Source organism: Mytilus galloprovincialis, chromosome 6 (assembly GCF_965363235.1).
Source record: "Mytilus galloprovincialis chromosome 6, xbMytGall1.hap1.1, whole genome shotgun sequence".
Taxonomy (NCBI): Eukaryota; Metazoa; Mollusca; class Bivalvia; order Mytilida; family Mytilidae; genus Mytilus; species Mytilus galloprovincialis.
The window spans coordinates 101,947,826-102,019,914 of NC_134843.1; the positions used below are offsets into that span (position 1 = coordinate 101,947,826).

Here is a 72,089-nt window from a genome sequence, read left to right on the forward strand (position 1 = left end):
CAAAAATAGAGAAATTCATGGTTTAATATACTATCTGAATTAATGAAACATATTGGAATACCGTTAAACAAGCATTGTAATAGTAATTTCAAACAGAAACTAGAAGATTTCTAAAACAATAAAATTACATTTGAACTATCAGATGGAAACTGTGGTAAACTTTTATTTTTTAGTAAAATTTATACTGAATTGAAACAACAAGAATATTCAAACTTTAATATTCCTAAATACCTTAGAAAAACTCACTAAATTAAGAAAAAGTGCACACTCATTAGCAATAGAAACTGGTAGGTATGCAAAACCAAAAAAACACTCTAATGAGAGATTTTGTAAATTTTGTACAGGAAAAATTGAAAATGAGATACATTTCTTGACCGAATGTCCCCAATATGACAAAGTTAGATCTAACTATAAAATTAATGATATTAATTCAAATAACTTGGATGAATATTAACAAAATGTTAAATCCTATGTCTGAAAAAGAATTAAAATCTATTTGTATGTATATTCAAGAAGCTCTTGATTTGAGAGACAACCATACCGTTTCATCAGATAATAATCTTTTACAGTAGTTCGTGTATAAACACATATATCTTATAAAGGTGATTGTGTGTTTTCAGTAAATTTATGAAAATTTAGAATAATACTGATGTATAAGTTTATGGTATCAATATCAGTTTATAATGTAATGCTATACATAGAATTGGCTTATGACTTGTTGTTACATGCATCTTTATTTCATTTATATGTTGTTTTAATACTATAATTGTCTGTATTTGGATCACGCCTCTATTGTGCTCTTTCCAATAAAATATTGAGTTGAATTGGATATAGATTAGACCGTTGGTTTTCCTGTTTGAATGTTTTCACACTTGTAATTTTGGGGCTCTTTATAGGCTAGCTTGTTGTTCGGTGTGAGCCAAGGCTCTGTGTTAAAGGCCGTACCTTCAGCTATAATGGTTTACTTTTATAAATTGTGATTTGGATGGTGAATTGTTTCATTGGCACTCACACCACATCTTCCTATACCTATTTACATTTAGTACGGAGACCACAACTAAATAAGAAAACAATTCAAAGATTTTCCATGTGAGAAAGTCGTTTATAAAGTATACCAAAATCTACATTTGTTTTTCTTTGATATTCCAAACTTCAGCATTTACCCATGAACACATAAATATAGACCTCTTCATTTTTTATACAAGTAGTGATGAACGATTTTGTGCTGGTCATTCCCTATCACACGAAGGCTGTCGTGTGTGCAGAATTCGTTATTTCAAAAATAGTATTTTTAAGTTTGGGTGTTACACAGTGAACTTTTAAAAAAAAGATAGCATTAGTTTAAAACATGTTTATTTAATTTGGATTTAGGTTAAATACTATCGATCGTAAACTAATGTTAACATATTGCAACATCAATTCAATAAATCCAATATAAGTCAATAAAGATTTTTCTTTAAACGATATACAATTTGTAAAGGGCACAATTTCTGTCCTTGTATGACTACATAGCACTAAATGGAAAGGCATCTCCATTCATATTACAAACAAATATTAATTTCTTGTCTCCGTTATAATGTACGGGGACTGGCTTGTTAAGACCGTCAGATTTAGTAAGCAGCGTCTTACTAACTTTCCCATCATGTTGTATCATTATCAGGTTGTTAGAAGACATCCCTGCAACAAACACGTTCCCGTGGCCATCAGCTGATATTCCCCTCGGATTAACAAGAGATTGGTCAGTGAATGTCCAGATATCTTCACCCGTCATACTACAGCAGTATACTAAGTTTTGGTCAATTTTGGTACAATAAATTCGGTCGTGAGTTGTAGTGATATGACAAATAACACGTCCAGCATATATCCCGCCTATTGTACGTAATCGTTTCCCTGACAAATCCATCTCCACAATACCTTCATTAGTAACTATTATATAAATGTTTCCATTCTGATACGAAAGTCCATAACAACCCCATTTAAAAGTTACTTTCGCATGAACCTTTTTGTTGTTAATGTTCAATATTTCCATATTAAGTCCACCATATGAAACTGCCATGCGATCACTGTCTATTATCGCCAAATCGAACGGTTTGTCAGAGACTGGTATGTCACGGATGTGTCTTCCATCTTCACTATACTCCATGATGACTTTTACATTGTAATCGACAATCAATAAATGACTATTTGGTAAAATCCCACATCCGCGGACATTCGTCTTATTGTTATTGTCTTTGATTTTGAACTTTTGTCGTAATTGCAGCCTTGTGTGATCAAACGATTGACCGATTGGTGTATGTACTATTTGAGCTTGGTCGATCTTTGCATCCTTGAATGGCAAACTGATCGTGTTTTCCTTAACTTTAACCTTGCCGAAATTATCGACATTTTCAAGTAACGAAGTTATTCCTTGATGAATCTCAACCCCTATCTTGTAATCCTGTAATGTGCTCGTCATTGATTTGACGCTTTGTACCTCGTTATGGATTAATTTGGTCACCTGACCAGTGCCAAGAAATACCTGTAAGTCGGAACCGACAAGCTTCAGTTGTAACGTTTGTTCTTGTAGTAACTTGACTTCTTTTTCTGTGTTATTCAAATACTTCTGGACTTCTCCATATTTTGATTTACAGTTTTCATACCGTTGAGACAAATCATCGAACATTTTATTTTCAAGTTCATCCAAATGTTTGTTAATATTTGCTCTCATTTCACTGATTAATTTTCTGACGTTTTGTTCTTCTATTTTAAGATTTTTCATAGCATGGTTGCGGTTGTTGATGAAAGCTTTCAAGTTCTCTAAAGCAACTTTGATTGAATCTTCTAAGTCGTCAAGGGCTGTCGATCTCTTTGCATTTTCTGCTGCTTCGTCGAGGGAAATGACATCAGAACAATGTTTGTGTAGTGAGGGAACGCAGACCACACAAATAGCTACGTCGTGGTTTTAACAGTAAAGATCAAACTTCTTGCCATGGGTATCACATTTCAGGTTGACGGGGACATTTTCAATTTTACGATAATCGTCGGTTGATATCAGTGTGTGATCTCTAGTGACCTTCATTGATCTATGAACCTGTTCGCAGTCAGCACAAAAACCTTCTTCGCAATTGGTACACCATTTCTGTGCATTTTGTTGTGTGTTGACATGGCTGCAGGGTCCACAGAGAATGTTGGATGACATACTTTACAACCTAAAACAACGTATTTGTTATTATATTGATTCATGTTTTAAATTCCATTAGGACGAAAATTATTCAAGGATTTAATCAGAACCAAACTATAGAAACAATAAAGTTGAATAGAAACCATTGTTAGAATAACATTAATAGGGAATAGTAATTATTTATCAGCTGAGGGGTCGGTGCATTTTTATTGCAGAGGGGGGGGTTCATGTTTTTGCCATAATAAAATTCTGGATGAGGGTCATATAATGACAGTTTTTATGTCTGTCAAGTACATACTGACAATACCGAAGTAAGTGTGCAATCTCTAAGGTAATTTCTGTCATTTTTAAATCTTCGATAGTGTACAGCACCAGCAGAATGCCCAATCTCTCAAGGGTAGTGTATCTGATCACTCATATGTCATGGTTCATTATCTTTAGGATATAAAAATTTATAACCCGACTTAGCTTAAATTCTTAAGATTAACAACTGTATAAATCATAAAAAGTTTCTGAAAATGCAGTGGAACATGTGTATTTCAACTTTCTAAAATGTTAAAATTATTTTGATGATATTTCTTGGGGAAAATATAGGATTGTAACAGGTGTGTACATTCTAAAATCATTTATTAATGAGTACAATAAATTTATTAAAATATAACAAAGATATCGATGAAGAAAAATATTTAATGTTTCAATTAAGGGCCTTTAATTTTGTTGGGGATTTCGTAAAACATTTCCACATTTAAAAGAAACTAAATGTTCATGACTTATAACTATAAACCTATATACATATTTATATAAATAAAGGGTCAAACAAAACTACATATTTGATGCAGGAAGTACCAGAACCATAAAATCACTGATACAAATCAATGAATGTGTTTGTAGATAGATGTTTTTGTGTTCTGTTAAATTGTTCCTTTAAAAATCGATGATAACTGCTGTACCCATATTTTGACTATTTTTTTTATTGTTTCTGTTTAGTTAACGCATCATTGTAAATATAACGGAATTTGATGAGACTGTCATCAAAGTGAGAGGGTTAGCGCTATTAAACCAGGTTTAATCCACCATTTTCTACATTTGAAAATGCCTGTACCAAGTCAGGAATATGACAGTTCTTGTCCATTCGTTTTTGATGCGTTTTGTTATTTGATTTTGCCAAGTGATTATGGACTTTTCGAATTGATTTTCCTCTAAGTTAAGTATTTTTGTGATTTTACTTTTTATATGTGTTATTTTCAGTTTCACTTCCCAGAACTGTATGATAAGAAAATGAAAATCCACGAATCATTTATAAAGCTTTAAAATTTTACTAAAACTACTAATGAATTGAGACATTTCCCCACTTTATTATGAGTTTTTTCATAATTAAAATGCAATAAAGGGGGCTCCTGGGTATAAATCAATTTTTTTTTCTAATATAGGATTTCGCTATATTTTTTTATAAATGAACTTTATCATATACTTAAAAGAAAAATGAAATAAAAAAATGGGGTCACCGTTCATTTAAGCTAACAATCTGCCGCCGGAAGAAGCACACATTTTTCTTTATGTCTTTTTTTTTCTGTTGAGCTAATAGGAGAAATAGAGGTAATATCGAAATAAAAAAATAACTTATTACAGAAATGGCTTAAATTTTACAATTATTTAGTTTATGTACAGCTCATATGAAAACAATAATAAAAAATATAGGTCACCGATGAGTTAAAAAAGATATTTCAAATTAAATGCCAAAAAATGGCATTTTTGCACCAAAGGGAGATAATTTGGAGCTTTTTCAATGCTATAAACATTTTAAAAGTCATCTGGGGCCAAACCGAATCGTTTTTTTTTTGGCTTGATTTTTGTACCATATCATAAAGTAATAACTAATAGTGTAATAAATAAAATTTGTAATGAAAAAATAAAGGTTAAATTTTTTGCTGAAATTTTTGTACCCACGAGCCACCTTAAAAATACAACATGTATTTATCAAAGTTGTACAAAATCGAACATGTAAAATATTGTTTGTTTATAGTAAACACGTGTTTGGTTAATCATAGTAAGGTCGGTTCGATTGGGATATTGAGTTCATGCACGAGTGAACTCATTCGAGCCATTGCAGTCAAAGTGTACAGTAGCATTTTGCAAAATAAATGATATTATGAATCATATTATTTATTTTCAGATTTGTGGACCACAAGTATGGGGAAACCAGTACAAGCTGCTTAATAGCAATATATTTATACGAACTTTCGACAATATTATTCTCATATTTATAATAAAATGTGCGCTTGTCTCTGCAAGTGGCGTCTCCCATGGAAGAGTTTGTGATCATTTGATAAATATTTTTCTGTTTGCATGTCTCAGATTTTCATGTTTGAGAGAAAAAAGAAAAGGGAAAAAAGAAGAAACCAGATGCTCCGCAGGGCGCAGCTTTATTCGACCGCAGATGTCAACCCCTGAACAGTTGGGGCAAGTATATATACTACATTCAAGCTTGATATTTGATATAGCTCTGAATTTGGATTGTGATTAAATAGTTGACACAGCATAGGTTTCTGACACAGAATGAATGTGGTCTAATAAACTTAACATTTTTTTTTTGCTTTTGAGCAATATACTATGGTGTTGACTTTTAACCGCCCGAAAAAAAATATTTAATGGAATTTACAGCTAATTAGTGATCTCAAGACAACAATAATGTTCTATAAACAGTTTTTAAAATCTCATACTAGAACTAGCAAAATAATAGCAAAGAGCACCAACATTAACACCCTTGTTTCCCCCCTTTTTTGTCCCTAATTCATAAACAGATTGAGTCATAACTCCACGACTCCAATCCTAACCATCCTTTTGTGGTGTGGAAATTTGTGATACAATTTCAGGCAATTCTACACACTGTTCCATACGTTATTGTCTGCACACTAGAAAAATGCTTATTTGGGCCCCTTTTATAGCCTTATTCCTAAACCAAAGGGACCATAACTCCCAAACCAATCCAAACCTTCTTTTTTGTGGTTTCAAACTTTGTATTTTAATTTCAAATATTTATATTTACTAAAACTTAAGTTCTAGGCAAATTTCAAATGAAATTTATAATACTGAAGTAATTGGCAAAATTCCAATGGAGTTTATTCATTCTGAAGTTATATATCTTGGCAAATTCAAAATACATATATTTAAAAGAAGGGGGAAGTAGTTCAAATATTACTTTTTGATTACCTCCCTTAAATTGCTTTCAAATATTTTAACTGTCCCTATTAACAGAAAGAAACCTTGTTTTTCGCCTTTTTTGCCCCTAATTCATAAATGGTTTGGGCCATAACCCCCCCCCCCCCCCCCCCCAAGTCAATCCTAACCATCCCATAGTAGTATTGAATCTTGTGGTATAATTTCCGAAAGATTCATAAACTTTTACACAAATTATTGTCTTGAAACTACAAAAATGCTTGTTTTGGTCCCTTTTTTACCATTTTTTCCTTTACTTTTTGCCCCATAATCCTTAAAAGAAATCCCATCCTTCTACTAATAGCATTAAACATTGTGGTACAATTTCAGAGCAATTGAAATACATATACACAACTTATTGTCCTAAACTAGATACATGCTTGTTTGGGCCCCTTTGGGCCCCTAATTTAAACCCGAGGGACCATAACCCCCAAAATTAATCCCAAGCTTTCTTTTGTGGTTATAATAATTGTGTTAACATTCTATTTTTTGCTGTCGTATAAAAATCGATGTTACATTTTATTTATTCATGGTTTTCTCAAAGCAGAATAAAACTAAAACGTAATAACTAAAATCAGTTCCATCAGCTTTAAAACTAAGAATATGAAGGTCATGATAAACACCGAGACAATATTAAATTCACCTTATAGTTCATGTGCTCTAATTATCCAATAAAAATATCTGAAAATATTTAGACAATATCACTTATTAATGACTGCGAATCAGACAAACTAAACTATCTTTCTCAAATCAATTAGTCAGAGCTACACATATGAAATAATAGAACTATAATGTAGAATGTGTTATAAAAAACAGTACAAAATCAAAGAAAATGACTGCAATCAAGGAAAATTTCTTTCTGCCATACTCTGTAACAGACAGTGTCAGTATAAAGAAGATGTGATATGATTGCCAATGAGACAACTCTTCACAAGAGACCAAATGACACAGAAATTAACAACTATAGCATACTTCTCATAGTTATTTGCCTGTCACTATGTAGCCTGCAGTCGTCATCTTCTTCCCACTGTTAATCAATATGGATTTTTTTTTTTTGGGGGGGGGGGTCATACGAACGAATTATCGTTCTAATGGGGGTCATAATGTGGTTCACACAAATTATTAAGGAGGGAGGGGGTGGCAACAAAACCTTTTGATGTGAAATTTGAACCGATCCCTTTAACTGATAAATAATGAGTCGGCCATTTTCTTATTAGCACATTTGTTATCACACAATAATGTGTATATAATAATGGGCATCCTCCTAATTAATGGCTGATCCTCAATGCTCTTCAACTTTGTAATTGTTTGGCTTTATAAATATTTTGATATGAGCGTCACTGATGAGTCTTATGTAGACGAAACGCGCGTCTGGGGTACTAAATTATAATCCTGGTACCTTTGATAACTATGTGACAGAACTTTCGATTAAGAATAAAAGATCAAACTGGTACAATATTTTTAATTAAGAGATTGCAGATTCAAAATAGCGGAAAGAAAACTGCCTTACAATTTACTATTTACTAATAAAAAAAATTTATTTGTAGAACATTTTATATGTACAGATAATGATCGTTCGTTTTAAGACAAGAAAGTACAATTGTAAATAGAAACCGTTGTTAGGGTAAAATTATTGTGTATGTGTTTTGAATAAGTACATTAATTATAATGTAAAATAAAACGAGACATTAAATTCAGATTGACCAATTAAAAAAATCAACAGATACCTGTAACTTGACAAATATTGTCACCGGTATATATACCAAGTCATTCGGCTGAATAACTCCTTGTCATATGACAGGTCAATCACTCTACTGTCATGTGATTTCAAAGTCAAATTTTATCTAGGTAGATAATTTTGTCAACAGTAAATACAAATCGTTTAAACATTAGCCCAACAATGTTAGATCTTTAAATTTGCTTTGCAAATATTTTGTTCTACCCTCGCTGGAATTCGAACGCATGCTACTGAAATATCTTGGCACCAAATCGCCTTGCACTATACCCGACGCGCTAGACCACTTGTCCACCTAGAGCCTATAGAGCCTAGGTGGTCCACGTTTAATATTACTTTGCTAATAAAAGAGCAAACATATAACTGAAAGAGGTTGCCGAGGTTTACTTGTACTTGCCGTTATAAAAAATTTGACAAGTTGAATGGTTTCTTATTTGGAAGGCATTGGACATGTTGAAGAGAAATATAATCTAATAACGTTAACTCTACCTATGTTTGCTATTCACCATCACAAATTGGTTGATCTTGATGATGTGTTTGTGTTTAATCTGACTACCAACAATTTAACCACATCTTAGGTGGCCTAACATCTATGTAGTCGTTCCGCTAAGAAACGAATGTTACCTATTCCCAAATATGACAGGTTTGTTGAGTGTAAAATTGCGTTGCTATACGGCGAATCTCTGTATTTCTACATCCAATAATCATGTATTTAGTAGCGATTCTTTTGAAGGGGTAGGTTGGATATTATGGTGTCTTATTGTTTGTGGCTTTAATTCTGTATTTTCGGTGCATTATATATATATATATTTATTATAGATATAGATATAGGAAGATGTGGTATGAGTGCCAATGAGCGAACTCTCAATCAAAGTAAGCAGTTACGGCTATAGAAACTGACTATTTTATAACAAATGCCATATTCCTGACTAGGTACAGGACATTTTAAGTAAAAATGGTCGTTCGAACCATAAAGCAGTAACTGCCTTCGTTATCACCACTGTGATACGTTCATGCGTGATACCATGATCTGCATGGGATTCAGGGTTTCCAGGCATATTCTTAATCAAATACATGTTAATTTTATTTCTATTATAATGCACATCAAATGAAAACTATGCATTAAAGATTGTAAAATGTAAAGAACTAAAATAAAAGGATATTTCTCCACGATGAATGATCTAAGAGCATCAACCTCATACGAAAGATATGTTTTTAACTGAAGGTTATTCCGTGAAGATCAGTTTGTTACTTGTATATTGCTTAGATTCGCAAATTACCTTATCAAAATGAAGATTCTGAGATAGATCCTATTTCATTATTGATTCTACCGTATTAATGAAATATCTCAAATTCAGAAGCTCATTGACGAGACTAAGTCTTTAAAAATGTTACTTATAAGGTTTAAACACCTTGTTTTTCTAGAGGAATTTGATGTTTTAAAAGGGTTCCTGACTCACAAACTTTAAGTCCTTCGGATTTGTATTCACTTTGTTCATTTATAAATTTTGCAATTATATTAAATTAAACCTTCTGAAACAAAGTAGACCTTAGACGGTAATAGATTTTTTATTTACAGCCTTTCGGTATTCATACTCTCAAACATTCATTGATCCAGACGAGCTGGGTCTCTGTTACCACTCTCGATTTTGAAATAGTCCAGAATTTTCAATTGAAAGCATATAGTTAAACCATATATTTGTAAGATGACGTGTAGTTCAATTGCATAGATATAAAGCACAATTACACGTAGTGTGTAGCTAGTATCCAATGCTTGTGTGAGTATATGAATGAAATTTAATACAGCTGAGTATTTATATCACATCGGTTTCCTATACTTTAAAAAATACTATTGTTTACTTTCCTTTCACAGGCATCTGCCTCTCCAACCACCACATCTTAACATACATCTCCCCAATGCGCTGAAGACCCATCGGTGTCCTTGTGTTGATTAGTGGTCTATGGTCTGATTGTTGACACATTCGCTGTTTTCATAATTTATGGTGTTCAATTATACAAATCCTCAATTAATTGGATCAGAGAAAAACCCGAACCATTAGACTCCGTTGTATGCTCTATTTTCGTATGAAAGCAGACCGATATCCTATAATTAATAACTGCTTCTACATTGATTTAAAAGTGTAATTTACAGTTTATCTTGAAATACGAGGAATTGACTATAAATTATTTTTCTTCGATAAACATGTACATGCTTAACACCGCCACATTATTTATGTATGTGTCTGTCCCAAGTCAGGAGCCTGTAATTCAGTTGTTTTCGTTTGTTTATGTGTTACATATTTGATTTTCGTTCATTTTCTTTACATAAATAAGGCCGTTAGTTTTCTCGTTTGAATTGTTTTACATTGTCTTATCGGGGCCTTTTTTAGCTGACTATGCGGTATGGGCTTTGCTCATTGTTCAAGGCCGTACGGTGACCTATAGTTGTTAATGTCTGTGTCATTTTGGTATTTTGTGGATAGTTTGCATCTCATTGGCAATCATACCACATCTTCTTTTTTTTATACAATATTGAATTAAATTTTATGTATGTTTTTTAGCTATCTTCATTTACACGGAAATCGACACTTCGTGATGTGTTGTTTATAAAATGTTGCTTTCAGTTTCAAAATGTGGATAGCATTTTTTTCTTCAAAAATCTGTTAATATTAGAATTGAAAGCTGTGCTTTTGAGACTTATACATTTATAAAGTTTTGGACTTCAGAATATTTCGGACTCGTGTATCACTGAAGACTTATTCATTGTCGAAATGTGCATCTGCTGCAAAAAAATTGTACAGTTAATGTGAATTTTTCCATGGTCGATTTAAGTTTGATCTGTTCATAGCATTAACTTAAATTTCTTTCATGTGAAGCATTATTAAATAAACTGTTATCACATACATATGTCTCGCAAAAGTTTCAAAGATAAAAACCATGACTGAGGGGCGTGGCCAAATACTCCCTACGGAAATGATATATGCTAATGCTTATACAACTGCATACCAATTATTATTAACTTACCACTAGTGGCTCCCCATAAACTGACCTAATCACAAACTAATACATGAAAAATAAGCAAAATTTCAAAGTCAATGGACCATAACTGAGGGGACGGTGCCAAATAATCTCCATGGAAATGAGATGTGCCAATACTAATACAACTGCATACCAAATATATTTGACTTACTACTAGTGGTTCACCATAAACTAGACATAATCACAAACTAATACTTTGTTGACGCAGCCGACGCCGGAAACATCATATATATAAATAAAGGCAACAGTAGTATACCGATTTTCAAAACTCACAAATCGATAGAAAAAAACAAATCCGGGTCATAAACCAAAACCGAGGGAAACGCATTAAATACAAGAGAATGACGACACAACATTAACATGTAACACACACAGAAACGAACTAAGCATTAGACAAAATCCGATGAGAATTACAAATATAACATCATAACTAAATACATGAATTTGGGATAGAAAAGTACCGTGACACGTTTTATAATAATGTGAATACACACTCAAATATAAGAGAAAACGACACAAAAGAAGCACAACGTTAAAATGTAACACACACAAAGCAAGACAAAAAATGGAAAAATCATACGATAAATCGGTAATACCCTTTTGCATGTATACGTGTGTTATTCATAAATTTTGAGCCTTAACTGTATGAAACTAATACAAGTAACATATCATCTCTCTTCATATTACTTTATTTGTTTACTTTGAGACTTTTTTTTCGATTTCCAACATTAAAAATGCACAATACTTAACGGACTGAAATATGGGCCAAATGAATACCTTTAGGGACTTATCATTTTTTATCTGGGAGGGGGGGGGGGGGGCTGGTCAAAATGCAGGGGGTCATTTTTTTTTTGTATGTTCGATTTTTTTATAATTTCAAAGTGGGGGGATCAATATTTTTTTAACATGGAAATAAATAGTTTACATACTTTAAGAGACGAAAACGATAAAATGGAAATATATTTTTACCACCATTCATACACAATTAAGTAAGGCATCACATGGCTTTGGTGATGAAGAAGGAATCTTCATAACTCGAATGATCCAGTATTTATATTTCACTCACTTAGATCACTACATTAAGAAGCATTACTGCCAAATTTTATAATAATCAGCTTAATAGTTTGTGAGAAATAAAGTTTACATTAAAATGAAATGTATTACAGCGATTTGTGCAAGATTTGGTAAAAAAAAAATCAAAACACGCCACATCATCATGAAAGTGTAAAGCAACAAATTTTAATGTTGAATGTCTGGAAGTACCTATCAGCTAAGTGTTCCTATTATCCAGGACCCAACACATCGTGTTTCTTCAGTACAGAATAGGACAAACTCTATAATATTCCGTGGCTAATATGTAGGGTGGGTGCTTCATCAGGAGTCCTGACCCTATCCTTCATATTGTACTAAGCTTTGACTACCGATCTAATCAGTATTTCTTTTTAGTTCCGATGTCTTCTAATCGTCACCATTGGTGGTTTTGGAAATAGCTCCCTACATTTCGCATTGCAAACTAGTTTTTATAATGTTTTCGTAAAGCTTTATTTATATTTCCTAACGAGAAGTGATATTTAGTTACAAATACTAGTGGTATCTGCTTGTCAGATTCTTGTTTAAAGCGGAGTAACTCTGGTCGTTCGATATTGAGAGCCGATTCACAGTTACGAAGTATTTCATGGTCCTTATATCCTCTTTGCTTAAGATGGCCTTTGAATTTACAAAGTGTATCTTTTAAATTTTGCGTGTTGCTGTTGTTTCGGTGGTGGCGAATAGCTTCTTCTTTTATAAATCCGGAGAAGACTGTTGGATTATGCATGTACGTCCTATCTGAATATTGAAACGTATTAGTTGGTTTAGTGTAGCTCTTTATATCAAGGATACCGGTGTTTCTGAACCTTAACCCTTAATGTACGACTGTATCGAGAAAAATAATTTCTTCGTTTGAAATTTCATAAGTAAACTTTAATAACGGGTGATGTTCATTTGCTATTTTAAAAAACTTTTCAACCTCTTTTCGTGATGAATGAGCTATTATTAACGCATCATCTCTATACCATCCGTAAAATAAGATCTTATTTTTATACTTATATTTTTCAATAATTTCATTGATGACTTCGAATGCTCTAACATCACAAATGTCTGGGTAGCATTTACTTCCCATATAGCGCCTATTTTCTGTACAAAGAATCGGTCATTAAATTCAAAATAATTGTTTTTCAACACTGTGGCTACTAACGATTTAATGTAGGAGGCTATTTCCAAAACCACCAATGGTGGCGTATAGTAGACATCGGAAATAAAAAGAATTACTGACTTGATCAGTAATCAAAGCTTTATACAATATGAAGGATTTGGTCAGGACCCCTGATGAAGCACCCACCCTACATATTAGCCACGTAATATTATAGAGTTTGTCCTATACTGTACTGCAGAAACACGATGTGTTGGGTCCTGGATAATAGGAACACTTAGCTGATAGGTACTTCCAGACATTCAACATTAAAATTTGTAATTTGTCACCATAACATAGTAGGTGTGTTTGCATTACAAAGTATCAGATAAAGACCAAATTATTTGTATATCTATTCTTTTATATATAAATGCCTCTACCCCTTGGGCACCTCGAGCGACACATTATATTTTTCGAAAAATTAATCTAAAACCAATAAATTATACTATAAAAAGCTGGCATTTGGTTTGACTGGATGATAGGAATTCATTTCTTTATAAACCATACAGGAAAATTTGTCAAAAGTGTTTTTTTATACTGAAAGAGTGACGAAATACCAAAAAACTTGCATATGAGGCCTTAAAATCTGCAACACGGAAAACTAAGAAAAGGTGTTTGAGAAAACAGAGCCCTGAAAACGTCTGCCTCTGCTTGTTTGAAATAGATTATGGTTTGGTTCCTTCAGTGCAATATATAACTTGGTGCCAACAATTTCTTAAAATAAAATTTTCATTTTTGATATTATCTTATAGTCGTTTCTCTCTGCTTCAAAACCGCAACCCATGTCAAACATAGCCAACACCAAGCATGAGGTATTCTACACGGTGTAAAGTGAAAATCATTACCAATTTTCTGTTATAAAAATATTTTTTACGTCAGAGTGAATACATTAGATGTCACTTGGCTGAATTATAGGTTTATCCTTTGAATATAAAATGTACTTCGAACAGCGGTTTACTACTGTTGTCTTTAATTTGGCAAGTTTTCAGCTCGGCCAAGACAGAGATGCATAATAGAATCATGTTTAAAATCGGCCATGTTACCATTCCACTTAGATACACGATTCATTGGTAACACTATAAAGAAATATCTCTCCACTATATTGATTACAAATCAACAGTAACTTTATATCTTTGTTGTAGTAAACAGAAACAGGATCATCGAGACCATCAGTAAGTAATGTCTTACTGACTTTCCCATCATGCTGAATCATAATCAGGCTATTAGTTTCTCTCTCCACAACAAACACGTTCTCGTCGCACTCAGCTGATATTCCCCTCGCATTTACAAGAGAGTGGTCAGTGAATGTCCAGATATTTTCACCCATCATACTACAACAGTATACTGCATCTTTCTCGAAGTCGGTACAATATCTTCTGGTTTTTGTTGTAGTTATGTGAAAAATCAAGCCGCCTCAGCAAACTCACCTCCTATTGTACGTAATCTGTTCCCTGACACATCCAGCTCCACTATTCCTTCATCGTCGATGAATATATACATTTTTCGATTTTGATATGAAATTCCCCAACATGGTAAATCAAAAGTAACCTTAACGTGAACGTTGTTGTCTGTTATACTCATTATTTCCATAAAATCATCGTATGAAACTACAATTAGATTACTGTCTATAACTGCCACATCGTACAGCTTGGCAGAGACTAATATGTCACGAATATGTCTTCCATCGTCGCTATACTCCATTATAACTTTGTCATCAGAGTATATGGCAATTAGTATATGGCTGTTCGGTAATTCAGGTATTTCTTGGAACTCGTCAGATCACGGAATTAATCAATGTTCATATGCACACCGTCAAATCTGTGGTGAGTGCAATGCAGGATTACACGATAGAGATAGAAATGCATCCAGGAATCACTTCATTACTTGAGGGTATCGATAACTTTGGAAAAATTAAAGTTGAGGAAAAAAACTCCAGTTTACTTTTCAAAGAGGCAAAACTTGGTCAAGCTCAAATAGCTCATATATCTGTCCGTCTATTGTTTGATAGTACAGGGATACGATTGCGAAAGAAGAATAAAATAAAAGAGACAGAGGATGAAATGAAAATCTACGGATGTGGTGTTTTCGATTACTGTTATTGTGTAGTAGGTATTTTTATTGAGCATTAGGTTTAATCGGTCTGTTTTAGTCCATTTCTTCAATAAAAGATAGGCGAAAAACTACTATAGGGATATGCAAGTTCATTCCATTTCTTCAATAAAAGATAGGCGAAAGATACTATAGGGTCTAAATAATCGAAAATGAGCCGATAACGACATACGAATAACAGACCAAAAGATAAACAAATGTATTCAAAAAGACCATAAAACACTGAAGACTTTTACAAAACACCTCTATCATTACAAAATAGTAGCCACCTTCATACTCGATAAGTATGTCATTAATTACGATTTAAAATAAAAGACCTAAAGGACCATATATTTTAGAATGACAACACAAAAAACTAATAATTTTAAATTATAATATATTCCAATCAAGTGATAAAAATCAACAGTTGTTAATAGAAATATTGCAAAGTACACATCTGTATATCTGCTATAAATAAGACAATAATTTAGTTAAATTAACAAAAATCTTGGATAAGTTTGACAATATGAAAGCAAAAATAAATACCTGCTATGTCAAAGATATCTATATCTATACACGATACCGCACATGATATATACACAAATAACACCTCAATTGTAAAGCGACAATTCAAAAGAGATAGTGTCGGGTGATTTAAAAATACATTATAGAGAGGTCAATTTTTTTAGAAAAGAAAATGTTGAAATAGTAGTGATTTTTTTGACAATTTGCTCGTTCGAGATCCATTGAATTTTAGACACGAAACCCTCAATTCAGTTGGACAATATGACACCAGGATAAATACTTGCTATTCGACGAATATTGATTGTTATAGATTAATACGATACAGCACTTGGATAAAAAAAAACACTCACTTGTCATGTGTCAATTCAGTAGTCATTTCGTCATTTGTCATGTAATTTAAAGTATAAAGTATAACAAAGTGGCTTCCTTTACAAAATGAAAATAAAGAGAAAGTAATGTTATATACATGTTGCTCGTTATAGATGCTTCTTCTTCCAAATGCTGCCTACATTCAACACTGATGAATATTCTGGCAAGTTGCGCATGATTAGATTGTTTAAAACTAGAGGCTCTAAAGAGCCTGTGTCGCTCACCTTGGTCTATTTGCATATCATAAACCAAGGACATAGATGGATTCATGACAAAATTGTGTTTTGGTGATGGTGATGTGTTTGTAGATCTTACCTTACTGAATATTCTTGCCACTTACAATTATCTCTATCTAATTGTCATTTTGTTTATTTTCTTTGGTTACATCTTCTGACATCAGACTCGGACTTCTCTTGAACTGAATTTTAATGTGCGTATAGTTATGCGTTTACTTTTCTACATTGGCTAGAGGTATAGGGGGAGGGTTGTATTATTTTAATTTTAGTTTCTTGTAAACAATTTGGAAATTAGTATGGCGTTCATTATCACTGAACTAGTATATATTTGTTTAGGGGCCAGTTCAAGGACGCCTCCGGGTGCGGGAATTTCTTGCTACATTGAAGACCTGTTGGTGACCTTCTACTGTTGTTTTGTTCTATGGTCGGGTTGTTGTCTCTTTGGCACATTCCCCATTTCCATTCTCAATTTTATAAGATCAGTAGAATATTTTATAAAAATTTACAAAATTTATGAAAATTGTTAAAAATTGACTATAAAGGGCAATAACTCCATAAGGGGTCAATTGACCATTTGATCATGTTGACTTATTTGTAGGTCTTACTTTTCTGTACATTATTGCTATTTATAGTGTATCTTTATCTATATTGATATTAATAACCAAAAGCTGCAAAATTTTCTAAACATTACCAATTCAGGGGCAAAGCAACCCAACAACAGAATGCCTGATTGGTCTAAAAATTTCAGGGCAGAAAGTCCTTGACCTAACAAATTTATCCTCGTCAGATTTGCTCCATAGGTACCAGTCGTGTATTAAAACTCCAGTTTCCAGTGCATGCCAAAACATGGAGGGATTTTTTTTTTAACTCAATTTTTTTCTGTTTGATTTTAGGTTTATGCTGAATTGAAACCTATAGACTATAAAATCTTGCATCTTTTGGGGGATATCAATCCAGGAAAGGGGAAGGATATCATGTTTACTAGAACATGTGCGGCCTTCACAGCTACTTTTGCATAGGTACTATTTATGTACTATTTATGTACCACAAATATGTAGTACTGGAAATCTACTTTTAATATTCAGTACTATTGTGTTACTTACGAATTATTGTAATATTAAAGTACCTGTATTTTACAGTACTTGATTTGTACTTGAAATTTAAGTACTACAGATTTTTGGTTGCACGGTTACATTTTCAGCATTTTGAACGTTTGATTTTTTCAAATCTCATGAAGTTATGATGTTCAAACATGGAATACTACGATCCTTGTTGGTATCATTTTTGTACCAATATTTTGAGTACAAATCAAGTACTGGAAAATACAAGTACCTAAATATTACAAGTAAAGAAATAATACTAAATATTACAAGTAAATTTCCAGTACTACAGATTTTACAGAAATAGTACCTATGCAAAAGTAGTTGTGTAGAAGCGGTTGTCCGATTTATCTGAAAATATCTGGGCAGATAGATCTTGACTTGATGAACAATTTAACTCATGTCAGATTTGCTTTGAATGCTTTGGTTTCAGAGTTATAAGCCAACATCTAAATTTTACACCTATGTTCTATTTTTAGCCATAGTGGCCATCTTGGTTGGTTGACGGGTCACCGGACATATTTTTTAAACTAGATACCCCAATGATGATTGTGATAAAGTTTGGTTAAATTTGGCCCAGTAGTTTCAGGGGGAGGTTTTTGTAAAAGTCAACAACGACGGACGCCAAGTGATGAGAAAAGCTCACTTGGCCCTGTGGGTCAGGTGAGCTAAAAAAAAAAAGGACGATATAATGAAAAAACATTGCTAACTTCGTAGACATGGATCCATTGTTAACACTTACAGGATCTGCTTACCCTTCTAAAGCACCTCCGATCACCGCTAGATTTTGTTGGGGTTCGCGTCTCTAAGTCTTTAGTCTTTTACGTTGTGTCTTGTATACTTTTATTTGTCTGTTTTTTCTTTCTTTTTATTTAGCCATGGCGAAGGAAGTTTATTTTCGATCTTTGAGTTTGACTGTCCATCTGGTATCTTTCGCCCCTACCTCTTTAATACTACACATTGATTAAACCTTGTTCCCATATTCATTTAGCCAAAACCTCTTTATCACATGAAAACTGTTCATACCAACATCACTTTAAAATCGGTAAACTATTGTTACCGTAATTAACCAACATTCATATATAAATTCATTTTTCGATCTGTATTAAGACATTCTTTGATACGTTACAAAACATAAGCATTTATGTATGTGTTAAAGGAATATTATTTGGTTACAAATCAACCCTTCTTAAATCTTGGATCATTTGAAAACAAATTTGAATGATAAATCCTTCCAATTGCCTTCATTTATTTTAATCAATTATAAAAAGGCTCGATTACAAATCCAGTAATAACATGCTAGTGAAAGGTTTAGCTAGTTATTTAACCAGGGTTAATCCACCATGTTTTTTATCAGAAAATGCCTGTACCAAGTTATTTTGTTAAAAAACCCTTTGCGCATCATATTAACATGTTTTAAAAACAGTCTATTTGCCACCAAAAGGGAAAAGGAAAACAAAATACCGAACTCCGAGAAAAATTAAAAATGGAAATATCTAATCAAATGGCAATATCAAAAGCCCAAACACACCAAACGAATGGATAACAACTTACATATGCCTGACTTGAAACAGACATTTTCTAATGTAGAAGAAGGTGCATAACTTAAACCTGGTTTTATAGCTTGCTTTACCTGTATGACAGTTGCATTAAATTTCCTTATCTTGGCATTGATGTGCGCACAAACAAAACCAGACATTATAGGTTATTAAGTCAAACTAGTGGTACTTAAGTCAACAATATGTTATATTCATAATCACTATGACACCAAACAAATAAGTAACAAATGAACACAAAAATGCTTATAGACATTATATTCTATAATTTCTAGTTCTTGGAAATATATTAATGGAACCCAATCGATCTTCTTGCTTTTGACAAGTGTCTGAAGGAACTCCCACTCATATGAAAATAAGAAGAGGTCGTAAAGGAGAGGTGCACAGTTTATTCCCAGAGGAATGCCGATATTTTTGTTGTAATAGTCTACCTCAAAATTCAATAAATATGTTGTCAATATCAAACTCCAGCATTCTGATCACTTGTTCTTCTGTGTATCATGTTATTATGTTCACTATTAACAATATATATGCCGTATGGTATCCCAAAGTAATAAATTTATAGCGTATGCTACCATTTTCATGCAAACGCATTGTGGATTATTTCTTTCAGACGATTTTTCAATTTCACATGGGGAATGATGGAATACAGGGTTGAAAAAACAAGAGTTTTGATAAAACTAATTTCGGAAAAAGATCAAGATTTAAAATCATTCAGAAGTTCTTCAGAGTTTGTTTTAGAACCCACATTTAACATATGGTTTATAACACTACACGAGTAAACAGTTTCACGGTATTTCTGACGACCGTCATTCACTGCGGACAGCTTTTTGTCAATCTAATGGACAATTATTGTACTTGCATGAATAATAATATAATATAGATCTAGAAATTCCTTGTGACAGTCTGTACTTAAGAATATCAACATTTTAATTGTCTTGGCTATAAAAAGATAACAGCAATTGACCCAAAACAAAATCAAAATACAACAGACGACACCAACCACCTGGCCCGAGAACACATTTATTTCGTAGTGCATTTCTTTTAGACAATAAATTCAAATAAAAAAAATCGCACCTGCTCTTTCTCAAAAAGATGTTTGCAGTGTAGTGTACTACCAGTGAGACAAATAATATCAAAATTATAGAAACTTCTACCAGCTTTAACTCAAAATATTGACAATCCTGTGTTAAGGGGTGTAAAATTCAGTTTGACAGCTTCAGACGTGATAAAATTTGACCTTTTTGAACTGGACCAAATCACTACTTAACATAAAGATTCAGCACCCTATTTTTTTTAACATGTAATTACATCCCCCTACTTAATATTTCATGCATTTAACATCAAGAAATAAATTTGGAAAGTTTATCAAATAAAACATGCAATTTATACACTGTTTACACTAGGGACTATATTCGTAGACAACGAAAACCAAAGGACAATAACTGTGTCCTTGGATCACCTACATTATATTTTTCTGAAAAACGGACACACAAACAAAGTCAAAACAAAAATTAGATACCTATAGTATCTGCCCAGATGATTTAAGTTTACAAGGACTAGCGACGGTGATAGCAGACACAATGAAAAGGCAATAGCTTTATGACTCAAATGGGTCGGCTTAGTGATTAGAGGGACGAAAGATACCAGAGAAACAGTCAAACTCATAAATCGAAAAAAAAACTGACAACGCCATGGCTAAAATAAAAAAGGACAAACAGACAAACAATAGTACACATGACACAAAATAGAAAACCAAAGAATAAACAACATGGCCCCCACCAAAAACTAGGGGTGATCTCAGGTGTTCGGAAGGGTAAGAAGATCCTGCTTATGAGATTAGTGACCCCACTCCAAGCTTTTCTTTTACTGTTATTCATAAAGCAAACAAATAATAATGAAATTATCATTTAAACATTTCTTATTGCCCACATAGATTGACTGAACGACACGATCTCCGTATCAAAAAACTAAGTACTAGATTTTACTCTTGCTCAACACCTATAACTATCGCCTTCGATAATTTTTTGCACAACTTTGTAAGACTTATTGGGTGATACACATTATGGTAAAGTTCATATTTAATTTGGTCTGCAAACTGGTTTGATTCAAGCGACATTGATATGCCTTATTGTAGATGACACGCGCGTTTGGTTTATCAAATAAGCAGATTGGTATATTTAATGACACTTCAGTAACAGATAATTTTTTGGTTGACAATACTGCCGATGTTGTACCCATAGCTATTTTCCAAAGAAGTAAATTGATCATTGTAGCTTTTAAACTCACTATCAATATTATAAATATAGTGTTTAGAACTCGTTTAGTCCCATCACATTTTAATGGGACTATCCAAATTCAAGTTGTTGTATTTCATAATATCTTTCAGACATCTACTTGAAGAATGTCTTAATATTTTTAACACCGGTTAAGTTCAAGAATGTTATTTTCTATCAATGTTTTATAACAAAATAGATTATCATTAAAGAAGTTTTTTTATTATCTATTTTCTTTTCGTCGTTTTACTTTTGAAAAGGATCCTTTCTGATTTTCGATGGAATGTGAGAAAGTCGTTTTTAAAGTATACCAAAATCTACATTTGTATTTGTTTGATATTCTAAACTTCAGCATTTCACCATTAACAACTAAATCAAGACCTCTACATTTTTATCATACGGAATACTTTTCCTTAGTAGTGACGAACGATTATGTGCTGGTCATTCCCAATCACACGAAGGCTGTCGTATTTGACGCTTCGTTATATCGAAAATGTTATTTTCAAGTTTGAGTGTGACACAGTGCTCTGATAAAAAAAACGGGATTATTTTAAAACATACATTTTTTTTTATTTCGACATTGTTCATATCTTACATTAGGTTAAATCCTATCGAGCGTTAACTAAATGTAATGTTAAAATATTTTAACATCCATTCAATAAATCCAATATAAGTCAATATAGATTTTTCATTAAAACGATATACAAAATATATATAAAATGATTATTCTGTCTCTGACCTTATAACACTATATAGAAAGGCATCTCCATTTGTATTACACACCAACAGTAATTTCTTGTCTCTATTGTAATGTACGGGAACTGGCTTGTCCAGACCGTCGGATTCAGTAAGTAAGGTCTTACTGACCTTCCCATCATGTTGTATCATCATCAGGTTGTTAGAAGATGTATCCACAATAAAAACGTTCTGATCGACATCAGCTGATATTCCCCTTGCATCAACAAGAGCCTGGTCAGTGAATGTCCAAATATCCTCACCCGTCATACTACAGCAGTGTACTAATTTTTTGTAATAGTCGGTACAATATATTCTATCGTTTGTTGTAGTGATATGAAAAATACCACCTTGAGCATATTTCCCACCTATTGTACGTAATATTTTCCCTGACATATCCATCTCCACAATACCTTCATGAGTAACTATTATATAAATGTGTCCATTCTGGTATGAAATTCCCCAACAACTCGATCTAAAAGTTACTTTGGCGTGAACCATTTTGTTGTTAATGTTCAATATTTCCATATTATTCCCACCATATGAAACGGCTATGCGACCGCTATCTAAAGTCGCCAAATCGAACGGTTTTCCAGAGACTGGTATATCACGGATGTGTTTTCCGTCGTCACTATACTCCATTATCACTTTGTTTCCATGGTAATCGACAATCAATACATGACTATTTGGTAAAACCCCACATCCGCGGACATTCATTCTATTTTTTTTGTCTTTGATTTTGAACTTTTGTCTCAATTGAAGCCTTGTTCGATCAAACGATTGACCGATTGGTGTATGTACTATTTGAGCTTGGTCGACCTTTGCTTCTTTGAATGGTAAATTGAGAGTGGTTTCTTCAACTTCAACCTTGCCGAAATTATCGACATTTTCTAGTAACGAAATTATTCCTTGATGAATCTCAACCCCAATCTTGTAATCCTGAAAAGTGCTCGTCATTGATTTGACGCTTTGTACCTCGTTATGGATTAATTTGGTCACCTGACGAGTTCCAAGAAATACCTGTAAGTCGGATCCAACAAGCTTCATTTGGGATGTTTGTTCTTGTAGTAACTTAATTTCTTTTTCAGTTTTATTCAAATACTTCTGGACTTCTCCATATTTTGATTTACAATTTTCATACCGTTGAGACAAATCATCTAACATTTTATTTTCAAGGTCATCTAAATGTTTGTTAACATTCGCTCTCATTTCACTGATTGATTTTCTGACGCTTTGTTCTTCTATTTCAAGATTTTTCATAGCATTGTTGCGATTCTTGATGAAATCTTTTAAGTTTTCTAAAACAACTTTTATTGAATCCACCAAGTCATCCAGGGCTGTCGATCTCTTTGCATTTTTTGCTGCTTCGTCGAGGGGAATGACATCAGAACAATGTTTGTGTAGTGAGGGAAAGCAGGCTATGCAAATCGCTACGTCGTGTGTTTTGCAGTATAGATCAACTTTCTTGTCATGGGTATCACATTTCAGGTTGACGGGGACATGTTCAATTTTACGATAATCGTCGGTAGATATCAGTGTGTGATTTCTAGTGACCTTCATGGATCTATGAACCTGTTCGCAGTCAGTACAAAAACCTTCCTCGCAATTAGTACACCATTTCTGTGCATGTTTATGTGTGTTGACGTGGCTACAGGGTCCACAAAGAATGTTGGATGCCATACTTTACTACCTAAAACAACGTATTTGTTATTATACTGGTTCATGTTTAAAATTCCATAAGGACGAAAATTAATTCAAGGATTTTATTAGAACTAAACTATAGAAACAATAAAAGTTGAATAGAAACCGTTATTGGAATAATAGTCATAATTTATCAGCTAAGGGGTCGGTGCACTTACAGGGGGTCATTACCAAAAATATGACACAGCTGGGGAATTGCTATGACAAAAAATTAACTAGGGGGGGATATGTCTGGCGAGTATATAAATTGTTGATAATATAGAAGTAAGCGTGCAATCTCTTGGATAATTTCTGTCATTTTTAAATCTTCGATAGTGTACAGCACCAGCAGGATGACCAATCTCTCAAGGGTAGTGTATCTGATCACTCATATGTTGTGGTTCCTTATCAATAAGATGTGAAAATTTAAAACCGACTTAGATTAAATTCGTAAGATTAACAACTGTATACAAAGTTTCTGAACATGCAGAGGAACATGTTTATTTCAACTTTCTAAAGTGTACAAATCATTTTGATGATATTTCTTGGGAAAGATATTGGACTGTAACAGATGTGTACATTCTAAAAAACAGGTACAATTAATTTATTAAATTATTACAAAGATATCGATGTAGAAAAAGCATATTTAATATTTCAATTAAGGGCCTTTAATTCTTATTCATATTTCGCCTTCGGTCTAAAGTAATGAATTAGCTTAACTTCTCTATGAGGGGTGAAGCTTACATGTAATATCTCTGTTTAAAGAAACAAACTATAATTATTACACCAGGGTTTTCGACAAACTAGTCAAAACATTTACTAAATTTTATCATCGGTATAAGGACATCATTCGTAAATATAGCTCAACATGCAGATTTCTTATACGTTCAGGTATTTCACATCCAATTTTTTATGGAAATATTCTTTATAAAGCACAAAGGTATCAGTATTCACTTCAGAAACTAACAAAACCTTTGAATAGACTAATTAAGAAGGGATATAGTTACGATACTGTTGTCAGGTCATTAAAGATTGCATATTTGGGCGTTAATATTGATTCACTTATAGGGTCTTTGCGTCGGAACACATTTATTCAAAAACCAGTTGTCGGCATGACACGGGTTATGTTCATCTCATATATGTTATGATGGTATGATACTAAACCCCTAACGGGAAGGATTGTGCCTGATGTTCATATGATGAAATCATAATCTTTCAGTCAGTTTAATTGAAGTCTTGAGCTGGCATGTCAGTTAACTGCTAGTAGTCTGTTGTTATTTATGAATTATTGTCATTTTGTTTATTTTCTTTGGTTACATCTTCTGACATCAGACTCGGACTTCTCTTGAACTGAATTTTAATGTACGTATTGTTATGCGTTTACTTTTCTACATTGGCTAGAGGTATAGGGGGAGGGTTGAGATCTCACAAACATGTTTAACCCCGCCGCATTTTTGCGCCTGTCCCAAGTCGGGAGCCTCTGGCCTTTGTTAGTCTTGTATTATTTTAATTTTAGTTTCTTGTGTACAATTTGGAAATTAGTATGGCGTTCATTATCACTGAACTAGTAAATATTTGTTTAGGGGCCAGCTGAAGGACGCCTCCGGGTGCGGGAATTTCTCGCTACATTGAAAACCTGTTGGTGACCTTCTGCTGTTGTGTTTTTTTCTACGGTCGGGTTGTTGTCTCTTTGACACATTCCCTATTTCCGTTCTCAATTTTAAATTTTATAACCACCAGACCATAGAAGGCCAGTGACCTTGAACCTAGTATATAAGCACCTGTTCCATAATAACTTGTCATTATTTTTCTAGAGGGTGTGAATTGAACACTTCACTTGAATTCTTTTTAGTTATTTTATTTAATTTTTATCTAAGATTTAGGGGAAAGTTACTTAAATTACATTTAACTTGTCTACGATGTACGACAAGTGCTACTGTTAATATGTTAATTAGAAATAATAATATCTCAATTGTCTACGATGTATGACAAGTGTTGATGGAAATGACTTAAACATTTCTTGTCTACGATGTATGACCACCCCGTATAACCCCGATACAAATGAATCCGGATGTTGACGCGTTCGAAGCGATAATCAGGACACAATTGGGATGACAACAATTTCGAATGCCTCTCTCGATCTTATTTGTGTATATATAAATATGTCAATGTGCTTGTTAGTTTATTTATTCAATTATACGATTGTTGTAAGTATTAGATATTGCATAGACCGTCCGATAAAACTGCTAGATGCAAAACGCACGGGCATGGAGCAATTTCATACGTTTTATGCGATAAACAATGCTGAATATCTTTTCGTGCATACACCTTTGCGTATTAATACATTAAGCAATAATATAAAACTATACGTTGGATTACTACGTGCCTTCTAATGTTCCCTAGAACTTATAATAAACGCAATATCATACTTAATAATTTTTGTCTAACGGTATTGTTCGTTCCTCCAAATGTGTCGAGTTCGTTGTGCGTTTTTAATTAATCACTGTACAGTTCGTTGACAAAAACCGTCACAAATCACTTTCTTATTAAGGTATTCGAGATGGCATCGGCGACCCTTTTCCTATATTGTATTGTAATTTTTTATTTGTTAACTTAATCAAAGTAGTTGAACATAAAAAAAAAGTCGTTTAAAGCCAAAATTGCAATTTTAAACCAGCGAACAGCCGACAAAAATGTTTTTATTGAAAATTTTAAATTTCAACGTTATTCCAGATGAAATAGACTGTTAACAAATATATTTCAGAGCAAATAAAGTTTCAAAAAGTATAGTACAGCCAATACAACTTTGATGACTCGTACTGTTCACAATTAGAGGCTCTAAATGCCGATGTTGTTCCAAATTCGCCAAAAAAAGCAGCCATATCAGCTCGTTGAACCTAGTTTGCCAAATGCCTTAGATGGCAGTCCAACTGGTTTTTTTTCTTTCTTGTTTTTTGAGGGTTTTTTTTACATATAAAATTTGTAGATGTGGTGTGAAGGCAGGTAAGACAACTTTCCATCAAAGTTTAAATGAAGTGTGTGTCTAAAACAATTGTTATAGTCCAAAGTACAACATTCAACAATGAGGAAAACCGTAGTGTCGGCTATAAAAGGCCCCGATATAAAAAAAAATATATATGAAAAATTTAAAACGGGAAAACTAACAGTGATATGTTTATAACTTATGAATTATTCATTTACAAAAAAAAAATATGATAGATCTATGCAACCAATGTACTATACAGGCGCCTGACGTTGGACAGACACAAAAATAATGATGCGGGATTGAACCCGTGAGCCCTCAACCCTCTCCTTAACCTGGGACACTGGTGTAACAGCACGACATGATACCAAAAAAAAAACCCGTACAGTTGCAATTGACTCAACCCAAAATGTCGGTACAAGGCACAAAAAACATATTCATAAAATATCGACAAAAGAGTAATTTTAGTAGCTAATAGTTAACTCAAAGAAAATTACAACTAAGAGGTAAATCATGGTATTCAATACTACAGTATCTGTCAGTATATATCCAACGGATTTAGGTAAAGACGTAATAAAACGCATTAAGTAATGCAATGCCAAATATAAGTAAACAGTATCGAGAGAATGTACGATCTTACGAGTTCTCATAAGTGTGCATATATTTTGTAAAAATGTTAAGTGATGTTCTGATTTAATAGGTACAGCAAAAACTTTCTACATTATAGCCATTTTTTTTTTATCTATGAAAGAATTTGGTAAAGGCCTAGGGTGAGTGAGTAATTTACTAGTAGATATGGTCACTTTGGTCTTTTTCCGACCAGTAGTAAAACCTGGTTGAAGTTGGTCATCCCTTTAGCTTTGTGGGACGTAAAAGTACGCAGTCACGTCTGGTCCGAATGGGAATATAAGATCCAATGTCTCGTGTAAAAAGAGCACCACACTCACTACACTGTACGATTAATCTGTATGAGGGATTAACTGTATAAGTTACATCTTTATTGTATACACATATTATTTAGCCTTAATGTATAACTCTATTGTAATCCATGACCCCTTGAACCCGCCTTTAAGATTCAGGCCAAACGCCTATAATTCATTGATTGTTTTTGATTGCTGTCTATATCAAAAAGAAGATGTGGTATTGAGACAACTCTTCACAAGAGATCACACGACACAAAAATGAACAGTTATTAATGGTCACCGTATGGCCTTCAATAATGAGAAAAGTCCATACCACATAGTTAGCTTTAAAACACATCGAAATGACAAATGTAAAACAATTCAAACGAGAAAACTTGCGGTCTAATTTGTGCCCAAAATGGTAGACAAAAATATGTAATCACTGTATTACATGTTCCTGGCTTCGGACATGCACATACAGAATATGGCGGGATTAAACATGTTAGCGAACACACTGTCAACGTATATTTGTTCCATCTTACAGAAGTTCCAATGGAAACTTTGTTATAAACATTGTAATAATATATATTCCTGCTGGAAAAAATATTCTTTACCATTTATTTTTCCTTTTGGAACTTATATTTTAAAGGAACTTCCATTTCGTGACACCCCCTAACCTTGGACAGTGCTGTAACCATACATTGAATGTTGTATGGTAAACACTTTCAAAAATGCTATCAAATTATATATCGGACTTGTTTATCTGTATATGCTCAGCCTATGATATTTGCATCTGTCGAGTAATTATATTGTCCTACCAATTTACACTTTCGTCACTTGCTTTCTTATACATAAGGATTTTTTTAAATGTACAAAATACCTCCGAGAGTGTTTCGACCGTACAACGGATATTATGGGTTGCTGTCTGTATGTTTTAGTGGTAATTTTTTTCTTAAACATGTACACTGTGTATCATCGCCACCGGAAATTGGGTACTAACGAAGCGGAGAGAAATAGAAAAAAAAGTAAACAAGTTAAGAATTCATTCAATTTAAAGCATTTCCACTCATTTGATGAGGGTGCCGCTTAAGAAATGATTTTCTGATATATAATTCTTTAAATTATTAGGCCGATAAGTACAAAATTAATACAAGATTTTGTGTAATACTCCAAAACTTGCCACTTAGTACCGGAAAATTTCGAGGTCGATCGTCCTCTGTCGCCCCATTCTCAAGATATTGAACTGTTTTTCGTTATTTTTCCAGACACGGTTTTAGATTATTATAGTGTGGCATCATATTTACTGAAATTTGTTGTCAAAAACATGTTTTTTAAAGAATATGGACAAAAACATTGTTTGTTTGTTGTACGGCGAATTGCAGGACGTTGTACGGCGAATTGTAAAATAACAACTTTTGTCTGTACGGCGTCTTGCAATATATTATAATTTTAAGAGGAAATTAATCACTGTTGAGATATTATCAAGTGACGATATTTTGTTGATATCAAAGCTTTACAGGCTTACAAATATACAAAATGTCTTACTTATCAAATATTATTAAATATATGCCGTTAATTCAGTTCAGAAGGCCTCGTTGCGTACCGCTTTTCGATTTTGTACAAAAAGTTTTTTTCAACCATATTATCTCAATACATTTATATATCGTTATACTACTAACGACTGTTGTCTTGTTTGTTGTGTAAGTTCAGTAAAATAAACCGTTCATTCATCTTTTCTTGGTGCTAGCTTTTTTTTTTTTTTTTAGATAAAAACAGTGGAGATGTGGTATGATAGCAAATAAGATAACTATCCATCAGGATAAAATAAAGTGTATGCAAGCAATTATATGCTATCGTACGGCCTTCAACAACGAAAACTTGTACCTTATAGTCGGCTATAAAAAGCACCGACAGAAAAATGTGGAAGGACTCAACAAGAAAACTAACGGCCTAACTCATATACAGTGTAACAAAACAATTTATGAAAACAACAAATAAGATAGAGATGAAGAAACGACAACCAACGAACCACAGGATCGAGAATTCGGACAGACAAAATTAAGAAAATACTTTGTTTTCATCGAAAGTAAGGAGAAACAAATCGTGAATTGCATTTCGAATTAATTTTCTTGTCAGTTTTTGAAAATATATAATTTGCATACATCTTAAATGCTGTCAAGCAAATGGTATTTCTATCTAACGCATTTTATCTAATGCATAATTAGATTGGGGGGAGGGGTCCGTTAACATGTTAACATCACCTCGATTTTGACAAAAACAGTTAACAACAAATTTTAAATGCTGATAAGATTTAACAGCAACTTTAATTTACCCTTTTTTCCAAACGAACCCAAATCAATGAAAAGGGGAAGTGCATATCTTCAATGTATTCAAAAGTTTGAAAACCACTGTACAAAGTCGCAGAAATGCCAAGCTCCATAAGGAATCTTTTATAAAGCTGACTAATTTTCAGAAGACACACGCAAGTACCATATTTTTTTATTGACACATGGACAGACAATTGAACGGATGGAAAAGCAGACGGAGTGATTGACTCCAAGAAAAAGGACTATGTCATGAATAATCGAAAATGCTTCAAACAGCAAAAGGGAGGCTTCTTCTGGTTATGTATATTGTTGAGTAAATGTCTTATGTCAATCAGTCGTAGCAAACTTGGGTTAGGGGACAACCATTTGATATTCTGGGGGGGGGGGGGGGGCAGGAGGATTTGTTTTTGATCGGTTATTTATTTTCGTAAACTAAGAGGACAGATTATTCATTTTCTGCACTATTGAAGCAAGAGTTTTCATTTTCATTAAAGCAATGGACTGATTATTCATTTTCACAACTATATTTATGATATTCGAAAACATACAATTTTTAAATGTTTTGTTTATTATAAATAATACATGTATAGTCAAGTCATTATGTACCATTTAATCAGAATTAATCATCATCCTCTGCAGAAATGAATCTTTTATATTTCCAACTGCATATACATGTATTGCATACATACATAATATTGAAGTTTGGTTGTAACTAGCCTTTTTTAAAAGTATTGGCAAACATATGTTGCCGAGCGGTGCGAGGCCAAATTTTTTTTGGAAGGGTTTTGGAGCCACTGAAGGCCCAAGAAGCTATAGAACAAATGATGCAAAATCATGCTTTCTGGGTGTTCCGAAAAACCCTTTTATAATCTGAAAATGCAAGTTTTGTTTTAATAATTTTTTGACAATATTTTATTCTCAAATCAAAATGTATAAATTCAGTGTAAGACTTAAGTTTCTAGTAGCATCAAAAGACCAATGTGCATGATAAAGCAAAAATGGAATTCACATAGTTAAGTTTGTGGCTGCTGTTTTTTTTAAACTCGTGATCAAGTTCATAACAAAATTACTAGATTACAAAAGGAATGCAACACTAACAGAATACAAAAGGACAATCAATGAACAAAAGACGAATAAATAAAAAAAACATTGATCCCGAAAAATCAGGGCTACGTCTGAGGGAAAACAGAACTTGCTTCTTGCAAGGCACTCGCCATGAACACAATTTGATATGGAGACAAGCGTTTGGTTTTGAAATTTCCTACATGAGGTATTTGCCTCAATGTAGTTACGGCCCTGTTAAAGTCAAAGGGGGGTAAGGTTTCCGGAAACAATATACATGTACCTCAAGTTAAATGAAACCATTTTTTTAGACATTTTAAGTATATTCAAATACAAATAATATTTATACTTTTATTATTAAAAAATTTGGGAAGAGTTTCCCGATTTTTTTTGGGAGAAAAGATGAATTTATGAAGAATCTGGTGCCATCTCATACTTTCGATTAGACCTGCTGAGTTATTTATTTTCAATACATTGCAAGTCAGGTAATTTATTTTCAAACTACCACAGAACAAACCATTTATTTTTGTGATTATCAAGGCCAAGTTATCTATTTTCAGAATCCTCCTGCCCCCCCCCCCCCCCAGAATATCAAATGGTCGTCCCCTTATCGTCATGACGTAGGAAAGTGTAACAAACAGAAAGAATGAGTGAATACTATAGGGCGCGAACATTTTATTTTTTTATGGCGGGGGCTCTTATAAATTATGGTTACATCTCCGTCAGTGTATTCATACGACTCATTGCTTACATGAGTTTATTAAAAGGAATTACGAAGGTTTACTGATTTTTATTTTAATTGATCAAAACCAGTGTATAAATCAGAAAGTAACATGTAAGGTGTCACAAATTGAAGCGCTCTTTCATCTCCAAGTCCCAATTAAGATCTCTGAGCTGATATAAAAAAAGCCTTGGTCCATCTTTACATTTGTGAAGTCTTAGACTAGCAAATTTGACATCAATTTGAGAACCAAGTCCTCATTTGCAGCCTCTTCTACCAGGCCACACTGTTCAGTTATTTAACGAATCGCAAATTGAAAAGGTACTTTATTTTTCACAATTCCGTCCAGGTACTCTGGGTCAATATAACTTATCAAACATTCCATATACATCTGAATTATTTTTATCATAGGACTGACCAGGGTTTTAGCTGGATAAGAAGTGGCCTTTCCTTTTAACGTTTTGGATACATTACAAATAGAAGGCATATATAACTACATTGGTTAGACGTATAAAGAGGGGAATGAGATATCCTTAAACATGTTTAACACTGCCGCATTTGTTGCACCTGCATGACCCAACTTGAGTCCGTAACCTTTGCTACATTTGTATATTGTCTTGTATTTATTTCATTTTTTAAATTTTGGTTCATTTATATGTTTCAAGAAACAACATTGAACTTCTACCCCCTTTTTGTAGTTAAATGATTGCTCACTTAGGAGACAGCTTCAGGTATATCAATACACAGTTACAAGTTTAGTTTCGCATTATAGCCATGGTGAATTTTCTAAATATGAAAGTTTTTGTACAATTGAATTGATTTTTAGATAGTTGAATAATAATATAGCCTTCCTAGTGGGTTTATATGAACATTTAGATTGTTTTTAGCATGTTTTATAAGCCATTTTCAGTTTGAACGTCCATACGTTCCTATCCGTACCGCCATAGATTTAGAAATTTTGTATTGTTTTTCAACAAAGATTTGACGCTCGATCTTTTCAATTCAATTTTATGGAAAAAACAGCAGAAATGCATATGACTTTTTTTACCTTTTGATAGATATATGTCTATGGTTTCAGGATAGGTATCACTCTTATTGATTGAAAATTGAAATTTTCCTTTGGACCAAATTTTTTAGATCTTTGTGACATGTTCAACCCCCTATTTTGCAATATTTGGTATCAAATAAATGCTGATTGTTGCCATGGTTACACAAAAAAAAAGATTATATTTCACCATTATTACTATTGGAAATCAAATCTATGGACGATTCTCTTTCCATAAATATACACATGCATAACTCAAATAGTAAGCCTTATTTATTAGGAAGGAAGGGAAAGAGGGTATTTAAAAATTATGAGTGTCAGTTCTAAGTTTTTTTCCTATCTGTGAATTGACACCCACCCTAGTGCATAATTTTCTCGTTGCGTTGGGTTGTTTCTTCTATTTGGTCGGACTTCTGTTTCTTTGACATTTTTCTCATTTCCATTCTCAATTTTATCAAGGATTTACTATACTCAAAGATTTTTTAGAGACATGTATACAGTTACATATATGCTGAATATGTCACTCCTTTACAAAAGCAACGTAAAGAAAGAGATGGACAGCAAATTTTAATGTGATTCTTGTAAATAACAGTTAAGATCAGTTAACAGAGAAAATAATGTCAAAAACAGTGAACACTTTAAGTATTAAGTAACAGATAACAGGAATCTCAATTTCAAATAAACAGCTAACAACATTACAAATTTAAACAAAACAGATTACAGACAGTGGGTCGAAAACAGTTAACAGTTTTTAAAATTTATCAGTCAAATAAAAGTTTTAAACAAATTAAAACTTTGAAAAGGACAAAAACAGCTTAACATAAAAGGGTACCCCCCCCCCCCCCACCTTAGATATTTGAACTTAATACTTTATTTTCTTTGAAAGAACGGTAAATAACTATTCTAAAATTAGCAAGTTGCCATACAGTTGAAAACAAGTTGCCATACAGTAAATTTGTCAACACGAGCAAGTTGCCGTACCCTAGACTTTATTTGTTATGGTCTATAATCTTAAAAATACATGTTTTAAACCACAAATTTCAGTAAATATGATGCCACACTATAATAATCTAAAAACGTGTCTGGAAAAATAATGAAAAACAGTTCAATATCTTGAGAATGGGGCGACAGAGGACGATCGACCTCGAAATTTTCTGGTACTAAGTGGCAAGTTTTGGAGTATTACACAAAATCTTGTATTAATTTTGTACTTATCGGCCTAATAATTTAAAGAATTATATATCAGAAAATCATTTCTTAAGCGGCATCCTCATCAAATGAGTGGAAATGCTTTAAATTGAATGAATTCTTAACTATCGCCCAATTTCCGGTGGCGATGATACACAGTGATGTATATGGGTTAAAATCATATCAAATCATTATTTAATACATGCAAAATTCATTGACAAACGCAATATTGTCGCAACGAAGCGTACAGTGTGAAAAAGTGTGATGACAACGAAGCGGTACACAACATGAAAATAAAGCCACTTAAAAACGTGTATTTGTTTGTTTCTAGATACAACATAAACCTACGATCTTTATAAGTTTGTTAATTTAAACTATGAAATTTTCAAAAATGTATGTTTAAAAAACTATGTGGCACGAGATTCATTAAGTTTTGAATATTTAAAAATACAAAGCACGTTTTATCATTGATATCGTCGTGCGTTTTTTGATGTTTGTGTATAAAAATGTCAGATATTTGAAAAACCTTTTAGTAAGTAATGAGTATTATGGCAAAGAATATATTGGAGCAAAATATCCGAAGAATATATACTGGATTTTCTTTAAAAGTACCAATTCTTTACTGTCTGAACTCAGTGGAACATGGTGTGTTCGATTCGAACGCGTCAACGTCCGGATTCATCTGTATCGGGGTTATACAGGGTGATGACAGTGTCGATGGAAATTGATTAAAATTTTTATTGTCTACGATGTATGACAATTTTATATATTCATTACGTTTTTGCCTTAGTACGATGTACGGCACATTTGTTACTTAATTCATAACCTGTTTGTTAAACAGGTAGATATTTAAAAGTATTTCTATTTACCTGAAGGTCATGAGTACTCTTCAGAATTTGCACGTGTTTTACCTGTACAGGTACACATTATTTTATTACAATGGCTGAATTTGATTATGCAAATGTATTGCTTTTGCAAGATGTTTAGAATGATGTTAACACTTGCAGGGTGATGGCTATGATTATCATCACCTCTGGGTTGTTTTTAGAAATTAAAGATAAATAAATTTAATAAGAAAACTAGAGGTATTTTGAATAAATCCTTTTCTTAAACAGGTATAAAACATAGAAGTTTTATAAAAGATAATATAAGGCATTGCAATTGGAAATTAATGACAAAGCAACTAAAACTAAGTTTTAAAATCTAGTGCTACTTGTATAGCTTCAAAATCTCCTATAGATTTCTGAATATTTCTCAAGATAGTACTGTTGAGATTTAAGATAGGCAGGTATATTGATGCATTGACGCATTATTATTAAATGTAGTAAAGAACCTCATGAGGTTTGAGACAGTTTCTCTGCCTTCTGTCTTTTGATCCTGCATTAAGGTTTTCAGTAGCCTTGAAGGCTTCTTTTAGTGAGATTAATGGTCAATTATCTCAGCCTGTTTGTTGAACAGTTTAATCATGATTTTGCTTGGGAAATCCCAAAATTCCTAGATTCCTTGAAAGAGGTTCCAGGTCTAGCAATTATTTTACACCCAACTGTTATGGGGAAGGCAGTATCAGTCGTTTAACTGCAGAGGCTCTGTCGATCAATAGAGCGTATAGACAATTCCCTTCATTGAGAGGGAGAGGTTTCCCAACAGGGAACAGAGACTTTCAAAGAGGTCACTTTTCTCAACCAGTTCCTATATACAGTAAAGAACTTAAATATTATGATTTGGAAAATGTTACTAATGATCTATTGATATTAGATTTGAGAAGAAATGGTTATAAAATTATTTTTAATGTTGTACCACAAGGTTCATCATTTTTGAATAAAAGACATTTCACCTTTCATAAGGATGCATAAGGATGAAATAATTTCAGAAGTCCAAAAATTGATAGCTAAGGGAGCTATTTAAGAGCTTGAATCATTGGAAAATCAGTTTATTTCCTATATTTTCTTAGTTCCTAAGAAAGATGGGTCTTCGAGGCTTGTTATCTATTTGAAAAATTCAAACAAACTAATCAGTATTTGAAGCAGGACCATTTATCATTTGTTTAGATTTAATTCATAGGGATGACTATTTTTCTCTATATATAACTAACATCCATAGATATCACAGATACATATTTTGGTATCAATAAGGATTATATCATAAGCTCCTGATTCATGTGGAAAGGACATTTATATGATATTTATGTTCTTTGTATTGGATTGGCTTCTGCATCAAGAGTTTTTACTAAGGTTTTAAAAACTGTCTATGCATTTTTATGAAAAAATGTCACTTGAAGTAAATACATGATATAGTTTCATTGATGATTCTTTTATGACGGATCAAAATTTAGATAGTTGTACTGTGAATACAGAAAAATGGTGCAATTGCTTGATAAACTGTGCTTCAGAATAAATTTTAAGAAGTTGGTACTCATTTCTTGATAACACATTGTTTTCCTTTGTCTCATTATTGATACTGAGTTATTTAAGTTTTTTCTGACAGATGAGAAATAGTAAAATTATCTTCCTTGGGAAGTTCTTCTTAAATAGAATTGTGAAACTGTATTATACATGATTTGCATCATATATTGGTCTAATTGGGAATGTTTTTAATGCAGTATCTGTGGAAATGTTACATTGCAGAAACATGGCGAGAAATAATGTTGAAGCACTGTATAGTTGTTACAGTGATTATTATCATCAAAAGGTGAAATTTTTAACAATTTAAAATCAGAAATTGAAAATTGATTAGACCCATCCAAATAAGTTTTTGGATTGGACCAGATGCCTCATTAGAAGGATTTGGGATCCAAATTTAAAGAAAAAATTTCTGTTGGTAGATGGAGCTTCTTAGAACATATGCTCATTTCATATAGATTACTTAGAATTGTTGGCTATATTTTTCTTTTGGAGAGAAATTTTGAGCCACAGAGAGTTATACAGTCAAAAAATACAATTTCAGTTGCTTTTATTATGCAATAGGAGGTATAACCTCTTTGTCCCTTGACAGCCTTATTACAAATATTTCATTATTTGAGCTTGGTGTTCAAGAAAGGACATTTTTATCACAGCTCATTATAATCCTGGTAAGAAAATTTTGATACTTAACATATGTCTAAAATTTTTACAGATTCAACAGGATGGCAGTTGAAAGAAGATATATTTATAAAAATCACTTTAATATAAATAGGAAATTTCAAAATCAATTGTAAAATATGTTAACACTTCATCTTGGAGACCATGCATCTATGATCAAGCCATATCAATATTTTTTGAGAAATTTCATTATTTGGTGTGTTCAAAGGAGAACCAATTCCTTATCACCATCTGAAAAAGATGCTATTGATTATTGAATTTTTTGGTAAAACAGAAGCTTTTCATTTTTAGCATGTTTAATGTAGATTTTACTTGTTCTATGTTGAAACAGACTTGATCCTTCAAGAAGTAGATGTTACTAAATTTGTTTGTTTACTATATGTGTTAAAGGTTGCTGAAACCTGAATCTGCAATGGAAGAGTTAGATACTCTTTCACTTTGGAGATGAATTTAGTGCTTTCTTTTTTAAGTTCGTTATATTTATTGGAGGATTTAACATTGAAGACTGTCTTTTGTACTTGTGTCTTTATTTGCCTTGACTACAGCTGCCAAAGAACAATCTTTATCAGCTGTAGATTTACATTCTATGTATTTCATTCAGAGACATGGCACGTTATTTTTTCATATACATGAGTTTTTGAAAAATACTAGATCTGTTAGTTATCTAATGAGGTGATCAAGGGTTTTGATAAACCAAAACGTTGTGGTGTTAAGACAATGATTTATCATGTTTTGAGTACAAAATATGTGAGGAATTTATCTGAGTTTCTTTATTCTTTATGGAACTTTTCGTAAAGTTTAGATAGTTATAGAGAGAGTTCTAATACTAGCCGACGTTTTAAGGTTCACTCATTTAGAGGAACCTCTTCATACGTGCCTTTAGCTTCAACATGTTCTATTAAAGACATTATGTCAACAGCTTAGTCTGGACATATGCTAAAACTTTTTATAAGTTCTATAACAGGGAAGTGAATAATATCAGTACTAAAACACTTTTCTTCAGTTGTAGTTACTGGATGATCTTGTGATTTTTATGTTTTATTAAATGTTGGCATTTATATAAAAATTGTTTTTATTTTGTGCCTACACTTTAAACAAGCTAATTCATTACTTGAGACCGAAGGCGAAATATGAATAAGAATGTTCCTTCATCCAAGCATATCTTGGATGTGCAGGATAAAGGTCATTCTTAGAATACGAGCCTGAGGCTCGAAAGTAGTTAATTCCCACCCTAGGGATTATCAGTCAGACCCACCCTTTCCCAATGGGTTTTATATTTGGTCGACACAAACTTGCTTTAAATAATGACAAATTATTATGGAACATGTGCTTATATACTAGGGTCAAGGTCACTGGCCATCTATGGTCCGGTGGTTATAGTTTGATTCTTTAAACAGAGATAGTACATGTAAGCTTCACCCCTCATAGAGAATTTAAGCTAATTCATTACTTTCGAGCCTCAAGCTCATATTCTAAGAATGACCTTCATCCTGCACATCCAAGATATGCTTGGATGAAGGAACGTTTTGTTGTGCAACATTGCATTCACACACACAAAAGAATACACTCGGGGATATCGTAAAACATTTCCACATTTAAATGAAATTAAATGTTCTTGACTTATAATTTAAAACCTATATATTTATTTTTATAAATATAGGCTAAAAAAAAGCTACATATCTGATGTAGGAAGAACCAGAACCATAAAATCACTGATATTTGCACTGTGTAATTTTCAGTTCCACTTCCTCTAACTGATTAAAAAAATTAAAACTTTAAAATTTTACTAAAGGCATTAATGAATAGAGACATTTCCCCACTTTATTATGTTTTTTTTTAAATTTTTTTATTAAATGCAATTAAAAGTACATTCATTCATAACATATAGTAAAAATCGGAATTGAAATATTTTACATAAAATTTAAAATTTGTACGATTATTGGTTGTAGTCAAATGAAATGGAACAAAAAGTTGATTTATTTTTACTTTTTACGTCATATCATTAATTTTAGCACATATTCATGTATATCAACACATTTGGCTTATTGTGCAATTGAAGCTTGACTTTGTAAGGATAATCAGCTACAAAATCAAAGACAATTAGTTTAGGTATGACTGTACATGAAGGTTCAAGTTAAATTGCAGTCTATATTTTATTCATTTAAAAATGCTAAATTTGCCCATTTTGTTTTCTTGCATGTGTCAGATGTTCTTTTTTCCCAAAAAAAAAGGGGAGAAAGAATAAGAACAAAAATCGATGTTACATTTTATGTATTTATGGTTTTCTCAAAGCGGAATAAAACTAAAAAATGTAAACAAAATCAGTTCCATCAGCTTCAAAACAAAGAATATGGGAAGTCACGATGAACTTCAGGGTAATACAATATTTACCTTACAGTTTATGTGCTCTAATTTTTCAATAAAAATATTTCAAAATATTTTGAGAATATCACTTATTAATGATTGCTAATCAGACAAAGTAAACTATCTTTCTTAAATTAATTAGTCCATGTTACATAATATATAAAAGAATAAAAATATAATGTAGAATGCGTTATAAAAAATCAGTACAAAATCATCAAAAAATAAATGACTGCAATTAAGGAAAATCTCTTTCTGCCACACTCTGTAACAGATAGTGTCAATATAAAAAAAAGAAGATGTGGTATGATTGCAAATGAGACAACTCTCCAAAAGAGACCAACATGACACATAAATTAACAACTATAGGTTACCGTACGGCCACAAACTTCTCATAGTTATTTGCATGCAGTCATCATCTTCTTCCCCCTGTTCATCAATGGGGATTTGTTTTGGAGGGTCATACTTATGAAACATTGTTCTAAGGGGGATCATGTGGTTCACAAAAAATATTGTAAAAAGGGGGTTGGGATGGCAACAAAACCTTTTGATGTGATAAATTTGGATCGACCCCCTCAGCTGATAAATAATGACCAGTTTCTAATTAGCAAATTTGTAATTACACAATAATGTGTATATAGTATTGGCCATTCTCCTAATTGATGGCTGTGACAGAACTTTCGATTGAGAACAAAAAATCAAACTGGTGCAACATATTTAATTAAGAGATTGCGGATAAAAAAAAACAAAAAGAAACTGCCTCACAATTTACTATTTTAATATTGACTTATAATCTTATTTATTTGTAGAAGATTTTATATGTACAAATAATGATCGTTCTCTTTTAAAACAAGGAAGTACAATTGTACATAGAAACCGTTGTAAGTGTAAAATTATTGTTTATGTGTTTTGAATAAGTAAATTAATAATGTAAAATAGAACAAGACATTAAGTTCAGAATGACCAATTAAAAAAATCAACAGATACCTGTAACTTGACAAATATTGTCAAAGGTATATATAGCTAGGCACTCAGCTGAATATCTTCCTGTCATACGACATGTAGACTTCAATCAATACTGTCTTGTGACCTCAAATTTAAATTTTCCCAAGGTAGATAATTTGGTAACAGTGAATATCAATCGTCTAATCATCAGTCCAACAATGTTTGATCTGTAAATTTGCTTTCGCAAATATTTTGTTCTTCCCTCGCCGGGATTCGAATTCATGCTACTGAAATATCGTGGTACCAAATCGCCTTGCACTATACCGGACGTGCTAGACCACTCGACCCCCTAGAGCATAAAACCTAAAATATTAATAAACATTAATAAACAAAATTTTAATCTGCTAATCCCTGTTGTATTTACCTGTATAAATTAAGGATATTTTGTGGGTCGAATCAGTCAATCAAATGATTTATCTTTGTTTCACTTTCAATGTTGACATTCTTTTCTTTTGCACCAGCTCTAGCTAAGGGGTTAAATTGAAGTTCACATGAATACGGATTCAATGAGGCCGAATGTTTTTCCTGCAAGTGAATAATTCATCATAATTGTTTCTCAGCTTATTTTGAGAGTGGTTTTTAGGTATTATTAATGCTTGTTTATAGATCAGACCAAACAACTTGCCTGCAATGTTTTAGATCTGAGACAACGAAAACAGGTCTCTCATGAGTCGAGACTCAGACGATTCGTATTGGTCAACCAATTTCGTGATGATAATCGTAAAACATATGTAGTGTCGAGTCCATATTCATAACCCTGCTGGAGGAGTTGTTGTGCCTGGAACACATCCCTGTTTAAGTCAGTATTATTAACGGCAACAGTAGTATACCGCTGTTCAATAGTCATTAATCGATTAAGCCACAGTAAATCCTGGTAATAAACTAAAACCGAGTCTACCATGAATATGCACGTGCATAAAGTATCAATCGAGATATATGAACGCCTTACGAATGAATATGCAGAATGTATGTTTATCGGGACCACTCGATGTTACTTTTCATTTGATACTAGTCATGTCATGAAATTAAAAAAAAAAATTGGTATATACCTTTTGGGTACGATGTAGCTTGAAATAAAATCATGACACTAATGTAAGCATTGGAGGAGTATTTATTTGATTTCAAACATAAACCAGATTTATAATACCATTATTTAACATGATGAATATTGTCTTAGGATTATATAATAAAGTGGCGAAAGACTAAAGGGGTATTAATCAAAGCACTTTTAGCGCTATAAGCAAAAATATCACGAAAACTATGGCAGTGTTGTTTAAATTGTCATAGCTTGTTATATCTCATTTTAAAGATTTGATTTTGTCATGTTCTGTACTAATTTCCACTAACGTGTATTAATCATTTTCAAATTACTTTAAACTATGTATACTTTCGAAGATTGAAAGTCGGTGAAAATGTATGTACACTATCCAAGTTAAGGGGAGGTTTTGACGCCAGTCATCATGTTTTACCCTGCCAGCTTACGTGTGTGTCTATCCGAGGTCATTCAGTGATATCATTTGTTGCTGTATATCATATTTTGATTTTTTTAATTATTGATTTGTACATAAACTACATGTAGGACGCTGGTTTTCTTGTTAGAACTGTTTTACATTTGTCATTTCAAGGTATGAGTTTTGCACATTGTTACAGTTCGTATGTGACATACAGATGCACACTTCTATCAACTTCTCAATACCCTGATGAATGAATTTAACTTATGCAGCAATAATGTTATCAGAATTAAGGTTTTCAACAGTGGTGTATAGTTTTATTCCACTTTGTCCTAAGAGTTTTTTATATGACACCTAAGCATTTTTAGTCAGATCAGCAGGGGTCAATCCTTACAAAATCTGATTCAATAATACTGGGAACAATGTTGGGTGGTGTAATTTTATTGTTTATTATGCATATATCATATAACACAAAATGACTTTGTTGTTGAGCTAGAAATGCTTTAAATTTTCTTTTACATTATTGTACTTCTATAAAGTGTCAAATCTATAACATTTACATCAAGTTGCATACAAATATTTTATTTTTATATTCTTCATTTTTTACATACTTTATAAAACATATTTCATATAACTGCACATTGTATCATCATTCTATAAGTTTAAACTCAAATTATCGACAATGGGGGCCTTTAATTCAGTTTCACAACTTTAAACATACTAGTTGTTAACCTTTTTTAAATGGATGAAATCAGTACTACTTTATCTAACAATTCGTGCCCAAAATGTTTTTTAAAGGATGTTAATTCATCCCCTACTTTATATGTTGTGCATAAGGTATATCAAAAGAACACAATATTTTGGCAGGTGCATGAAAAAAATTGCAAGTTTTACACTGTCCACACTATGGACTATTTATATTATCAACGAAAATAAAAGAACGACTTCTGCAAAGCTTCAAAAACGAAACATGTATCTGTATGCTAATGTTAAACAAACAAGTTTCCAAAGGTCCAAATCCGAGGGTGTCTGGTAGAAGGAACACAGAAAATGAATATATTTTTTTTATTGCAGCATAACCCTCTTGACCCCCTGATTCATTCCTCTTTTATGAATTAAAAAGAATCCAGGCTACTCGAGCGGAAGCGGACCTTCGGTCTGGACAGAAAATAACATAACAAAAAAAACACACAAATCGTTGAACTACATCCTGACTAAAAGTAGACAGTCTACATACACGCTAACGTAAAAAGTAAAATCACAAAATACTGAACTCCGAGCAAAATTATGTTTAATTTAGCAAAACTTGAACACGCCTTACAGTTTTTTAATTATCGTCGTCTTTCGCCATACATGTTCTGACCATTGTAAAAAAGAAATCACTGTTTCAATAAAATCCCTTTTGTCAAACCACAGTAGCAATTAAAATAAGACGGATTAGAAATGGACGGACTTCACACTAAAGGGCACATTTTCAGTCTTCAGATGGATGTTTTTTCTATAAAACACTCTACAGAAACACATATCCATCTTCTTGGTTACACACTAACAATAATTTCTTTTTCTTGTTGTAATGTCGGATTCAGTAAGTAACGTCTTACTGACTTTCCCATCGTGTCGTAACATCATCAGATTGTTAGAATCTCTTCCTACAACAAACACGTTTTGACCACGGTCAACTGATATTCCTCTTGAGTAGACAAGAGATTCATCAGTGTATGACCAAAGAGTTTCCCCTGCATACTGCAGCAGTACACTATGCCTTTGTCAGAAGATGTACAATAAATTCTGTCTTTAACAGTTGTTATATAAAGAACATCAAGTTCCTTATGTTTCTCAAAAATCAAACGTTTGCAATTCGTTGATATATCAAATTCCTGGATTCCTTCAGTGAAGAATACGACATAAATTTTCTTATTGTAATATGAAATTCCCCAACAATTCCATTCGAATGTTTCTTTGTTTAAAACTTCGTTGTTTTTAAGATTCAATATTTCCATACAGTTTCCATACGAGACTGCTATATTATCAGTATCTATAACCGTCATATCGTAAGGTCTTTAAGATTAGACGGGTATGTCACGGATATAAGTTCCGCCTTCACTATACTCCATAATAACCGTTCCATTGTAATCGGCAATCAATATATGACTGTTTGGTAAAATTGCACACCCACAGACATTCATTCTATCAGTTCGTGCTTGTATTCGGAATTTTTGTGATCGTCTGGTGAATGAACTTTTAAGCTTGACCGGCGTTAACATGTTTATATGGTAAACTGATTGTGTTTTCTTCAATTTTAATTGTTCCAAAGTTATCCACATCTTTCAACAATGTATTAATACCTGCATGCATCTCAAGTCCTATCTTGTAATCCGGCATTGCACTCGTCGTCGATTCTACTTTGCGTACCTTTTCGTGGATCAATTTGTTGATTTCACGAGTTCTAAGAAATACTTGTAAATCGGATCCAAACCGCATTAACTGTGAGGTTTGTCTTTTTAATGTTATGATATCCTTTTTTGTTTTTTTCAAATGTTTCCTTTTCTTTTTATATTCTAATCTACACTCTTTATATCGTTGTGACAACTCATCTAATAATTTTCCCTCAAGTTTATCTAAATGAGTGTTTAAGTGTGTTCGCATTGCTTTGATTGAATCTTTGACACTTTGTTTCTGAGTTTAGATTTTTTCCTTAGAAATATCGCAAGTTTTCATAAATTTCTTTATGTTCCCTAAAGTGCCCTTTATTGAACTCGTTAAGTCATCAAAGGCTGTTGATTTCTTTGCATGATTTGATGCCTCTTCTAGTGAAGTAACGACGCCATAACAAAGTTTGTGTTTTGATGGTATGCAGTCCATGAAAATAGCTAAATCGTGTGTTTTGCAGTACTTATCAAACTTCTTGTTATGCTTATCACATTTCAAGTTAATAGGTGTATTTTCAATTTTAAGATAGTTTTCTATTGAAACTAATTTGTGATCACTAGTACCGCTCATAGATCTGTGACTCTATTTGCAGTCAGTGCACAACCCTTCCCCGCACTTAATGCACCATTTCTCCGCATTTTTATGTATGTTTCTACGCCTACAGGGTCCACACAGTATGGATGACATATTTCTCTATCTAAAACAAATATATTCAGTATTAATTTTAGTACTTGTTAAAATGGATGGTAAATTTCTAAATACAGATTAAATCAACGACATTGTGGCATATTCCATTCAATCCCTAAAGTTTTTTTTTTACCAAACGCACAATGTTCTCCAAATGACGAATTATTTTAAATATAACTATCTAAAATTAAGAATTAAATGCTCTAAAACACTTGAAAAAAACTCAAATCTTTTGGATTTAAATTCATGCGATCAAATTCTTAAACTTTTACATCTTATTCTGTTTTATGGATCACAATATAAAATGTTTACCATTATTCGTGTTTTGATTACCTGCAAAATGGTTTTTTTTCAATTCGTGAGAAACACTTACCTCTGTCCTTGTATCTTTGATTTTTAGACTTCTCTCAATTTGTACGAGTCTTTAATTTAATACATCGCATTTTAATATTTCGTAATTAATTCATTCCCACTATTTTTGAATATTTGTTAACCGACAATCTAAAGATTCAGAATATTGTTGATTTGTATTCATTTAAATGCCATCTACTATAGATAATTGATACGCATAGTTCAGATATCTTTAATTGTCTACAAAACACGCATTGGCTTAATCATGTTTCAGCCTATAGATAGTGCGAATCGAGAATCCAAATCTTTTGTGGAGTAGCGATTTTTTCTTATGGAATCGTAGGGAATTTTCACACGATTGTTGGCATTTGTTGGAATGAAATAAAATCTATCTGAAGGTTAGTGATTATTTGTCTTATCTCATGGATGTATTTAACATGGCAAACGATTATGCAACTTTCTATATATTTTAAATGTTTAATTCCAATTATGTTGCATGAATTCAAGTAAATATGCATTTGCATTAAATAAAATGTATCTGCACGATCAATAATTTTGAGGTGTCAAAATGCTGTAACAATTATAAATCAAAGACAGTTGAATGTTAGTTGACCTTGTTCGAATACATTCTCTGCCACAATCATAATAGGATGATACTGTCATTTATTCTTATGTGAATGCACACCTTTTTCTAATAGAATAGCGTTATCCTTTATTATTATTAAAACAATCCTAAAGACTTTTTCTAATCTAAACATGTTACGAAATTAAAGATGTTAAAATAGAGTGCGGAAACAATGTATATATATTTAGCGTGGTGCTTAGGATATATTATTGCTATGTGTTTCATTATTCTACATTGGCTAGAGGTATTCGAGGAGGGTTGATATCTCACAAATGATGTTGAGCCCCGCCTCTGTAAGTCTTGTATGGTTTTTTATTAGTTCATTTATATGTTTTAGAGTTAAGTGTGACGATCATTTCACTGAACTAGTGCACAATTTTATCAAAGGTCCAGCTGAGTACAAAAGAGGGACGAAAGATACCAAAGGGACAGTCAAACTCATAAATCTAAAACAAACTGAGAACGCCATGGCTAAAAATGAAAAAGACAAACAAACAACAGCACACATGACACAACATAGAAAACTAAAGAATAAACAGCACGAACCTCACCAAAAAACTAGGGGTGATCTCAGGTGCTCCGGAAGGGTAAGCAGATCCTGCTTCACATGTGGCACCCCTCGTTGTGGTACTTATGCGATATAACAAATCCGGTAAATAGTCTAATTCGGAAGGTCACATTCATGAAAGGGAAGGGGATTGTAGTTACGACGTAAGGAACATATCCTTCCGGTGGCGGATATACAACCTTCGGGTGGTGGATTTTCTAGCTGCGTTGAAGACCCATTGGTGGCCTTCGGCTGTTGCCTGCTCTTTGTTAGTTGTTGTCTCTCTGACATATTCCCCATTTCCATTCTCAGTTTTATGTGTATTGGAATCTCAAAAAAAATGTTTTAGCCCGCTACATGATCATTTATCAAAGACAGGTGACAGCTAGGACGTCTGTGTTTGTTGCACATTATGTAGACGAAACGCGCGTCTGGCGTACTTGATTATAATCCTGGTACCTTTTAAAACTAATTATATCGTATTGGTTTAGTATTTCAGATACTTAAATTTTAATTGCAGATTTTCCATTATTTCAGTTAATATATTCATACCTTCAGCTGAGTTTTGTTTCTGAACTTCAATTGTCTAATACGATTTTAGATAATTTAGCTTTAGCATCACTACTAGTGAAGGTCTTATAATACGCTTATCTTTCCATGACGTGTCAAAATAATACAAAAATAAGATTTATTTACAGACGCGTCATTTTCAAGTAAAAGCTAGTTTTTGGTTCTTAATATACATCTAATAGAAAACTTTACTATTTGTTATATAAGACATTTGTATTGTTGATGCTCTTTCGGCATTACAACAATTAATTTCAGAGAAGTTGCCTTGTAAAGCATGTTAAGAAAAATACCATATAACAAGAGATGAAAATGAAACTACACACACACTGAAACAGAATAATTGTTTTTTTAATAGCGTTGTAAAACATCTTTTTATATGTTCTGTGCTTCGCTCGAAGCATATTAAATCCTCATTTATCTAAATGTGAAAGTGCATTAACTTCTAGAAACATCCTAGGGTTTATTTCATGTGCCTGGGAAGAAAAGCAAGATGTATTTTTCTTGCTGTTTCAGGACTTTGTTTTCTTAACATTGCATACAGTATAAGACAAACAGACCAAAACACAAAAATATCCAATATAACCACTGAAACATGACAATAAGATCAAGGTCAGATAACACCTGTCAGTTGGACATGTACACATTACGATTATTCCATACACCAAATATAAACTCATCATAGATACCAGGACTAAATTTAGTTTATACGCCAGACGCGCGTAACGTCTACAGAAAACTCATCAGTGACGCTCGAATCCACAAAAGTTAAAAAGGCCAAATAAAGTACGAAGATGAAGACCATTGAGGACCAACATTCCTAAAAGTTAGACCTCTGTCACCTATTCCTAATAGTATCTGATATATTGACTTTTCCTCGAAAACTTAACCTTGTTCACTGATCCATGAAATGAAATCGAGGTCAAATGAAAACTGTATGACGGGCATGCAGCCCTTGCAAGGTACGCACATACTAAATACAGTTATCCGATCAGTCATAATAAGAAAGAAATTAGTTTTTTTTAAGTAGTCACATGAAAATGAGGTCAAGGACAATAGACATATGATAGACGGAAACTTCATAACATAAGGCATCTATATACAAAGTAAGAATCTTTCAGGTCTTCCACCTTCTGAAATATAAAGCTTTTCAAAATAAGTTAACGCCGCCGCCGGATCACTATCCCTATGTCGAGTTTTCTGCAATAGAAGTACAAGGATCAACAAAAACATAAAGAGAGAAAGAATTTAGACTCTGTCTCGTTCACATTCTTTCACCTCGAATTCTCACGGCAGTGAATATTGAAAATAAACAAGACTGGGACTAAACAAATAAAAGTACCAGAGTAATTTAATAACGCGAAAGCCTAAAAAATAGAAGAATAACTCGTGTCAGATTTAACTGTTCTCAAATCACCAATAACACGGTGAGAGCTACAATACATGATTGCAATGCCTGAGACAGAAATGCATAAAACAATTTTGTATAAAGTCGGCCAAGTTACCATTCCACTTAGACACACGATTCCCTGGTAACACTATAAAGAAATACCTCTCCAGCATATAGATTACAAATCAACAGTAACTTTTTATCTTTGTTGTAGTGAACAGAAACAGGATCATCGAGACCATCTGTAAGTAATGTCTTACTGACTTTCCCATCATGCTGAATCATAACCAGGCTATTAGTTTCTCTCCCCACAACAAACACGTTCTCGTCGCCATCAGCTGATATTCCCCTCGCAGTAACAAGAGATTGGTCAGTGAATGTCCAGAAATCATCACCAGTCATACTATAACAGTATACTGCATCTTTCTCGAAGTCTGTACAATATATTCTGTTTTTGTTTGTTGTAGTTATAGGGAATATCCAGCCGGCCTCAGAAAACTTACCTCCTATTGTACGTAATATGTTCCCTGACACATCCAGCTCCACTATTCCTTCATCGTTGACTTTGATACGAAATTCCCCAACATGGTAAATCAAAAGTTACCTTTGCGTGAACGTTGTTATATTTATTATTTCCATACAATCATCGTATGAAACTACAATTAGATTACTGTCTATAACTGACAAATCATAAGGCTTGTCCGAGACTAATATGTCACGAATATGTCTTCAATCGTCGCTGTACTCCCGTATGACTTTGTCTTCGGAGTATATGGCAACCAGTATATGGCTGGTCGGTAAAATATCACATCCGTAGATTTTCATTTCATCTTCTGTCTCTTTTATTTTAAACTTCTTTCTCAATCGTATCCCTGTACTACTAAACAAAAGACGGGCTGGTATATGAGCTATTTGAGCTATTTGAGCCTGACCAACTTTTGCCTCTTTGAAAAGTAAACTGGAGTTTTTTTTCCTCAACTTTTTCGATACCCTCATGCAAAGAAGTGATTTCTGGGTGCATTTCTATCTCTATCGTGCAATCCTGTATTGCACTCACCACAGATTTAACGGTGTGTATCTTAACATTGATCTGAAGAGTTCCAAATACCTGTACGTCTGATCCAAGACGTTTCAGTTTTGAAGTTTGTTCTTGTAGCAATTTGATTTCATTCTCTGTGTTATAAAAAGTTATCAGGACTTCCCCATACTTTGATTTACAGTTCGTGTATAGTTCTGATAGCTCATCTAACAACTTTTTCTCAATTTTGTCCCAATCTTTGTTTAAATTTGTTCTCATTTCTCCGATTGATTTTCGGATGCTCTGTTTTTGTACTTCAACATTCTGCATAGCTTCATTTCGATTGTTAATGAAATGATTACTGTTATCTAGAGCGACATTGACTGAATCTGTTATATCATCCAGTTCTTTCGATGTCATTGCATATGTTGCTGCTTCATGAAGAGAAATAACGGCATCTGCACAATGTTTGTGATTTGACGAAATGCAGGCTACGCAAATGGCTTAGTCGTAGTCGTGTGGTTTGCAATATTGATCAAATTTCTTGCAATGAACATCACAAATCATAATGATAGCAACATTTTTAGTTTCGTGTACTGCATTTGTTGATATCAATGTGTGGTCTGCATTTACTATCATAGACCTGTGAGTCTGTTCGCAGTCAGCACAGAAACGAAACCTTCCATACAATTGGTGCACCATTTCTGTGCAGGATTACGTCTGCTGACACGATCACAGGGTCCACAAATCATAGTGGATGACATGCAGCAGTACCAATGTATTGGTATTAAAACAAGTCAAAGTTAATGTTTTATAAAGGCTGCATAATTGATTTTTCATAAAACAGTCGGGGCACTTAGCGAACTCCATAATATTATGGAATTGGCTAAATTTGACTGCTTTATGAAAAGCCATAATATTATGAGATTAAATAATATTTCCAGTAATATTATGTGTGTCCATAATTTTGAATATTATTGAATTTCATAATTATGCATGAAAAAATAAAATTTGATGTGTCCGAAAAACAATGTTTTGGGTACTGCTAACAAGTTCCGTAATTTATTAATCTTGAAATGCTATTTTTATGATCATCTATTGATTATATTCATCCGACAATCGTCGCCTTTCTCGCGTCTTATTTAAAATGCTTTCGTCTTCAATGTCTTTTATCTAGAACAGTATTTTGTACAAGGGAGACAAATCGTGTCGTCTTATAAGCCATATTTTTGTTAAGTGTATTATCGTTCCTTAAACAATGAATAAATCGTGTTTTAGAAAATAAATGTAGAAAATAAGTGTGTCAGTTGACCTCGTTTTCAATACATAAGTTTTATCAAGGGGAAATGTTATAAAAAAAATAGTACACATCCTTCAGACGTCTTTATAAATTATAAATGACTATGTACACAATAGGTATAGAAACACATTACTTTCACGTGTTTATATGTCTTGATTTGACGAAATTTAATTAATGGTCAGATCCACAAAAACTCATTACATGCAATTGTTATTGTTTCAAATTCAGTTTATGTTGCAGACCGTTTTAATGTTGCTTATGTGTATTTGTGTATATTGGGTAAGGTGGGTACAATAATTCGAATACACATGCATGCAACGTATTTTTTCTGTCACCATCAAATTTGAAATGTTTCTTTTCAAATCCTTTAAAAATAAAATTGTGTCCGTAAAAGAAAAGTCTCTTGTGTTGTCTTACATGTAAATAAAAATTACATCTTAGAATAAAAATCGAGACATCAAGACAGAATTTAAATCATAATCTATAAACATAGGCAGGTAGAAATTAGATATTCATTTTGATGTATTACCAATAAATATTTATTTCGACGTCGGTCAATATTTGATGATAGATACACCTGAGTATTTAAAACAGCACAATGACATGTATGATTGTTATTTTCCTACATAACACGTTGCATATCAAAATTCAGTTATTGTCCATTTCACTTCTATATATCTGCAGAAAAAAATTCTTAAAAAATTAAAATAACATATTGGTTCTTGAGAACCACAAAATTAATTTATATACAAGTATAAAAACAGCAGAAGAAATAAATTGTAAATATTAAACTATTTCAATGCGAAGCAAGGTCATCATGGTCATATGTAATACAATATTATTTAGTTCAGCAGTATCATTAATTGGTAAGAAACAGATGACATAATTTAGGTTTGATATGAAAATTTATACACATTGCAGAATGAACTCATAATATTAATGCCTAGTTGAAATTATATCACAACTTACTAATGGGAGTGCAACCTGCCAAAATAATCTTTTGGAAATAAATTAAGATATAAGTACTGTATGAAATGTGGATGGTGACTTATACATGACGACATTTATAATAGACTTTTATTTTTGTTTGTTAATATATAATATTAAAATCGAAAAAAAAATATTCTATTTCTATTTATCCAAATTTATTCGTTGACTTCTTTACACATCATACTAGTCAAAACACGAAGTTTGTTAGTCAAAATATAATATAGAATAATATAAATAAATATATTAAATATTTATAATATAGAGATTTGAACACTCCAAACAAATATCAATCACTACGTGTTAATCGCAATTCATTGAATGGTAAATCAGTTGATTCAAACAATAAAATATAATATAAAAGCTACGAGAAATGTTGTATAAAGGTTTAAAAATTGTTCTATTATCTCGGCTAATATTCTTAAACTATAACACCTGTATTCCTTAATTTCCGAATTAAGTAGTATTTTTTTTTTATTGAGAGTAATGACTTATTGCTCCGGATTCACAATAATATGTCCGAGTAGGACGTCATGTCTAATTACATAAAATTGAGATCGAAATAGGGAATATATGTAAAAGAGACAACTCCAGGCAGAGAGAAGACAACAGACTGACACTTTGTGAACTAGCAAGACTTGAATCCTGGTGAACATTTCAGACTAGTAAAAAGCCGGGTTGATATGGTATTATCGTGTTTTGTCGTAAGGAAACTGTTTTTCTCCAATTTAAGTTTAAACGAGTGAATTCATATAAGATGTATGACGACGTCCAATTGAATTGCTTTAAACTAATACAATAATAAATTACATATATGAATGTTACTACCTATTAAGTTTACAAAAATGTCGCGCTTACAAAATACTAAAACAATATAACCACTCTCTGTGAAAGATGGGCGACAGATTCCAGAGGGACAGTCAAACTTATAGATCGAAAATAAACTGACAAGGCTATGGCAAAAAAAGAAAAGACAAACATTCAAATAATAGAACCCAATACACAACACAGAAAGGTAAAAACTGAGCAACACGAACCCCAACGAAAACTGTGGATGATATCAGGTGCTCCGGAAGGGTATGCTGATCCTGATCCACATGTGGCACCCGTCGTGTTGCTCATGTTATTACAAACCCGGTAAATACTTTAATTCGGTATGTCATATACGTGAAAAGGAAAGGGGATTTTAGTTATGAAATAAGGAACATATCCGATATCATCTGTAAAACGGTTAATCCATAACTATCATTTATCATCTACAAAATACCACATTTAATAACATGCATACTCTATCGACACCATTCAAACTCTCGTTTATGGTCATCTTTGAAAAACTAAAGCTAATGATTGAAGACTTTTAAAGAAGACTTATTTTCTTTGGTAAAGTGCTAGTATTACACCATAACGAATATTATGGTACACCATAATTTAAGATATATTATAAAAATCAATAATATTATAAGATAGCATAATGTGTGGATTAATATTATGAAATCAAATAATTTTGGAAATGCTTATAATGCATCAAGATATTAAAAAATCGATCATATCGTGATAACGATTTTATTGGAATATGTTTTTGTTTCGGTAGACATGTCTACCATGTCGTGATCTCATAAGATAAACAATGTTTTGAATTTGACATAGGTAACAATTTATTTAAAAATAAACCATTTATCCTCCATTTCTTTTACTTTTAAAAAAATCATAACTAAAAAACAGGCAAATGATACCCAGAGGACATAAAAACCCACAAGTCGAAAATAAACTGACTAAGCCATGGCTAAAAAAGAAAAAAAAAACACTCTGAAAACAGTAAACATTACAGAAGAATAAAAAAACGTAGACAATTTCATCTAACATTTACAACATACCCAATTTAATAACCATTCTGTATCGATGTACTCTTCGATTCTATTATATAAGTGCATTAATTTTAAAGCAATGTACTGATTCGTTCATTCAAATAAAGCAGTCAATATAAAAGTTTCGACACTATTCAAACTCTGGTTCATAGACATGTTTATAAAACTTAAGCTTATGATCGAAGAGATTTGAAGAAGGCTTATTCTCTTTGGTAAAGTGCTACCCAAAGTATTTTTTCGTGAAAGCAGCATACCATCCGTATATACATTGGACATCCGTTCTGTCCGGACATCTTTTTTTTTTCATCCGTTAGGCGTCCGTTCGTGCTATCCGGTAAGGTGTGATATGCAAAGTACGAGAAACGGAAATGTACCGGACAGAACGGATGTCGAACGTACATCAAACGGAAGAGTATCGCATAAAACGCACACCTAACGGAAGCGTACCGGATAAAACGGATGAACAATATATACGGAAAAATAAAAGGCAACAATAATAATACATGTACATCGCATAAATATTCAAAATGTTTAGGTGTAACTGTTTTTGGTTTATTCTTCAAAATACCGCATAAGGTCAGCGTCTGAAATAAGAGCTGCTTGATTGTGAAGAATCGCCCTTATTTTAAGGTTGATTATGAATAATAAGAATTCATGAACCTTAAGAAATCTGACATACCAATAATTGGCATTTCTGACGCAAAAAATGCAAATGGCATATATCCGTTTCAGATCCGTTGATCATCCGTTTTATCCGTTATACGTCCGGTAGAAGTCCGTTTCTCATTCGTTTAACATCCGTTTTATCCGTTATACGTCCGGTTGAAGTCCGTTGGTGAGTTTATCATTTAGACCACCAACAGATGTATAACGGACACGTAACGTATACAAAATGGAAACGAAACGGACGAGTATCGTACAAAACGGACGCCTAACGGACGTTCAACGGACATTTTATCCGTTGGACGTCCGTTCAACGTTTTGAATATGCTCAAAATTTTCCACCGGACAGAACGGACGTCGACGGATAAAACGTACGCTTAACGGACATGCAACGGATATGGACGGACGTCTTACGAATAAGAACGGACGTCTAACGGATATGAACGGATTGAAAAAAGGTTTTCCGTTAGGCGTGGGTTCGAGCTATCCGGTAAGATGTGACCGAGGCTTTTCTTGCATCCTTATTTGCAACACACTATAAAACACGATTTTACATTTCTAGCGATAGACTTTACATCTACAGCGCTTGAATTTACATCTTCAGTGCTACACTTTATACGGATTTGGCTATACTTTTTGGACCTTTTGTATTATAGCTCTTCATCTTTTTTATAAGCTTTGGATTTCAAATATTTTGGCCACGAGCATCACTGAAGAGACATGTATTGTCGAATTGCGCATCTGGTGCAAGAAAATTGATACTGTTAATTTTATTACTACCACTGGGTCGATGCCTCTGCTGATGGACTATTAGTCCCCGAGGGTATCACCAGCCCAATAGCCAGTACTTCGGTACTGGCATGAAAATAAGGATTTTTTATGTGTTATTAAAATTTGCTATTACAAAATGATAGAAATTGTTATAAATTAAGGAATGTATCTCCCTCATGCAAAGCTCTGATTCCTTTCACGGATTTGACTATACTTTTTGGACCTTTTGGGTTATAGCTCTTCATCTTTTTTATAAGCTTTGGATTTGAAATATTTTGGCCACGAGCATCACTGAAGAGACATGTATTGTCGAATTGCGCATCTGGTGAAGGAAAATTGATACCATTAATTTTATTATATCTTCAGCGCTAGACTTTACATTTCCAGCGCTTGACTTTATATCTCCAGCGCTTGACTTTACATCTAGATCTCCAGCGCTTAACTTTACATCTCCAGCGCTTGATTTTACATCTTCAGCGCTAGACTTTACATCTCCAGCGCTTGATTTTACATCTCCAGCGCTTGACTTTACATCTTGAGCGCTAGACTTTGCATATCTCTAGCGCTAGATATTACACATCTCCAGCGCCAGACTTTACATCCACAGCGATAGACTTTACATCTACAGCGCTTGACTTTACATATTCAGCGTTAGACTTTAGATCTCCAGCGCTGCATGGAGTTTACATTTCCAGCGCTTGACTTTACATCTCCAGCGCTATACTTTATACCTCCAGCGCTTTACTTTACATCTAGATCTCCAGCGCTTAACTTTACATCTCCAGCGCTTGATAGTACATCTTCAGCGCTAGACTTTACATCTGCAGCGCTTGGTTTTACATCTGCAGCGCTTGACTTTACATCTCCAGCGCTAGACTTTGCATATCTCCAGCGCTAGATTTTACACATCTCCAGTGCTAGACTTTACATCCCAAGCGCCAGACTTTACATCTTCAGCGCTTGACTTTACATATTCAGCGCTAGACTTTAGATCTCCAGCGCTGGAGTTTACATTTCCAGCGCTTGACTTTACATCTCCAGCGCTATACTTTATATCTCCAGCGCTTTACTTTACATCTAGATCTCCAGCGCTTAACTTTACATCTCCAGCGCTTGATAGTACATCTTCAGCGCTAGACTTTATATCTGCAGCGCTTGGTTTTACATCTGCAGCGCTTGACTTTACATCTCTAGCGCTAGACTTTGCATATCTCCAGCGCTAGATTTTACACATCTCCAGTGCTAGACTTTACATCCCCAGCGCTAGACTTTACATCGTCAGCGCTTGACTTTACATATTCAGCGCTAGACTTTAGATCTCCAGCGCTGGACTTTACATCTCTAGCGCTAGACTCTATATCTCCAGCGCTACACTTTACACAGCGCAGGACTTTAAAAGACACTTTATAATCTGTGTGAGACCAACAGGACTTCGTACTTTAGAGCCTCTAGTTATTTATTATAAAGAAATCGCATGTATAGGCGCACCTGTATTCTGGTTGATATTCGAATGTGTTACGGAGAATATATCTCCCAATTGAAACTATATTCCGCGCTTGTATGACAGTTATGAATATTTTTATATTTTCTCATAGTATTTGTTGTATGATATATTTTATAACAATTGCATTAGGATTTTTTGTAATTTCACATTTAAATTTGCAAAAGTATCATCTCCTCTAAAGCAGTGACATCGAATGTTTGCTTATAACTAATTTTTTTATCCAATATTTACAACATTTATTATAATTTCACAACATTGTTTTCGCTGTAATAAAAGCGAACTGTTTACGTCTGCAACATTAGACAGAAAATTTCACACTAAGTTAACCTGATTCCCAGAAATGATAAAAACAATGTAATTAGACTTTAGATCTCCAGCGCTGCATGGAGTTTACATTTCCAGCGCTTGACTTTACATCTCCAGCGCTATACTTTATACCTCCAGCGCTTTACTTTACATCTAGATCTCCAGCGCTTAACTTTACATCTCCAGCGCTTGATAGTACATCTTCAGCGCTAGACTTTACATCTGCAGCGCTTGGTTTTACATCTGCAGCGCTTGACTTTACATCTCCAGCGCTAGACTTTGCATATCTCCAGCGCTAGATTTTACACATCTCCAGTGCTAGACTTTACATCCCCAGCGCCAGATTTTACATCTTCAGCGCTTGACTTTACATATTCAGCGCTAGACTTTAGATCTCCAGCGCTGGAGTTTACATTTCCAGCGCTTGACTTTACATCTCCAGCGCTATACTTTATATCTCCAGCGCTTTACTTTACATCTAGATCTCCAGCGCTTAACTTTACATCTCCAGCGCTTGATAGTACATCTTCAGCGCTAGACTTTATATCTGCAGCGCTTGGTTTTACATCTGCAGCGCTTGACTTTACATCTCTAGCGCTAGACTTTGCATATCTCCAGCGCTAGATTTTACACATCTCCAGTGCTAGACTTTACATCCCCAGCGCTAGACTTTACATCTTCAGCGCTTGACTTTACATATTCAGCGCTAGACTTTAGATCTCCAGCGCTGGACTTTACATCTCCAGCGCTAGACATTACATCTTCAGCGCTGGACTTTACATATCCAGCGCTAGACTTTACATCTCTAGCGCTAGACTCTATATCTCCAGCGCTACACTTTACACAGCGCAGGACTTTAAAAGACACTTTATAATCTGTGTGAGACCAACAGGACTTCGTACTTTAGAGCCTCTAGTTATTTATTATAAAGAAATCGCATGTATAGGCGCACCTGTATTCTGGTTGATATTCGAATGTGTTACGGAGAATATATCTCCCAATTGAAACTATATTCCGCGCTTGTATGACAGTTATGAATATTTTTATATTTTTCTCATAGTATTTGTTGTATGATATATTTTATAACAATTGCATTAGGATTTTTTGTAATTTCACATTTAAATTTGCAAAAGTATCATCTCCTCTAAAGCAGTGACATCGAATGTTTGCTTATAACTAATTTTTTTATCCAATATTTACAACATTTATTATAATTTCACAACATTGTTTTCGCTGTAATAAAAGCGAACTGTTTACGTCTGCAACATTAGACAGAAAATTTCACACTAAGTTAACCTGATTCCCAGAGATGATAAAAACAATGTAATTAAATATCCACCAGCTGCATTTGCAGACGACTATTATTTAAACTCTTAATGACTAGACTGACCTACTGAAGGTGTCATAACATTTAGGAATCCCGTTAGATTAACGTTCAACTTTCTACACTGTAATAAACTATTTAAAAAATACTGTTATTTGTAAAAGAAATTGTAACTTTGTTTCAACATAATTCATATTGTACTGAAAAATAACGATTAGATTAATTTAACTTGCAAAATTATAAGTAAAACTATAAAAACGAGTTCTACTCTACTTAAATTCAATCATACTCCTTAAAACTATTTAAAACTATTAACTATTGTTTTTCAATAATTTAAAACTACTTAAGTTAAGATATCTAATCGGGTCCTACTAAAAAGCGTCGGGAGCGCCCGGATGAAGAAAAAGCGCCGGGGAAAAAAATTAGCGCCCGGGGAAAATATATAGAGATGAATGTTTCAATTTTAACAATAATATATGAATACTATTTCGAAAAGATAATAATGGATCACAGTTTATGCTGAAGATTTATAAATCGTTAAACACCGACAGATACGTTTCTCAAATTTCCCAGATTAATATTAATTTTATAAAATTAAAGGAGTTGCACATTATTTAAGAACGGTAAAAGTAATTGAACAAGTGTTCACCATGCAGTTGCGAATATTAGACCTCGGGCACTGATTTTTTTTAAACTAACTAAATATACGTTTTGATCGAGGACAATATCGTTCATGATTCTTCTATATACTTATATTTACCAACTTATATACAATTTTTAAATCTAAAATGTAAAAGTGCAACAACACTATCTACACACTTTAGATTTAGCATCGTAAATATCCCCATTTATACGGGTGAAACGCGCAATGTTTTTTTTTTTTCATTCAGGAAATCACTTATTCTCCCGGGCCTTTTTTTCTTCCTCGGGCGCTTTTTCTTTTCTCGGGCGTTCCCAAGCGTTTTTTAGTAGGACAGATCTTATCGTATTATTTATTTATCGTAGGACATGTAGAAAAAAATCCGTGCTTTCGGATAAGTAGTTTTATACATATCACCCCAAGGTTATCCTAGTAACGTGTCGAGTAACGAGTAGCAGCACAAAAGCAATTAAATGGTGGTGTCAAACTGTCAAATCCAATGTATCTGTGTTTTCCCCCAAAATGTTTTTATATGGAACACTCAGGGGAGGACAAGATAACTTCTTTAACACCGAAAAATATATTAGAAAAAAAAATGAATAAATGATATGTTTTAGAAATTGTAATAACAATGACTGACATGCTTGAAATCCTAAATTGGATGCGAAGTTGCTTATTATTTTTTTTTCTTCAATTATACCTCACCCCTTTTTTTTTAAGAAATGAATATATTTCATAGATTAGACTACATCCATTTTTTTGGGGTAAAATATGGTTCTTTAACTCCTAACATTGGTAGAGCCTTCAAACACCAAACCCTGGATCAGGGCATTTAGTCTGTTATGATTATGACAGAAGACATGCAAAGAAATGACTAATGACCAGTGCATTAATATTATAGGATTTACATTTTTCCTTTTGGTCAATCATCTTGCAGGGTCCAAACGAGTTCACCTGTATGTGTGCCATTTGTTTTCTTAATTTCTTTATCAGCTATTGACTTGGTATCTTCTTATCAAATAATGTGTGTGAAATTTAAATCTCTTTTAGATATACATGTTAGTTTCTTACCCTTTCTACTTAAAAAAGGCCATTTGCCAATGTAATAAAAAGAATAACGAATCAAAGAATTCAAATAGGCTGCGCGCATTAGCAAATTCATGTGTTGTTCGGTCACTCGTTGAATATTTTTCTTTTTGGATTCTTCGATAATTTATTCTATAAATCTCATTTTAATTTCAATTGTACGTACACGTACTTATGTATATATGTTTGTTAACTGGAAAATATTTCTCGGTCTTAAAATCAATTATACGTCATATACTTTTCTATGTTAAACTTATATAGTTAGGCACTTTTGTTGTATGTTTATATCATTCGTTTTTTTTTTAGACATTTATTTCTTCCATTAGTTCACTGTTGTAGCCTAAACATATATTCAAAAGGCTAAGTCTAAAAAATCAAGTTGAACCCCATCATGAGTTGAAACATCAATATATATAGTCTTAGGTCTCTACTTTTTATATTTTGTTGTAAGAGATGTATAAATACTCTGTCACACCCGGTCTATGTTTTAGTTAGTTTTTTTTCTGTTTGTATCGATCTGATGAGATAAGCCATTTTCAACTGGCTTCTATAGTTTGTTCATATGTTAGAAGGTTGAGCACTCACAAACATGTTTAAAACCGCCACATTTTGTATGCCCCTGTCTTTTGTCTACAACCTGCAATTTAGTGGTTGTAATGGTTCATGTCATTAATTTTTGTTTTTCCCAATTGATTTGTGAATTATGCCGTTATTTTTCTCAATTTAATTGTTTCACTTTTTATTTATACCGTGTCCTTTCATAATCGACTTTAAGGTATCGGCGTTTGTCATTGTTGAAGGTCGTACCGTTACCTCTTATTGCTAACATCTACTTAATATGAACTTTGGTGGAAAATTGTCTCATTGGCAATCATACAACATCGCCTTATATTTATAATCTTAGGAAAGGTATAGGAAATTGGAAATATATATGCACGCCATTTAATAAAATTCATGCTAGTGCTTTATTACAGAAAATAACATGCAAAACATTAAACGTTTGAAGTTGTAAATTGTGTTAAAGCTTGCGGAAGAATATCTCAAAAACGTTTTACGACACTCCCGGTAAGGACCGGTAACTCTGTATTTTTTTGCGGGAAAATATGAATGGCTTCTCATATCTAATCTTTCAGAAAAATGGATTATACAGGAAAAAACACCATTTTGTGATTAGAAACTAAACAAAATGATAGAATTATTAAATACTTCAGGAAAATATAGTTTTCAGACACTGCTTTAAGAATATCAAAAGAAAAGATAGCGTCACCGTACTAAATACAAAATAGGAAAATTCCATGAATCCTTAAGAAAATGCACTGTTTTAGAGATACCTCCCCCTAAAATGCCAATTAAAAAAACCTAAAAACAAGCCAAAATAGTTAACATTTGCAAATATATTAATATTTATAAGTTCTATTCTTATAAATTGGCTCTTATAAATGAAAATTTACATTAAATATCTGCATTCCTGCATCAAATTTTGCTATCTTGATGGAAAATCTAGATCTTTGGTTCTCTGTTTTTTACAATCCAAGATGGAGGAAGACACTAATACCACCTTAAGACTAGATCATCTTTTATTTAAATTTCTCAACTTGTAATTTTTTAAGAAAAATATGTATAAGGTTTTCAATCAAATTAGTATTATCACAACTGCATGTGACCATGATGACTTTGTGTACTTTTGAAAATATTACAATTACTGTTACACAGTAGCATATCAGATTCCTAATCATTTATATCTATAGATGAAGGCTATTCGTTGGGGAACCGTCGTGTAATGCATTAAATTTTTGCTCGCTTAATTAACATAATTTAAAGAAAGATGTGATATTGTAATCAATGAGTCAATTTTTCACAACAGACCAAGTGACACAAAAATTAACAACGTAAGGTCACCGTACGGCCTTCACTAATAGAAAAATACCAAACTGCAAAATCAGTTACAAGGCCTCGAAATGATAGGTAAAACAATTCAAACAAGTTAACAAACAGCCTGACTTATGGTTTAATTGGTGAACGACAAAAAATGAATTATACTTCATATGAAAATGCAATATTTTGATGGCTGATACGAGGGTGTTAATTTACTCTATCACATGAGAGTGACAATTTTTTTTTTAATGTTACCTTTTCGTCTAGAAAATCGATAGTTTAAAGGACAATGGGTTGAATATACATCAAGTAAATAAAAACAAGGCTAAAGTTCCGCTACGTTTTGAGTCAGATTTTATCATTTGGCTGTCAATTCCCCCCCCCCCCCCCCAAAAAAAAAAAAACCAATACCGTTCCTGTTTGTATGGTTTAACACTAGTAATTTTTAGGACACTTTATAGCTTGTTGTTCGGTGTTAGCTAAGGCTCCGTGTTGAAGGTCGTACCTTAACCTATAATGGTTTACTTTTATAAATTGATACTTGGATAGAGAGTTGTCTCATTGCCACTAGCACATGCCACATCTTCCTATATATATGTATACTATATAAATAGAAAAACTGATTACCAAAACAAGATGAATAAAAAATATCAAACAAGAATTACAAATACATCATTTAGTGAAATATTCCATGTGGAACACCTAATAAAATTATTATTTAGCGAAACAATATTGGGAGGAACATATATTATATTGATTTGCATATAGGAAAACACATCAACTTAACATTGAATACAATGTTTCTTTGAGGATTTTATATTAAATGGTCTTCAAGTGAAATGTGCCAATTTTCACCATTGAAGTGTTCTGTTAGGGGAACATACAAATATTACACTAAGAACACATTTACATTGTACAAGTTACAGTTTGGTAAATAATTATCTAGGGAACCTACACACCTTTTAAAAGACACATATTTATGGTAAACACATACATGTATCACTTAAAAATGAAGCGATCCCACATAACCCGTTATTTCCTGAGAGACGGACAGAGGTAAACAGGTAAAGGAACATGGGAAGGGAAGCGGGGGTTACCGGGCGGGCAGTTGGGGTCAAGGGATTAGGATCTGGATGAAGAGAAGAGGTAAAAGATGAGATACTCTGGTAAAAATGATTTGACGGATTTTCGTATAGGAGTTAAGAAAATTGAAAGTAAGAATCATCCCTCTTTTCTGTAACGCCAAACGTATTTTTTATAAATAATTTAACGACCGAAAATAGCAGATTTTATATAAACATGTTCATACATGTATGTTATAAACATAAACATGTTTACCCCCGCCACATTTTTGCGCCTGTCCCAAGTCAGCAGCCTCTGGCCTTTGTTAGTCTTGTATTAATTTTAATTTTAGTTTCTTGTGTACAATTTGGAGTTTAGTATGGCGTTCATTATCACTGAACTAGTATATATTTGTTTAATAGGGACCAGGAACAGGTGCGGGAATTTCTCGCTACGTTGAAGACATGTTGGTGACCTTCTGCTGTTGTCTTTTCTATGGTCGGGTAGTTTTCTCTTTGACAAATTCCCCATTTCCTTTCTCAATTTTATGACTTCCTCAAGTTTTATAAACAAAATGGAAAACAATTTTCATGCAAGTAACTTTTGTAGATTTGTAAATTAAAATTTTACTACAGTTTGGGGATTCCGGAGTGGAGGTGGGTGAGGTTCTAGGGGTTGAAACCCCCCCCCCCTTTTTTTTTTTAACTATGATTGCATTTGAATTGGGACATATGTTGGACCCCCTTTTTTTTTAAATGGCTGGATCCGCCTCTCAAGTATACGTTATGTTAGGTTTCATTGCAATTTTATTGTGTAGCATTTTAAAACAACATATTTTATACAACCTTGAAAATATATGTCAAAGTTCACCAATATTTACCGCAGATAGAAAAAGGCGCGTTGTTGAAACAATCAAATGCGATTATCAAACAAGATAGGAATGTTAAAGTTAGGCTTGTTGCTAATTAGAATAAACAGGCTGGGAGTTCCGATAATAAATCTCAGACAAACGCTCCAACTAGACTGTCAACAATTGAGATTTCCTGTCGAAATAATTATCCGCTATACTAAAGAAGAAATGCATGTGTTGGACGTTATAAAATGCGAGTTTCATTTTAGTATACTAGCTTTATACATTTTTTTTCTAAAACATTATTATATTACTACATATTACTTTTAACTGATTCGCTGTAATTGGTTGTTATTTTCTTTACGTCCAGTCACAAATATTTCGAACATGTTCAGGACAAGAACAGATAAATCATAAGTACAACATGTAGGTCCTTTATGCAACTGTATGGAGTTTAAACATCACGATTTTAATTGTTGTGAAAAAATTCTGACCATTTAGATATTGACAAATATAATGTCTATCAATATTAGAATAGTATAAAGCATGACATTATTCTCATTGGAAACTTTAGAACTTAAAATTGGGAATGAAAATTGGGAATGTGTCAAAGAGACAGTAACCCGTCCAAAAAGCAGAAAACAGCACAGGGCCACCAATTGGTCTTCAACACAGTGAGGAAATCCCACAAGTGAGGTTTTGCTTGCATCTAAACAGTATGTTTGTATCCAAGTTCTGCAAATATGAAATTTAATAAAAAAAAAAATCTCCGAAACATATAAAGGAACCAAAATAAGTAGTAATAAAAAACCATACTAAACTAACATAGGCCAGAGAATCCCGACTTAGAATAGCCGCACTTTGTGCGGCATGTATATATATAATGGCAGTCAGCAGGGTTAAAGAACATCAGTTGTTCGACCTGTTAGTCAAATGCGTTTTGTTTAAATATACTTTTTCACTATTTTGGTCTTTTGGAAAATGTTGTTTGTGCTGTTTTTAGACCTTTCTACAACGAAATTTGGTTTACATGCACGAGTATAAAAATTGCGATCAAACATATAAATTGAAAATCAGTATTTGCTGCTTTTCCGCTTGACAGGTGTAAAAGAAAATCTTGTCTGCCAGGAGTCAGAATAATGTATTCGAGTAGAAACTCTTCAATTTCGAACTTTATTCGATCGTCACTGATGAGCCTTTTGTAGACGAAACGCGCGTCTGGCTCAAATACAAAATTTAAATCCTTGTATCTACGATGAGTTTATTAGGCTTACTGTGAGTACTCTCATATTTGTACTTAAGTGTCTATTTGGTTTTGTTTGGGATGTACAAGTACCCGGACACGTCCACGTGTATTTTCATGTAGTATTTGTATCTTTAATCATCTGTCGAGTTAAGACTTTCAACTGATTTTTATAGATCGTTCTTATGTTGTACTATTACACCACTGTTACATGTAAGGGAGTGGGTTGCGATCACGCAAACATGTTTGACCCCGCCACATTCAGTATGTATGTGTCTCTCCCAAATCAGGAGCCTGTAATTCAGTGGCTGTCGTTTGTTTCTGTTCCATATTTGTTTTTCGTTCATTTTTTGGTACATAAATTAGGCCGTTATTTTTCTCGTTTAAATTGTTTTACATTATCATTTTGGGGTCTTTTATAGCTGACTTTGCGGTATGTTGACCTATAGTTGTTAATTTCTGTGCCATTTTGGTCGTTTGTGAAGAGTTGATGCATTGGCAATCATACCATTTCTTCTTTTTTCTATATTTGCCTTGTGAACTAGCACGCTTAATAAACTGACCCAGTGCGTCATTGTAGTACAAAGTTTTGAAAATTTTCAAATCTCATATATCAATTTCCGTCATAAGACGGCATGCTGGGCTCATTCGTATCTTGGACTGTTCGCATTCGGGATGCAATCTGGACTCAATCGGCAAAAAAACAGCAATGGTAAATCTTTCTAGATCATGCCCGTTCCACATGACACTGTCCAGAAAATAGTTATCAAAGACACAAGGATTATAGTTTTTTAAGGCAGACGCGCGTTTCGTCTACATAAGACTAATCAGTGACGTTCAGTTCCAAATAGTTATAAAGCCAAACAAATACAAAGAAGAAGAGCACTGAGGACCAACAATTCCAAAAAGTTGTGCCAAATACGGCTAAGGTGATCAATTCCTGGGATAATGAAATTCTTAGTCACAGAACATTGTTACGATTTTGATCATCGCGATACTAGAGAATTTGTCACGACATAATAACGATTGTAATTCGACTAGACAAAATTGATTGAGACTTCCCGAATGTTAAGGGACGCACCTAACTGTCGGGGTGCTTGTCCAAACTCTCCGATCCGTAGGAGTCTGAGTGTTACGAACGTACACTACAGCGTTCAGGCAATAACAGGACATTCCATATCATTGAGGATGGTAATCCAACTTTTTAACTTTTCGAGTCTTAGCGCAGTCTCATCTCAAACGGGAGCAATAATCGACACTGTGTAAACCCCGCTTTAAAGATCATAGAACGATTCTAGCACGCTCATGCCGTCCTAATAACGCACGTCTTACGACCTTACTACGTTTATACTACGACCATTTTTACTTATAGCCATGCTCGGGCTCATTCTCATTGTCAAATAAAGCATGTAAATGCTCCCCAGGTTTTATTCGTCTGTATATAATTTGGATCTAATGTCGCTAGTCTCCAACAGCTCAGCCATGGATGATACATTTGTATCATCCTACTATTAATTGTTCAATAAAATATCTTCATTTGATCTTGATAGATCAGTAATATACGTTGTGATAGGTTAATCCGACATCTCATCTGGATCAGGATTCGTATCAGAGGCCCCACTGACTCTACCTCTATCCATATCATGCACAAATACAAAATATTGTAGATTTTGGTGGCCTGTCTGTGTTGTTATCGAGAATTCTACGTATAAATGAAAATAAGGAGGAATGGAACAGTATTTATATTGACTCCGACAACGTGATATTGACGTTATTATATTACCGAGAGCGTAGTAAAATCGCCATATGAACATGGTAAGATCGTGGAATGATCGTGATAAAACCGTTCTTTAATCGCAGAAGAAACGTGCTAAGATCGTTTTTTAATCGGATAAAGTGTGGTATAATCGTAGTAAGAACGTGATGAGCGTAGCAAGATCGTGATTATCGTAGTGAGGTCGCAGAACAAGCGTGGTGAAAACGGGGTATACTCTTGGCGGAATCGTTGTAGAAAAGTAATGAAGTCGTAGTAGCATCGTGAAAACATCCAAAATTTACATTTTCATGCCGCCCATACCGCGACCTCAACACGATCTGAATACTTTTTATATCGCGCTGATCGTGGTGCGATCGCGGTCTAGTGTGACTTGTTCATAAGATAACAGCGGGCAAGCTGAAGAGATGCCGTGCATTTACATTGATACATGTATACATTGTATATTTAGTATTGACCATTTACTGAAATAACTATCTATTCTGTCTTTTTGGAACATTACCATTCAACTTTCATTGTAATTCTTTTGCACTATTGAGGAAGTTATATAATATAAAACATCGTAAAGCTTAACTTATAGCTGTTTTGATTTTAGCCAGTGGCTTTATCTCCGAAATCTAAAAATAACAGGAAAGACGAAAACACCTGTTATATTTACCTGAATGTGTGATCTTTGATTGGGTATTAAATAAAAAGACACTTTTCTATTATTACTGTTACTATTACAAAATAGAAAAGAAATGAATTTCATCTTCAAATTGGTTGCAGTTAATCTTTCTTCTATATATATTGGCATTCTAAGATATCTTTCTTTTTCTATTAATAAATTATGATCTCTTATTCTAGTTTTGTTATTAGTTTTCTAAATTAAAATTTTTAGTAAGTTAAATATTTTTCATTTGTATTATTTAGTCTTACAAGATTATAAATAGTGAGTTTGCTGTTATCCTTCATATCTTATCATTTACTATCTTTTCATAAAAATCCTTCAATTTTAATTTTATTTGTTCTCTAATAGTTTTAGTTATCTTATGAGAGGAATATTTCTTGAAAGTGTCTAAATCCATACCAGTTTCTTCTGATACATGTTTTACATATGAGAACCAACTGAAGAATAAACTCGCACATAGTCTAAGCTTTGAGACAAAATAAATGATTCCTTTACAAGAGGAAAAATGGCATGAGAATATAAACGTATACCATACAATATAGATTGAAATTTAATATGTAGCTCCAGGGGAAGTCTCTCAAGACCAGCTCTTAGATATAGGAAGATGTGGTGTGCAGTGCCAATGAGACAACTCTCCATCCAAATAACAATTTTAAAAAAAGTAAACCATTATAGGTCAATGTACGGCCTGTAGACGAAACGCGCGTCTGGCTCAAATACAAAATTTAAATCCTTGTATCTACGATGAGTTTATTAGGCTTACTGTGAGTACTCTCATATTTGTACTTAAGTGTCTATTTGGTTTTGTTTGGGATGTACAAGTACCCGGACACGTCCACGTGTATTTTCATGTAGTATTTGTATCTTTAATCATCTGTCGAGTTAAGACTTTCAACTGATTTTTATAGATCGTTCTTATGTTGTACTATTACACTACTGTTACATGTAAGGGATGTACGGCCTTCAACACGGAGCCTTGGCTCACACCGAACAACAAGCTATAAAGGGCTCCAAAATTACTAGTGTAAAACCATTCAAACGGGAAAACCAACGGTATAAATTTGATGAAACTATGCTTAAACCACGTGTATATTTACAAAATTGTAAGTGTGACTTTTTAAAAGGTGGTTTGACATGAAGTGAATCAAATTATCAAAGGGTATCAAATAGTTGCAAATAAAAAAACGGGGAGGGGGTCCTAACCCAGGACAAAGGGGGGGGGGGGGTTCCAATTACATGTCCCCATTCAAATGCATTGATCGTCCAACAAAAAAAGGGGTTCCAACCCCCGGACCCCTCCCCCCTCTGGATCCGCGCCTGAGTTGCCACTGACACATTGAGTCTTTTTAGTTTCATGCTCTCTTAATCAACTCAAGATCCAGAAAACTAGTAAATGGTACATATAAGACTGTACTTTGACCTTCAATGGTTTATCTTTAAAAAATATGACTTTAATGGAGAGTTGTCTCATTGGCAATCATATGTTATCTTCTTATATCTATAAAGGTTATGATACAACTTTCAACTATGAGTAAAACTCGTGCAGCATAGTCTGCTATATGAAAGGCCCCGAAATTACAAATGATAAAACAATTCAAACGAGATGCATTATGATTAGTTTGGTTTTTTTTTTTCAATCCAAGAAAATATGTATAACTGTGTATATAAAATTTACAAATTGCAAATATCTCCTTTTAAGCTCACCAGGCCAAAAGTGACAAACTGAGATTATTTATTAAACTTTTCTCATCAATTGTCGTCCTTCGTCCGTCGTTGTCGTCTGATAGCTTTTACAAAGATATTCCACTCTGAATCTGCTGGGCCAAATAAAACCAATTTCGGCCTAAATCATTATTAGGGTATGTAGATAAAAAATTAATTCCGATGCATATGACCACGCTTGTGCACCGAGATGGCAGTCATCGCTAAAAATAGAACATCGGGGTAAAATGCAGTTTTTGGCGTATAAATCTCCGAAACTAAAGCATTTATAGCAAATCTTATGTTCGTTTAGTCAAAAGTTATCTGCCAATGCATTAGACAACCCGTTGTTGTGTTGTTTCCCCTTGAACTGATAGTTGAAAGAAAATTTTGCAGATTTTGGCTATCATCCTGAATATTACCATGCATGAAGAAAAACTGTTGACAGCAAACTTTTTCAGCAAAACAAGGTCTACAAAAAGTAGTCATTGCCTTTTATAGTTAATTTCCCACAATTTGTCTTACATTTCGGTAATCCTTTGCCAAACAATTCTCCTCTGAAACTATACTTGTCCAAATTAAAACAAACTTTGCATAAACAATCCCTAGGGTATCTAGTTAAAAAAAATGTATCCATTGACCAAATATCAACCAAGATGGCAGAATGGCTAAATAGTAAATAAGCGGGGATGCAGTGTTTGATTTATATCTTTGAAACTTAAGCATTTAGTCCTAAATAAGATATAAATGAGAGAAACTGAACAGACTTAAATGACCGCCAATATAAGATAAAAAAAACCATATCTGTTTTTGTCATTAATACTTTTCTCGTCTACTATGTTGAAGTATGTCTTTGTCTAATATGATATATACCAAGATGAGCAACACAGGCTATTTTGAGCCTCCAGTTATTATTAAACTGGCGTTTTTTTGGTTTGTTTTAACTCGCACAATATTCCGGGACAGTAGTGAAAATAGAGGTAATTCGAATCTTTCATTACAGTGCAGACAATGAATGCATAAATAAAATTGAAAGACTTTGTCTAGCTGCAATATTCCCTTTTTTCCTCTTTCAGTATGCAATGCTAAAAACTCGACATAAAATATTAGTTAGGACTTCGATATGGGGAAAATATCACTCACCTCAAGTTCAAGAAAAACAATTTTCACTGTGTAAGTGATTCTTGATGTTGAAAGATTTCAGAAATCGTGAACTAAACTTTATCTTATAAAAAATATGTTGTATGATTGCCAATGAGACAACTCTCCACAAGAGACCAAATGACATAGAAACTAACAATTGTAGGTCACCGTACGGTCTTCAACAATGAGCAAAACCCAAACCACATAGTCAGCTATAATAGGTTCCGAAATGACAAATATAAAACAATGCAAACCTAAATAACGTACAAAAATGAACGAAAAACAAATATGTAATACATCAACAAACGACAACCACTGAATTACATGATCCTGACTCGGGACAGCTTTTTTGTAGTTTTTTTGTGTGATGAATGCAATAATATTGAAGGTTGACTTGTTACTCATTTTTTTCCTGCAGGAAATATTAATTCTCTACCGTATTATTAGAATAAAATTAAGCAAAAACTCCTAGAAAAGTTTCATAAATTAATTGAACATATGAACAATACTGCTAATGTTAAAAGAAAGATTACAATACATGTATTGCAATACAATTAAATGTGTCATGTCATGTTCAAACCGACCCGTCAGTTTCGTGCTAGCATAGACATCTTTCGTATGAGTGATATTTTTCGAAGCAATTAATAAGAACTATTACATTAGCAGATCCAGGGGGAGGGGGTCCGGGTGTTTGAACCCTCCTCTTTTTTGCCGATCAATGCATTTGAATGGGAACATATAGTTGGACCCCCCCCCCTTTTTGTCCTGAGTTTAGGACTCCCCTTTTAATATGGCTAGATCTGCCCCTGTATTATATGTCAGAGGAAAGACTGTGGTGCTCGCGGAGTCATATTAAGTTTTGTTGACTATTTAAATCTACTTGTACATTAGCACGTAAACAAAATACAGCGCTGCTTCCCAGTTTAGTTGAATATGCCATAACATTAGTCATATAATTAAAACAAACGCGAGAAGAAAAGAGTTCTAGTATTTCACAAGCTTTAAGAATTTATTATAAATTCAATTTAAATTCCAGCAACCTTTCACGTTGAAGTCCGTGAAAGTAAGAAGAGGGGGGATAGGACCTTTGTCGGGACTCCGGGATCGGGTGTTTTTAAGCTCGGGATTTCGGGACGTCGGGATTTACTTTATTTAAATTCGGGACCTCGGGATTTCGGGATCAGGACCCCTCCTATCCCCCCTCTTAGAACATACGGAAAAAAAACCGAATTTAACATTCAAACAAACTCATAAATTTGTTGTGAGTGTTTTTCTATTATATAGACTTTTTCAAATGATTAATTTAGTTTTATTTTATTTTGTGTCGTCGATTAGTTTGTTTTCCTTCAGAAGCATATTAACAATTAAAGTTAAAACAAAAATAATAATTTATAACTAATATCTACGCTTGTGTATTGTGATGCGTTGTCTGTTTTCAAAGTTAATCTCTAAACTTTTATCACAAAATATTATATATTAAAGTGGCAAGTGCAATTTGAGGGATCAGCGTACCAATGTGACCTCTGTTTCTAGCTGAAGAGAAATGTCTAATCGTTGAACTATCACTAGATATAATGAGGTTTCCTGATGCACTTGAGCCATTAAAAATCAAATACCTTGTTACTGCAGCTTACAGTACACAG

The 72,089-nt window shown here is 33.3% G+C and overlaps 1 protein-coding gene across 1 annotated transcript; it reads right to left on the bottom strand.

Moving 5' to 3' along the window:
- Nucleotides 1-22,078: 22,078 nt before the first annotated feature.
- On the bottom strand, nucleotides 22,079-40,868 carry LOC143080973 (uncharacterized). The gene is made up of 2 exons (XM_076257186.1): nucleotides 40,599-40,868; nucleotides 22,079-23,955 (listed from the first exon to the last, which is right to left on the bottom strand). Exon 2 carries the CDS (start codon nucleotides 23,943-23,945, stop codon nucleotides 22,254-22,256), a length of 1,692 nt encoding a protein of 563 aa, XP_076113301.1. The 5' UTR covers nucleotides 23,946-23,955; nucleotides 40,599-40,868; the 3' UTR covers nucleotides 22,079-22,253.
- Between the last annotated feature and the right edge of the window lie 31,221 nt (nucleotides 40,869-72,089).

Coding starts and splice junctions, on each gene's coding strand:
- LOC143080973 (XM_076257186.1), bottom strand. CDS start 23,945: ATGGCATCCAACATTCTTTGTGGACCCTGTAGCCACGTCAACACACAT.